The sequence below is a fragment of the Lepus europaeus genome, chromosome 16, assembly GCF_033115175.1.
Source record: "Lepus europaeus isolate LE1 chromosome 16, mLepTim1.pri, whole genome shotgun sequence".
Lineage (NCBI taxonomy): Eukaryota > Metazoa > Chordata > Mammalia > Lagomorpha > Leporidae > Lepus > Lepus europaeus.
This window is the reverse complement of record NC_084842.1, coordinates 78,916,684-78,988,772: the sequence shown is the minus strand read 5'-3', so window position 1 is coordinate 78,988,772 and position 72,089 is coordinate 78,916,684. Positions and strand designations below refer to the sequence as shown.

At 45.1% G+C, this 72,089-nt stretch overlaps 2 protein-coding genes across 3 annotated transcripts; one reads left to right on the top strand and one right to left on the bottom strand.

Moving 5' to 3' along the window:
• Positions 1-25,988: 25,988 nt before the first annotated feature.
• QDPR (quinoid dihydropteridine reductase) lies at positions 25,989-47,991 on the bottom strand. Its single transcript, XM_062213465.1, has 7 exons — positions 47,877-47,991; positions 45,864-45,956; positions 39,288-39,384; positions 36,278-36,418; positions 30,464-30,572; positions 28,929-29,012; positions 25,989-26,648 (listed from the first exon to the last, which is right to left on the bottom strand). Exons 1-7 carry the CDS (start codon positions 47,979-47,981, stop codon positions 26,543-26,545), a joined length of 735 nt encoding a protein of 244 aa, XP_062069449.1. The 5' UTR covers positions 47,982-47,991; the 3' UTR covers positions 25,989-26,542.
• Positions 47,992-51,939: 3,948 nt separating this feature from the next.
• CLRN2 (clarin 2) lies at positions 51,940-61,753 on the top strand. 2 transcript variants are annotated; one of them, XM_062212639.1, is made up of 3 exons: positions 51,940-52,192; positions 59,118-59,297; positions 61,488-61,753. In XM_062212639.1, exons 1-3 carry the CDS (start codon positions 51,940-51,942, stop codon positions 61,751-61,753), a joined length of 699 nt encoding a protein of 232 aa, XP_062068623.1. The 2 variants fall into 2 exon arrangements, 1 of the variants encoding a protein (XP_062068623.1); XR_009868161.1 differs by lacking the exons at positions 51,940-52,192; positions 61,488-61,753 and adding an exon at positions 52,976-53,061 and having other exon boundaries at positions 59,118-59,198.
• The last annotated feature ends 10,336 nt before the right edge of the window (positions 61,754-72,089 follow it).

Sequence of the window (72,089 nt, the reverse complement as noted above, 5' to 3'; positions counted from 1 at the left end):
TATTACTTAAAATGCTTACTTCAGTGTCCAACTCTTCTAAATTCCTTTTGAGTTGTACTGGCTAATGTCCATTTTTCCCTTGTCTGTATAATATCATTCCCCATGCCATCAAGTGCATTGTTGATATAGCATTCCCTGGGGAAAAAAAAATGCTGTTCTGTTGGCCTTGGGTATGTCCCTTCAAAACCCCACACGCACCTAATTTGGGAGTTTTGGTGCTGAAACATCATTTTACTGACAGGAATTAATGGAAGGGTTGGGTTGTGGCATAGTGGGTTAAGAATGGGTCAGTGTTGGTTCAAGACCTAGTGACTCTACTTCCGATACAGCTTTCTTCTAATGCATCCCAAGAAGCAGCAGATGAGGCTCAAGTGCTTGGGTCCCTGCCACCCATGTGAGAGACCCAGATGGAGTTCCAGGATCCTGGCTTCAACTTGTCCCGGCCCTGGCTGTGGGGTCATTTGAGTAGTGAACCAGCATATGGAAGATATCTGTCTATCTTCTCTCTCTCTCTCTCTCTCTCTCTCTCTCTCTCTCTCTGGCTCTGACTTTCAAGTAAATGAAATTAAACAAACTTAAAAAAATTTTTTTCAAATGTATCAATGGAAGGTTTTCAAACAGAAATCAGGACTTATCATATTCATTATTTGAAGGAGCCTGAAACAAAAACCAAGTCCTCAGCTCCATAAGCAATGACAACATCTTGATTGACATCTATTGCAATATGCCATTGGTTGTGGGGCACATCCTAATTTGGGAGAAGTTAAAATATGGAAAAATGTTCTCAGAGCCAGTGAAATGCAGTATGTCCCAACACTTTCATTTATTACTGAAGTGATATCTGTAATACTCCTGTGATGTGACAAACACTAAATTACTCACTGAATTACAGCAAAAATAAGTTGTACAACATTCTCAAAGTTGAGACACCACAGCCTCTGCAACACTGACACAGACATCCTCACTTTCCTGGTGACAAAATTGGTGGTGAAGCTTGGATAGCAAACTTACTCCTAAGTACATGCGTACACTAAGACACTGAAGAGTAAAATAAGATAATCCAGAACTGGCTTGAACAGAGCTTTAGCCACTTCTGCATAAAGGTTGTCACTGATTCTTTATAGAAGAAATGGAAAAGAACTGGCAAAGACCCTCATAGTTTTTGCATCAAGTGTGCTTACTCTGGCTGTATCCAACTCTCGTTCCAGGGTATTGGTACAGAAATTATCAGCTATGCCATTTTGTAGTCAGCACAGGCCACCTCAGATGTTGATACAGACAAACCATGGAACATGAATAACCACAGGCAGCTAGCAGTTAAAAGTTCAGACTGTAAAGCAAGGATGCCTGGGTTCAAATCTTACCTGCACCACTTACCAGGCGAGTGAACTTGGGCAAGTTTTCTTTGTATCTGTTTTCTCTTCTGTAAAGCAGAAGTGATGTTCATATCTCTCTGATAAGCTGTAGTGAATTAAATGACCTCATGTCCTTAAAACAATCTGAACAGCATATTGCAAACAGTAAGCTCTCTGTAAACATTAGCCAAAATTATTATTACACCCCAAATATTGTTACACCTAGACTGGTGTCCTATCACTATTGGAGTCAAGAGCCAGGTAGCTAGAAAGAGGGACTGAATAAATCAATGAATGACAGGTAGGGAGGCAGCTCAGTATCCTTGCACAAACACTGTGATCACCCCCGGTTATGCACATCAGCAGGTAAGCTATTGAACCATGAGACATAAAGGAAACTAAAGAATCATTTTGTTCCACATAAAATCCAGTCCTGATTTTAAAAAATCTTTTTTATAAAAGGCTCAACTCTGAGTTTGCTTAACATTATTTTCTGTAGTTCTTAAGAAGATTTCCTTTAAGTGGCATCAGAGGAGTAACTTTCAATTAACACTGAGCAAGTAGAATGGAACTACTTCAGATCAATACCCATTTTCCCCCTTGCTTTATAATTAATGGAGTGACTGTTTTGCTTTGGCAACTACAACTTACTATGACAAATAAAAACAAAACCCACAGGGCAGAGGACAGGGAGAAGCTGCTGAAATATATACCACTTACATATTAAGTATTTTACAGTCTCTTCTCGTTTTTCCTGAGGCTTTGTTTGACAACTTCTGCCTGGCTTCACTTTAACTCACTTGGCTGAGAACAATGATTTAAGTTTTATGAATTTATTTTGCAGGGAATTGAGCTTGCTGTAACTTTTAGAGACATTTATAGATTAAACCTCTCTGGGCTGCTGTCAGGGCAGGAAGAGAAGCTGTGTGCTTGGGAGCTGTAGGGAGGAGCTGGTGAACTGAATTGCATGGGGAAGAAATGGAATAATGTAAGAGTGGAAAACTGGGGTTGGCTTGGTGGCATAGCAGGTTAAGCTGCCACCTGTGATGCTGACATCCCATTTGAGCACTGATTTGTGTCCCAACTGCTCCACTTCCAACTCAGCTTCCTGCTAATGCACCTGGGAAAAGCCACAGAAGATGGCTCAACTGTTTGGACCCCTGCCACTCACATGGGAGACCTGGATGAAGCTCCTGACTCCTAGCTTCAGCCTGGCTCAGCCCTAATGGTTGCAGCCATCTGGGGAGTGAACTAATGGATAGAAGATCTCATATCTCTCTCTCTCTCTCTCTCTCTCTCTCTCTCTCTCTCTTCCGCTCCCTCCCTCCCTCCCCCCCTCCCCCTTTCTCTCTGTAACTCTTCAAATAAATAAATAAATATATTTTACAAAAAAAAAGAGTGGAGAACTGTGGAAAGTTAAATGTAGTATTCGAGCATCAGAGGTAAGGCCAGAAAATGCGGGTCCTAATCTAAGGCTATGGTAGACATGTTGGTCTGGCCCTATTGGCATCCATGCCATCATCACATGTATTTCTTGGCCGAACTCCTCATCCTCACCCTCAGTTTGTGGACTTCCAGTGAGGCTGATCCCCCTAGTCCTAAAATGACCATATAATTTATCTTTACAACTAGGGCATTTTGAGAGTAAATAGTTTTTTAATAATAGTAATTATATAATTTTTAAACTATGTATTTCCTGAGCAACAAATTGGTTTCATTAAATTGATAGGCCTATAAAATAGTTCTATTTTAAAACTGTCTTCTAAAGTATTTTCCTGAAAAAAATAAATTAAAAAAAACTCATGCATGACCAGAGGGGGAGGATTCCTTTACATTGATTTTCTGAATGTTAAAAATAACTAGCAGAATAATTATTCCTCATACATGATTATCTACTTCCATCAATTTTTTAACCATATCCTTCTCTCTTATAGTATCAAGGATATTTTCTAAAGAATTAATGGCTTGATCACATTTAATGTTTTCATAAAATTGCCTGCACTATTCTTCCAAGTTGCATTTTAAGTTAAATAAATTTGTAATGGCCAACAGATTCGATTGACTCATCTGTAGATTCAAACATTTCTAATATCTGATTGTTACCAGGGAGCTAAGAAAAAGGTATATACTGCCATGCAAAAGAGGGTTCTTTAATAAAATATTAGTCTTAACACACTTTTGTAGTTTATATAAAAATTACATAAAATTGTATGGACAAAGCTCTATTTTGAATATCACAGCTTATTTGAGTGCAACTGTGAATCATGTACCATACAACTACTTCAAAGTATTATTTTGCTTCAAAAGTCTTCATCATTAGGAAATAGTTTGTGTTACCTTGAGACTGTGTAACAACAAAAATTTTATCTGGATTATTGCCTTTCAAACATAATTTTATCTTTAATGTTGACCTTTTTAACTTAATGTACAACAACATCCATGATAACATCAAATGTTCCACCTTCAATGTACTGAATTTCCAAATTTAGTTTATTTCCAATAATTGGGTGAAAAATTCAAACCATTATAGAATTTAATGAATTATGGCAATTAATTTTTCTATTTGAATCATCTAAGCATAAATATAAAGCTGGCACCCATTTTACTGTTTGTATAATTCTTCTTAAGGTAGTCAATGCATTGTTATATAACTTTCGTATTGCACAAGAAAACAGTATTCAAAATGAGCAGTTAATTTAGAAGAGCAGTCACTTGATCAAAACAAAGAATCATGCTTCACAGAGTGATACATGAAAGTGATTCCTGCCACAGTACATATTAATTCATTATTACTAGCTACAGGTAGAGTTACAGACCATGAGAGAGAGAGAGAGAGAGAGAGAGACAGAGAGAAGGTCTTCCTTCCGTTGGTTCACTCCCCAAGTGGCTGCTACGGCCGGCGCTGTGCCGACTCAAAGCCAGGAGCTTCTTCCGGGTCTCCCATGTGGGTGCAGGGGCCCAAGCACTTGGGCCATCCTCCACTGCCCTCCCAGGCCACAGCAGAGAGCTGGACTGGAAGAGGAGCAGCCTGGACTAGAACCCAGCACCCATATGGAATGCCAGCACCACAGGCGGAGGATTAACCAAGTGAGTCATGGCACCGGCCCAGCTACACTCTTCTTAGGAACAACTACTGACCCGTGAAGTAGATTCTAAAGCTCCTGTAGATTAGTGCCTTCTGTTTCTCATGTGGTCAATGATAGGTGGGAGTATCTTCAAGCCTGGCCTATCAGAGCACTACAACCTCCTGGTCACAGTGATTGGTCCAAGTTGAACACATGACTCTTGTTGAGTCAATGAGAATCAGCTCCAGGGAAGAGGCAACCAATTCTGACAATCAAATGAGCACCGGAATCTAGCTGTTCCTAAAGTGAGTAATTCTCAGTCCCTGCTTTCATGAAGCTTATTACATACTAGGGAAAATCAAATGAGGAGGCCACTCAACAGCATAAGGAATCTGGTGATTTTGCATTGAAAACCTCTGAGAAAGTCAATGATTATTCCTTAAAAATTTGTAGCTCCATACCCTCAGTCCCAGAGTGAAGACGACATAGAGCTCATCTCAGCCATTCCGTCATGGCCAGCCACTGAGAGCAAGAACTAAGCCCAAACACCTGGAGCCCCTGGCATTCCAGGGCCATTTGGTATCCCAGCCTCATATGTGTTGCTTCTCAAAGTGTGACCCTCACAGGTCCTAAGACTGATTCAGTTATCCATGAAGTCAAAACTATTTTCATGCCGACACCACAGCTCACTGGGCTAATCCTCCGCCTGTGGTTCCGGCACCCCGGGTTCTAGTCCCGGTTGGGGCACCGGTTCTGTCCCGGTTGCTCCTCTTCTAGTCCAGCTCTCCTGTGGCCTGGGAGGGCAGCGGAGGATGGCCCAAGTGCTTGGGCCCTGCACCTGCATGGAAGACCAGGAGGAAGCACCTGGCTCCTGGCTTCGGATTGGCATAGCGCGCTGGCCATGGCGGCTACTTGGGGGGGGTGAACCAACGGAAAAAGGAAGACCTTTCTCTCTGTCTCTCACTGTCTAACTCTGCCTGTCAAATAAAAAAAAAAAAAACTATTTTCATAACATTACTGAGACGTGGTTTGCCTCTTCACTATATTGAGATTAGTGGAAAGGGGGAAAAAAAACAAGAGTCATGTTGGGTCAAACTGTGGTCCTTACCACAACTCAAAGCAGCAAAACACCAAACCATCCTTGGTAACCACTGTCTTCACCTGCCCTGTGCAGTCATGATTTTAACAAAGGCAAGTGTTGTACCATCAATTAATGAAACAGAAAAAAGGACTAATTGCATTACATTGCACCCTTGAGCACACACCTCAATAATCTTAGTGAAGAAACAGTATGCACAAAGCTCTTTTGCTGCATACCAAAGGGCTGTAGTTTGTCTTGAGGGAAAACACTTGTGATTTTTTCACTGCAAGCTGAATTAGCAACATTTTCATTAAAAAAAAAATCTTGCCTGAAAGGATGACTGGCAATCAGATTATGGTTATTCAGAATTCATTATTTTGGCAAACATTTTTCTTGCCAATGATAAACTTCAGGTTTTCATGCAAGTAGGAAGATTTGGAAAATTTGTATCTGCCACTGTGAGCTTGGCAGCTTCTAATACTTGAAGATTTTTTTCTGATGAGATGCAGTTTTTGATATCGTATAAGGAAATATGTCAACATTTGGAAGATTTGCATAACTCAGTGAAACAGTTTTCCAAGTGACCAATCCATGAGATCACAAAATCATGCAGGTGCATAAAGGCACAAAGTACAAACAGACCAAAGGATTTCAGTTTCAGATTACACATTTGCATTAGTCCATTTTACGTTATTATTATGAAATACCTGAGGCAGGCTAACTTTATAAAGAAAATACGTGTATCTAGCTCATGGTTCTGGAGGTACAAGGGTGTGGCAGCTGCACTAGCTCGGCTCTGGTGAAAGCCTTGTGCTTGATGGTAGGAGGAGGTGTGAAAGAGAGAGATCACATCAAGGACCAGGCTCAGCCTTCTACAAGTCATTCCTGCTAGAGCTCACTCCAGGAGACCAAGATCCCCACACTAAGGAATACCCTCTCATTAGGCTCCACCTCTTAAAATTTCCATCATCTTCCACATCACCACACTGGGGACCAAGCTCCAATACACAAACCTTGAGCTGACAAACCGCATCCAAGCCCTAGTAACATTGCAAGCAATCTTGTAAAAATCACCACTTGTTGAGTTTTGGTATCAAAGAAAATCCACAATTATCTAAAATATTTATTAAAATATGCCTCCTCTATTTGCAACTACATATCTATGAGAAGCTAGATTTTTTTCATAAACAGATTGCAAAAGCAGATATGATAATCCATCTGTCTTCTATTAAAACCTTACATTAATTAAAGGTAATTGCAAAAATGTAAAACAATACCACTCTTGTCATTGACAGAATTAAAATAGATTTTTTCAGTGTTATTTAACATGTGGTGATTTTATCATTTTTTAAGGATTTCATTTTTTGAAGTATTTAAAATTTCTCACTTTGACTGCCTAATATGGTAAAAAATCAACATCTGTACCCTGAATCAATAGAAGCTCCTTGAGATCTCTAATAACTGTAAGGTTATAAAGGGATCCAGAGAATAAATATTTGAGAGCAATTGTTAAAGCCTATTTGACCATCAAGGCCTAGTGAGGAGACAGAAACTATGCAATAATGTGAACATAGACACATATGAGATAGAACAGGAGAGTAATGATAAAGAAGTAAAGAGAATGCTAAGTAATACTCTAGGGCCGAGCAGTATCCAAGCAAAGATGAAGTTGGAAGGGGGAGCTCCCACATAAGCCTGAAATGCAGACTCCATTGGAACAAGTGTGCTGACAGCAGTCTGGCTGGCAGAGGCTCCTTGGGTCGCCCATGGAGACCTGGTGTGCGTATCCAGGTAAGAGGGTACCAGTGGGTGCAGGACCGAGTTGTTGGGCTGTGGGAAGCCTGTCACTGTCAGGGCAACACAAAACTGCAGATGCAGGGCGTCCATGTCTTGAACTGCGGGAGTTGGTCATGCGGCTGGACCGAGTGGTGAATTTGCTAAGGAACCAGGTTGGGCATGCAGCGGGGACTGAATGCTGCAGAGCTGGGACTCTTCATCAGAAGCAAGAAGAAACAAAAAGAACACACTGGAAGCAGGAAAAGCATCCTTGCTCCTGCAATGTCCCTGCACTGCCCTCTACTGACGAAGCGTTTGCTACAAAGGAGTCGTGCTGCAGGCTTCATTGTGGAGATGGCACTAAGGCAGGGATTTGGAGCCGAGAGATAATTTGATAGTTGGCACACTGATCAAAAGCAGACCTTATGAATCTTTTGTAAACATTACACTTGTTAGTACTTTCGAAAATAGTGATCTAGGAACCACAGTCTAAGAAACACTGACCTCTGTACGCCGCGGTAGATTTGTTCTCAGTCAGGGATTATCCTCCTATAATGCATCCTTTGTTGTTGAATTTCAGAATCCACATATCAACAACCACATCTAGAAAGCACAGTCCACACGGGAAAGCTGCTACTGACCAAGGACTGGTTCTGTCTATGCATGGGTTAAATTCTGCAGCCAGATTTTTTTTGTTGTTGTTGTTAGTGCAAGAAGCAAAAAAGATCGATGAATCATTAATAAGAGCAATTTAGCAAAATATATCAACAAGTTCTTGCATTCAGGGACAACGTCATGACTATTTTCCCATTAGCCCAGATCTCTGGTTACATGGGTTTTGAAAATGCCCAAATTACACATTGCCTGAGCTAGTTTCTGCAGCATCGAAATAAAAATCCTGAAGCTGGAGACACAGCACTCGCTGTTTTTCATATCTCTTAGAGAACCGTCAAGGTCTTTGTCACCCTTCAAACTCGCACGCACTCACAGTCTCCCCAGCCCCCTCCCTCCAATGCAGACAGCTCTTTCCCTCCTCTGAACATGGCTTTGTTTTGTTTCTGCCTCCACCGAAGCACTTCTCCAGGCTAACTTGTTTTGTAGCTGGTTATGCCTGCATCTTTCTCTCCCGCTTGACTGTGAGCTCCTCGAGGGGAGGGAGCGTGCTTCATTCATCTTTGTATCCCCTGAGCCAAGCATAGCAACTTGATGTGGTTAGCCCCCAGTCTGATTTGTCGAGCATCAAGTGAAGGGAGAATGCTAGCTCGAAATCTTGTGATCATCATGCCCCGCTTGCAAAGGCGCTCGGCCACAGATAGGCACTTAGCTGGTTTCTGCTGTGAGCAATCTTCAAGGCATTTTGAAAATATTGGTCTTCAGGGTGATTCCTTTGAGATGGGCAAATGGTACAGAATTTATTTGAGAATCTTGAAATTCAGGAAGGATACAGGATAGGTTAAAGCTCAGACAACAAAATCAGGCATTATTTTATACAGTATTCTGTTGCAGCTTGTCCAGACTCAATACTTCACTACTTTCTCCCTTCATCCAGTATTGATCATTCATAATTTAAGACAGGCAGAATCCTAAGTACTTGGTACAAGAGTACATTTCTACCCCATTTCAAACCTTCTCAAAGAGGCTCTATTGCTCAAGATAAACTGGATTTGGAGACAATAATAAATAGCCCCAAATGTCAGTGCCTTCATTTCATAATGGTTTATCTCATGTTTGCAAAGGCAACGAGGTCGCGCAGTTCTCTAAGACAAATATGACTGATACAGTAATTCACTGATCTAACATCTGAAGACATGGAGGAAGAGAGAGCATGAAGATCTCATGTCTACATACTCTATTCTTGGGCTCAGAAGTGACACTTACTAGAGTGAATGTTGTGGTGCAGTAGTTAAGTTGTTGCTTGGGATACGTGCATCTCATATCAGACCATGGGGTTGAGTCCCAGATACTCCACTTCCCATCCAACTCCCTGCTAATACACCTAGGAGGCAGTGGATAATGGCTCAAGTACTTGAGTACCCACATAGAAGATATGGATGTAGTTATTTGCTCCTGGCTTCTGCCTGGCCCAATTTCAGCTGTTGCAACTATTTGGGGAGTAAACCAGCAGATAGAAGATTCTCTCTCTCCCCCTTCCCCTCCTTCTCTCTCCCTCTGCCTTTCAAATAAATAAGTCTTTTTTTATTTAAAAAAAAAAAAGTGAGATTCATTTTGTCAGTCACAGCTCTTTAGCCGAAGTCCCCACTTCCTGGCAAGGAAGCTGGGAAGTGTAGTCCTCTGAGGACCCTGGAAGGAGATAAAAAGCAGATAACGGTGAGCTCTGGTAACGTCCACTTCCAAGAACTTCACAAGGACTTTATAAGCTTAAAAAAAGTAACAAGTGTTCCCTCCAGTCAAATTCATTCCCCTTGTAAAGTGACACTGTGAACCACTTCATGCACCTGACAGAGGGAAGGCAGACTAGAAAAAGCAACTTGCTGCTCCCACCTGAGACTCACGCAGGACAAGTCTCCTGCACAGAGCTGACGGGAGAAGTGTGTATTCTTACCAGGACACAGGCTTGATTAACAGAGGTGCTCTAACCTAACTGGCTGGAAAAGAAACAATTTAGGCAAATAATTGGCTACCCCAGGACGTCCAGCCAGAGTGAGGTTCCCTTGCCCAGGAAAGGAAACAAACGTTGGAAAAGTTCATCATCTTTCTAGTTTCCATTACTAGTTTTAATATCACATGCCTTTTTAATTATTAATATAATTCAATTCCTCTAAGGAATGGTTGCTGAATACTTACAATATAACTGACTATAAGAAATGAAGATCCAAGTATTATGTGAACAATTATGAAGCTGCAAGTCTCAAACTATATTCTTTATAAACAATAAATTACATTGTTCTTTCCACAACCATTTGAGGTTGTTTGCATCATTCCCATTTTCAAGCAAATAAATTTAGATTCAAAGAGTTAAGTAGTTTGTCCAAAGCCATAACCAGCAATAGCAGGAAAGTGAGTATCTCAATCCACATCTGCCCAGCTCACAATAAATGTATACCACAAATTCACTTCAAATCAGTCAGAATTTAGAAGTTGTTAGCTTATAGCCTATTTTAGTCTTTGCATTACTCAAAAAGTACAACCAACAGGACCCCCAGTCACTGAATTTACAGTTCTATTGGAATAAGTTGAAATCTGGAACATGTTGATCAAATCTCTTTTGTACTCTATTGATTATGCCAGGATGTCAACATCCCTTCTCCCCAAAAACTCACTAAGCAGAAGGAAACTATATAATGCAGTCCACAGATTCACTCTTATCCCAAGATTAAATAAAACAATGCTCAACAAGCACTCAACAAAGTGGCTATAACAAAGTACGCAGTGTATAAAGATCAGCTATTATTTTGCTCAGTTAGTTAAAAAATACTGGATTCTTATCTCATAAACAAGTAGAAACTTGAAAAAAAAGAAACACTAAAACTCTGGAATGAGGTGTCAATATCACAAGTTTAACATAACTGATATAGAGATGAAGATCTTATACCCTATATGTCTGAAATTACAAATTTCGAGCTTCAAAGAGATAAACAGGGGACTTAACATGGTTAATTGTGTCTTCAGCTCTGGAAAAGCAAAATTAAAACAAATTTTGAAATATACTGAAATGTTGGAAATGTACTGTCAAAATAAGGACTACAAGGCAAAGTAAATAAAGGTTTATAACATCATTTTAGCTCTTTGGAAACAAAGTCTACCTTATGCCAGATAAACTCACTGTTTAGACTGTCTTACATTCGATTTTATAAACACTGTCAGGAGCTATTACATACAATATTTGGATAATGCCAGTGTGTATTCTATTTTCTACTTTGTTCACTGTGTCCACAGCATCCAAAGCAGTGCCCAGCCCACAGCAAGCTCTCCAAAGGTATTTGTTGAATAAATAAATGACCAGATCTACATAGAATAGTATAAGTGACAGGAAAAAAATATTTCAAAATCTGTAATTGAATTTCTCTTAAGTAGAAAACTGCCATTTTTGGGATAACACATTAATTGGGTGAATTTTAAGGATCTACTTCACTGGAATGTGGGGTACCCTCTCCATTTGGTCCAGCATTATTCTGGATTTTTCCAGATGAGATTAACATCTGAACCAATAGGATGAGTGGAGCAGAGAGCCCTCGCCCATGAGGTGTGCCTTGTCAAATCAACTGAAGACCTGACTAGAAAATTAAAAAAATAAAAAATAAAAGCTGACTGAGCTGGAACTGCTCCTGCCTGACCCCTGGTGGTGGAACATTGTTCTGTTCTGGTCATCAGCCATACACTGAAACAGGCTCTCCTTGGGTGCTGAACCAACCGGCTTTTGAACTGAAACTTATGTGAGTGGCTCATCGAGTTCTGGGCCTTCAGATTCAGACTAGAACCATACATCTGCTCCTCTGGATCTGCAGATCTCAGGGTTTCAGCCTCCATAAGCAGAGGGTCAATTTCTTATAATAAATCTCTGTGTGTGTGCATGTGTGTGTGTCTTGAGGGTACTTCCAAATGTTCACAGAAAATGGAATTTAAGGGCAATTTATTTTGGTGCGAAAATTTTTGAAAACCATGTACACAGTCATCTTCAAAAAGTTCACAGAAAATGGATCTCATGGAAGTGCATGGATTTCAAAATGTTTTATACCCAAATAAATTCATGTTTGAATTCTGTTTTCTCCATGAAGTCTTTAAATTTTTATTTATTTGAGAGACAGAGACACAAAAAGAGAGGGTTCCCATTTACTGGTTCACTTCACAAATGCCTGCAATGACCCCACACCAGGCCAGGGCCAAAGCTGGTAAGCTGGGAACTCAGTTTGGGTCACACACATTGATAGTAGGAGCCCAATCACTTGAGCCCTCACCACTGCCTCCAGGGTCTGCATTAGAAGGAAACTGGAGTCAGGAGCTAGAGCCAGGAATTGAACCCAGGCACTCCAACCTGGGACATGAGTGTCTTAACCACTGGGCCAAACCCTTGTCCTGCCATGGACTTTCTAAAACACAGAGAAATAGACATGTGTGGGGAATCCCACAGGGATCCAAAAAGAGTGACGGATCAACACTAACCCAAAGAAAAGCAAAACCCAAACCCAAAATGGAGTCCCTTACGCTAGGCACTGAAAGCTCCTGCCTTACCCAGGAGCACAGCTGCCATGTGCATATGGCCTGAACAGCATCACTTCACCCTCTAATATGCTAATTAGGCTTCTGCAGCTGGAGTGATAGAAGGGTACTGGCTCGTGATTGGTCACACCCCCAGGCTGCTAGCACGGGATTGGTGGCACCCAATAACGCTAACACGGGATTGGTGGCACCCAACAACTCAACCTGTCACAGAAAGTGAATAGACAGCTAGACAGCCAGCCTCACAGCCGCTCTTCATCCTCTCGGGGAACCATGGCTCCCTGCAAGGAATGGCCGAGTGGATCCGCCGCATCTTGCCAAGACTCTGCTCAATTCTCTGCTGGACAGACTACGTTCACTACTCCACTGGACAAAACCTCGCTGCCTGAACTGCTGCCGGAGCTGACATCGAAGCCTCACTGAATTTCTACACCTCTGCATCCAACCTAGAGGACGGCTTCACAACTTCTTCATCCCGATCGTTCCACGAGGACTGTCCGTAAGTGACTGGCATCCAGTCTCTCTGAGTGGTAATGAGAGCAAGGGACTCCGGACTCCAAATACTACGCTTCTGCTCTTGACCGCGAAAGCGAACCATAGTGGTGGACTCTGAACTCTAAATTGCTATGCTTACACTTTTCATAACGCGATACGAACCTTGAGAACGCAGCATTTATAATATGACCTTAGCCTGTGTGATTAGATTATGCTTTTTATGTTTTAGACCTGTTATTATTACTGGATATTTTATGAGATTGTTTTATATGTATGTTATAACCTGTGAACTAATGGTATATTGAGTGGTATTGACCCTTAGCTGTGTGCACTGGAGATATATATATATATACACACATATATAGAGAGAGAATGGTATGAACAATTAATTATATTAAAAGGCTATCACAATTCTGTGTGTTTCTTCCCCATGTTCCGACACGTCACATTAGCCTTGTCGAGCTGCGTGACAAGTGGCACTCATGACAACATGTAAAACATATCGCTGATTCTGTTTAGCTGGAGAACCATAATATATACATTAATGGGACAGCAGGCCAAGTACATTGAACTACCTGTCCAATGGGAAAAAAAATCACTAAAATATCAAATGAAATATTTTTTGAGACTATCATTGAAAGCTGGCACAAATATAAGGAATTTGCAGAGGTAAAAAAACAATCAAACAAGACGCAAGTGGAAGGCCAGTGAAGTCTAAACTGACTTTTAAGTTTTCCACTGCACCCTGGAGAGCCTAAACTCTACTGGGTGATGGTTCCGGGTGAAGGAAGAAGGAATGGGAGACAATACTGAGGGACTGCTCAAGGTGACCAATTATTATTATTTATCCCCTTATAACATTTTGCTACATATAAAGCTGGAACCCCAAAGGGCTGTAAATCACTTATAAAGGAGAACTAGACAACAATTCGCAACTTAGAAGGGGGGTCAGGTGTTGTGGCTCAGGGAATTTAGCTGATACTCAGGATGCCAGCAATCTATATTGGAGCATTTGGTTGAAGTGCCAGTTACTCAGCTTCCAATCCAGACTCCTGCTAATGTGCACCCTGGGAGACAACACATGGCGACTTAAGTACTTGAGTCCACGCCACCTCTGTGGGAGACCCAGGCTGAGTCCCAGCCTCCTGGCTTCAGTCTGGTCTAGCCCTGGCTGCTGTAGTCATTTGGGTAGTGAACCAGCGGAGAAGATTCTCTCTCTCTCTCTCTCTCTCTCTCTCTCTCTCTCTCATCCCTTTCATCTCTCCCTCCCTCCATCTCTCCCTCTAAATATTTTTTAAACAGTGTCTGAAAGATGGGAGGAAAAGATAAGCAGAAAGATTTGAAGTCCGAATCAGACCTTCTGGGCCCTCTTCCCTCTGGGCAATGAAGCTTCCAAAACTTCCCATGGTTTGTCCAGAGCACTTCCAAATTCCAATTTTGTGTAAGGTTCTCCCCAATTTAGTCTTTTAGTTCAAGAATTGCAAAGTAGAGCAATGCCTTCATGTTAAGGAAACAGCTAAACTTTATCAAAAAAAGAAAAAACATGGAAAAATTGTTTCTACTCTTCAGAAATCTGCTGCCCTTGATTTCAGCATATAAACCACATTGCTCAGAGAAGCCACTACAGTGACAGGGAGTGAGCATTAGGACATCACCCATGCATTTGTCATCATGTTCTAAGTGAGTCTGAAAAGCAGCCCAGAGCCTGGCAGGCAGTTTAATCATAGTACTGGAGAAATTACCTCTCTCTAAAATAAAGCTTTTTATTCTATAGACTCCCAGGGAGGGGGGAGGCAGTTAAGGTTTCTATCAAAATAACCAACTTGATATCAACAACAAAGGATGAAATTAATTGGCATGAGTTTCTGAAAGGGGATATATGTCCAAGAGGCATCAGAAAAGTGGGCTTTCGGTTCACTTAGATTCCGTTGACATCTATGTGTAGGGCACAGACTAGAGTGACCACATTAATTTCTTTTTATTTTAAATGACAAGTATGTCTATATGCACATACTTTCTACTCAATTCTAGCACTATAACCAGTGATTCTCATATCCACTCCCACTTTTGGTGAATTTTCTTATTGAAATATAATTTACATATAGAAGAGTTTACAAGCATACAGCTCAATCAGTTTGCAAGAGGAGAACACATCTATGTCACCACTACCTGGATCAAGAAATAAGCTATTGCCAATACTCATCATTTCTTGGTTGTTCTTCAATGCCTTCAAAGAGCTATTGTTTGTAATTTTTCCATCTTGCATACTTTTGTCATTGTAAGGGTTAGCCTATTACCAGCTAAGCATACTATCTAAAGTGTATATAATAAATAATAAAAATAATAAATAATAAATAATAAAACCCAGGAGGTTTTATTATTATCCCAAGTTTCAAGTTTCGGAAATTGACTTCCAGCGATACATACTTTGCTCAGGAACACCAGCTGGTAAGTAGTAGAGCTAAGATTTTGAAGCTCCAGGATTGATTTCAGAGCTCACCCATTTAACCATGATACCACATTGCTTTCCAACCAAAACACAGCCCGAAATAGAAGGAGTTCACGGTCTAAGATTTTGCCATGATTTGAAGGTTCCTGTCCCCTCCAAAATTCATGCTGAAAATTAATCCCCAGTAAAGAACGGGCCATCAAAGAAGGAGGTAACTTTCTCTGAAAGGAGGAGAGAACTTCCACTTTGACTGTGACCTTGTCTAAATAAGATCGGAGTGGCGAACTCAAAAGGCTTCCATAGCCTTGGCAACTCATGACAAGAGCCTAGGGAGATTACTGACGCCATAAACTAGAGTGTCAATTTGTTAAGCCAACAACAGGAGTCATTGTGCACTTACTCCTCAGGTAGGATCTCTGTCCTTAATGTGTTGTACAATGTGAATTAATGCTATAACTAGTACTCAAACAGTATTTTACACTTTATGTTCTGTGTGGGTGCAAACTGTTGAAATCTTTACTTAATATATACTAAATTGATCTTCTGTATATAAAGAGAATTGAAAATGAATCTTGATGCTAATGGAACGGGAGAGGGAGCGGGAGATGAGAGGGTTGCAGGTGGGAAGGAAGTTATGGAGGGGAAAAAGCCATTGTAATCCATAAGCTGTACTTTGGAAATTTATATTTATTAAATAAAAGTTAAAAAAAAGAAAATTAATCCCCAGAGCAATCATATTAAAGAGTAGGGCCTGTAAGGGATTTGCAACCATAAAAAAGGGCTGGAGGGAACTAGCTAGATCTGTTCTGCCCTTCGGCCCTGAGCCGTGTAAGGATGAACCAACAAGGTGCCCTCTTAGAAGCAGAGAGCAGGCCCCCCCATAAGACACCAGATCTTCTGTTATCTTGATCTTGAACTTTCCCCCTCCAGAAGTTTAAGCAACAAAGTTCTATTGTTTATATTGTCTGACGTATTTTGTCAGAGCAGCATGAACACACTAAGACAGATACAGGTATTATAATATCATATACAGATTTAAATACCACCCCTTTTTTATATATCAACATAAGTACAGGGAACTTCAAGAAATTTATGGGAAATGGAATTAAAAGATAGGTTTATTTTGGTGCAAGACAATTTTTTTAAATCCACACATAATGTGGATCTTTAAAAAAGTTCATGGAAAATTCATATTATAAAAATGCTATGCAGCTGGCGCCGCGGCTCAATAGGCTAATCCTCCGCCTTGTGGCGCCAGCACACCGGGTTCTAGTCCCTGTCAGGGCACCGGATTCTGTCCTGGCTGCCCCTCTTCCAGTCCAGCTCTCTGCTATGGCCCGGGAGGGCAGTGGAGGATGGCCCAAGTGCTTGGGCCCTGCACCCGCATGGGAGACCAGGAGGAAGCACCTGGCTCCTGGCTTTGGATCAGTACAATGCGCCAGCCGCAGTGTGGCAGCCATTGGAGGGTGAACCAACAGAAACTGAAGACCTTTCTTTCTGTCTCTCTCTCTCTCACTGTCCACTTTGCCTGTCAAAAAAAAAAAATACTATGCAAGGATATCAAAATTTTTGCACCCTCCCAAAAAATCTTTTAATCCTTTCTTCCCCACAAACATTTTGAGGTACTCTCGTATCACATACAGATGTTTAATTCATATTATTTAATTAACCATTACAATAGTACATTACCTCATTTGACTATTACTGTGATGTAGAAATTTATCTCCACATATTACACACGTGGAAACTGAGGTTGAAAAAGTCTGAACAACTTCCTAGGCATGTGCCAATAAGTAAACTGCATCTACAGCACTAGATTGGCACCCGCTCTGTCAGGACCACTACACATCAGTCACTGAATGTCTGCAGAATAAAATTAATTACACCAACACTCACTTGTGAGATAAAACTGATAGTAAAAAGAGACAATACCATTGTCCTGAGAAGGTCATTCCCAAGCACGGAATGATGTCTAACCAGATGGGCTTAATGGCAACCCCAGCAAGAAGAGACAAAACCCTTGAACAGGCTGCCTCCTTGTCTTTTTATTACTATCTGGGATGGCTACTCTCCTTGCTAATCCCATCTAAGTCGCTCTTTAATGTAAGATGGGAGGTACTAGGTGAAAGGGAACTAGCAGGTTATGAAGGCTCCCCTGTGTATGCATGGTTCCACCTAGATCTTTCACGTAGTGTCTCATCTCATCCTCACCATAAGTGTGCGAGGGAGCTGCGAGTGCCCCCATTTTACAGATAAAGACGTGGAGAACCTGGGGTGAAGAAACTTGTCCAGGAGCACACGGATAGAAACTCACGGGTTGAAAGCTGGACTCTGCATCCACCTCCCAGTCACATAGCAACTGTAGGTCTGCCCCACTGCTCTGCCATCTCGAAGAGCCTCAGGGGCAGCAGCTCCAGTGTACAATGGGACACGACGTGACGCTGGACACACAGGCAGTAGATGGCCCAGTCACCTCTCCCGCTTTCTAGGTCCACTTTACATGAACTTCTGCCTGCTTATTTACTTCCCACCCTCACAAGGCTCCTGGTAAGTTCATCCACAGTATGTTCTCTTGACAAACTTTTCCTTCATCTTGATCCCCCAACTGCTGGGGAAAGACCATTCACCTGCCTGCTCAGAGAGCCTGCTTAGAGAGGTCCCACACAGGGAAAGGGACAGCTTGCCTGTTGAACTGTCATCCAGAAACATGAGTTACACTTGCAATACAAATACAACCCAGGAAAACCTGCAACCTGCTTCCAAAGCCTTCCTAGATGCTCACAGATAAATCCCATATAACCCTTTCCACATACTAAATGACACTCTCATTCGCATCCTCAGTGTATTCATTCTCTTTGCTTTAACTTAAGAAGGCATTTCAGGAAGTGGTATTGACATGAATTGGACGGCCTAAAAGGACAATATGGCCTTACCCCACCCACTGATACAAGTCACTCTGACACCAACACTACTAAGCTGTTATTTTTCAAATAACAATGGTAACATTTTGTTAGAATTTAACCTGGCTGCTTGCTTTCACTTAATAATGTACAGTACACTGGCAGTTCCCTGACCAAAGGAAAGATTGACATCCAATGTAAAGGCCTCTTTTTTAAAAAAGAGCTGCACACTAGTGGTATGCAATTATTTCAAGTGGTATGCAAAGTGGTATGCAAAGTATTTCAAGCGGCTTGAATGGTCATCTGGTCTTTAGCCCCTTGTATTATGATCATAGTCTAGGTTAAATCTTTGTCAGGCTATCACAATTGTTTTATAGCGATTACTTCTAATGAGTGAGCATACAAAAACCTTCCCAAATGACTGATCGTATGTCTTGATCCCATTTTAACAAAAAAGATAATAGAAGAAAGCGCCTAGTATCAAGCCCAGCACATAGTAGGTACTCTTCAACTTGGTTCATCTGTACTCAACATGTACAGACCTTTTTTTCCTTTAGTCCCTAAAAAATACAGCATAACAACTATTTACATAGCACTTGCATTGCCTTGGATACTATAAGTCACCTAGAGATAAAGTATACAGGACAATGTTCATAGGTTATGTGCAAATCCTACACCATGCTATAGAAGGAACCAGAGCATCTGTGGGATTTGGAACCCCAGGGGTGGCTGCATGCAGAGGTGATGGGAACTTACAGGGACTCCTGATGGACAGTGACAGGCTCAAGGGCTCTGCCTAGTGAGTGGCATCCTCTCTGCTGTGGGTGCTCTGTGTGTGTTGTTTGCATGTGGATTGTGCTTGCAAGATACAGCAGGGATGATCGGGCAGCATCGGCTGTGGTTTTTAGCCTGTTTTTGCCTCAGTGAAGAAGGTAAACAAGTGGAATGAGAAGGGGAAAGGGCGAGGGGGGGAGGGGCTCGGACGCAGTGGGGGAGGGGAGGCAGCAAGAAGGCCAGCGGGTCTCCCGGGCTCGAGCTGACTGATCGATCTCGGATTGACTCGGAGCGGCCAAGTTTCTCAGGGTGGTTTTCAGCCCGCATTCTCGGCTGCTGTGACCAATGCCTGCCCCCTTGTGGAAATGCTTCCAACTGCTTCTAGTCTTTTAAACGCAGGAAACTGGGGGAAGACACCCAGGAGAAAATGTTTGAAGCTTTCGGAGGTTCCCAACACCTGCAAGATAAAGATCACTTGGCAAAGACTCTTCTTGAAACAGCCGTGCCTACCAACTCAGGCTGCCCTCCCGGCGCGCCCCGCCGGGGCCCTGGGCTTAAACACTGGCAATAACAAGCCTCACTGCTCCCCAGTGATAGAGCTGGCAACAGCCAACCTGGGCATCGGATGGATGAAAACTCAAAACCCTCATCTTTTTTCCCCTAGCTGTGTGCCTTTGGGTAAGTTACCCAACCTCTCTAAGCTGGGGATAATAATAGCACCAACCACCCATGCGTGTAGACATCCAGGAAATAAAACAAGGACAATATTACAATATTCTTCTGATGCCTCTTAGCTGCTGTTTGCAAACGGCATTGTTCTTCCAACCTGAGCCATTCATTTCACAAGCACTGGTCGTAACCGGCCTATATGACAAATAAGGCCAGATCCCCGCTTTCAAGATAGAAATACAGAAAAATAATTAAGACATTTTTAACGCATTAAAGGCAGTGATGGAGTTAAGATATCTTGCGTAGCTCCCAACAGTAAAATCTAACATAAGGGATTGCAAGCATTAAAGTATCGGGACAATCGGTGCCACAGAGCAGGTTGGAGGCAGGGTAGGGGAGTGAAGGGGGGAGGCTGGGAACAGTGAAGGGAGCAGGAGGGAAGCCAATGTGGGGGACTCTGTGACGCTGGTTCACTCTGGGCAGTGGGCAACCACAAGACACGTGCCTCACATTGACGCTGGGGACAGAAGGCAAGAGCATTAACCCACCAGCTCCTGTGTCCTGGAGGTGCAGAATTGTCCCTGTGAGCATTGACTCTCCGCTCTCCCAGGTTTGCCAGCGCCCAGCACTTCATGCAGCCATCCCCAGCCTCAGCGTAAAGGAGGAAGTGGCAAGGTCGGCAGGACAGCTGAGCAGACATGGTCAGCTTGCACCTACCCAAAGCAGCAGCCCTGGAAACAGCTGGAGTAAAGGGTGGGCAACAGTGTGCAAGGTTAGGTCCAAGGGTTGCCCATGGGGAACACTGGGAGCAGAAGAGGGCCATGTAACCCAGCTCAGCTTTTACGCAAAGGGTGCGATTTCATCCGATCAAAGGTCCTGGGGTAGATGGCCATGCCAGCTGTAGGAGGAGTCGGCCAAAGCAGAGGTGGGTAAGAGGCTGCTAACCAGTTGCACTAGGGCTATGCCAGGAGAATGAAGAGCAGACGAGGGGAAATCATGCTCCAGAAGCAAGACTACAAGTAGTAAGTCTGAGGCTGATTTCTTATGCATCGACAGATAATTAATTCACAGCTCTGTCTGCTCCTCGAACTGCATCTGGAGAGAGAACTCCAGGAGCCACTTTTTAACAAGCTTCGTAGATGAATCTTTTCCGAACAACCAAAGCCAGAGAAAGAGACAGAAGCAGTGTCTCCAGGAATGCTGACCCTGTGCTCCTGTGAGACTTACAGCCCGTGGGGAAGTGGACGTCACACTCCGGCGTTGGCTGCAATGGTAACGCCGCGTTTTGAAGGCCAAGGAGCTGGTCTGGGCGTGATTTTCACAGCCGCTCAAGTAACTCACAGGTGGGAAAGCCAAACACGCTTCCAGCCAAGCTCACAGCGCCACCAAGTGGACGTTTTGGAAACTCCTCCCATCAGCGTTTTCCCTTTCACAGGCAGGCCAGCCAGTAACCGGCAAGGAAAAGCCACGGTCCACTAAAGACTGGCGCAGGTCAGGGTGCCTCCCTGTGCTGTGCGGCTGTGGACCACCTAAACTGAGCCCTTTCCTGGCTGCCTAAGAAACCTGGCTTGGACGATGAGAGAACTAAATACAGAACACGCACTGCAGAGATGTCACCAACGTGCATGGTCAGCTTCTGCCTGGGGAAACAGATCAGCTTTTAAAAAAAAAAAAGCATTCTGCATGGAATGCTTACTAGCCCCCAAAAAAAGTCTTTCCACAACAGCTACTTTTCATATCTGTTTGAAGAAGCCCTACTGGGCAGCTGGGCTCATCACCACCAGGAGGCTTTTCTGAACTTCTGAGAGGGAGAATTGGAGGAAGGAAGTGAAAATGGGCTGCAAAGACAGTGTGGTGACAGCAGAGACAGGGATGAAAAGAAGCAACACCACGTTCACTGATTTAGACATCTGTGCTGTTTCCTTAAAAGCAAACAGAGGCATTGCACCCACCCCTAAGTCTTGCCTCACAGGCAGTGGTCAAGGCCATGACAGAGGAATGGGCAGCAAAGGAGTCCCCAATCGGATCAAAGTGCTCCTGGCTCTGGCATCACTGTGCTGCGACACTAAGGCAGACAGTTACGGAAGGCGAGGCTGAGGGCCAGCCCCTCCCCACCCCAGGGAGGACCGTGACCTCCTGCCCTGTCCAGGGCACTCTTCCCATTCACCAAGTCCCGCTTGGCTCTTACTGCGTGCCAGGCACTGTGCCATGCAGACAGCACGAGGAACCTAAAGGCTGATGGTGGGGAGCAGATGTGAACCAAACCACAGCAACAAGGCAAAAAACTGCCATCGGAAAGGCAATGTGAGAGCCCGGGCTTTGGGGTCTGACTTAGGGGCCAGGAAGGGCGTCCCTTGGAAGTGTTGCAGGAGCTGAGGAATGGGGAGAAGGGGATGGTGCATGGGGCAGAAGAAAGGGTGCATGCACCACCTTTGGGGTGGGAGGAGGGACAGGCAGCCCCCACTCTGAGCCAGGTGTCCTCTTAGCTAAAAACTAGCTGGGGTTCAGCACGCGCTGCAGAGGAACACTGCGTTTTCAAAATAGGCTCTAACTCTCCACAGCTTCTCCCAGAGCACAGGATGCAGTATGAAATCTGGCCAGTTTTCAGGAGGTGAGGGCCCTGGCAACAAGGAGGGTGGAGGGAGAAAACCCAGAATATACGACACAGGGAAACTGGTCAAGCCCTCTTCCTCCCTGCCTGTCCCACCACCCACGCTTTGGAGAGCTGCCTCCCCCCACTGCTCAGATCAGCAAACAAAGTGGTGGATTTCATCAGTTATTTAACTTCCTGGGTTGGGTTCCAGTAGATCAGCGCCCTTGAGTCCTAATGGAAGCTCTGAGAGAAAACTCGGGAGGGGGAGCACTCGGGAGTGTGGAGTCATCCCTGCTCTGTCTCCAGCTGGGTGCTGGGCACACAGCTGCTCCCCCCACCCCACCCCACCCCAGATTCCTTATCTGTCAGCTGAAGAGCTAACCAGGTCGTTGTGAGGATGAGATGAATGCTGTGAGAAATTAGAATGGTGCCAGGCACACAGTAGGCACCATATGTTATCACTGTCCCCACACATCTGGCGTGAACAAGAAGAGAACCGGGTGAGTCGGTCAACAAAGCAGTACGTACAGTCCTGGTTTTTGTCAACCGCATGGCTGGGTCATGGAGCCAACTTGACAGCAGGATGCAGCCCTGCACAGAAGAAACTGGGGCTGTCATTTGTGAGTTACAGTCCAGCAAGCGAGATGGACGAAAACCAAATTAGGACTAATCCCATAATTAACTGAATGCAGCCAAGAGGAAATGAGCCACGCTGCTCGGCCAGAAGGAGGGATAGTGCTGCAGATTCGCCTCCACTGTGGAAACCACAGAAGCACCTGCTGCGGCCCATAGATCCCCCACTGTTGTTCCTTCCACTTCCTTCCTGACTCAGGGACATGGTTGGCTTTAAGATACGTCATTAGTCTATGTGCCTCTGAGAACCCTGCCAGTTAGACTATGGTACACTGTCAACTGTAAGACACCAGTGATTTCCGTGACAGTGACATATACAAAGGCTTGCTCCACATTGATCAAATGTGGGGTAACATGTTTTGACATAATTGGGGTCACATCATATTACATCATAATATGTCAGTTATGCTGATTTTTGCTTGACATGACACCATGAGGATTTTCCCATTTCCCCAAGAATTATTTGAAAATGTGATTTTTAATCATGGTAGTATTTACCATTAGGATAATGAAGCTGTGCTCACCAAATGGGTAGCTTCTTTGCTTTGTGGTGTAGTAGAGTGGCTGAGAGCCCAGACTCCATCCTCTGAACTCCCATTCAAGCCCTGGCTTTGGCTACTTCCTGTGTGACCTTGGGCAAGTTAACTTCTCTCTAGGTCTTTCTCTTCTCAACTGTAAAAATGGATGCAATGGAAGTTCCCTCAATAGAATTGCAAGGAGTGGTTAGTCCAGTACCTACACCATAGTAAGCATTCCATAATCATGTTAAAAGATAAAACTGTAACAAATCTGGTCTTGCAAGTTTTAATTGACTTTGAGATTCTAGAACCAGATAATAAACCAGACCAAAAATGGTCCAAAATGCCCACCTTCACCAGCTGGGCAGGATATGCTTTTAGCCAGAGGAAAGCAAGTCAAGCACAGAAGACAGAAGTGAGCTACTGAGACAGCCCCATGGTTAGTCTTCTGTCTTATTGAACATTTGAAGAGCTGGGTGCTGGAAACTCAGCTACTTCTTGTTACAAGAGATGGTGGCAGGTGCTTACACATTAGGTTAGGTGATCGTTCATTGTGGATGGAGAAACATTTACACCAGCTTAACACTATGTAGAGGGGCAGTTTAAAGTCAAACAATTTAACAAACATTAGCTGGTGATGATTTAACAATGCTCCATGGCTGGACGTCAGGGTCCCCAAGATGTCTGTGGTGGATGCAGGAATTACATTTGTTACAAAATTTTCTCCTTGTTTCTGGTTGCTACACAGCACTTCCGATGTGGACTCACAAGATTAAGTGGTACACAGTATTAAGGGCACTGCCAGAGACCGTCAAATTAGTTCCCAAAACATTTTGGCTCTCTGGTCCCCCCACCAGCAAGCTTTGAAGACACATTGCCACAAGCACTGAAAACTGTTACTAGTTACCACTGCACTCTCAATTTTCAATTTTTCGATAACCAGCGAGATAGACATTTCAATTTTTTTCTTATTCAAATTTCCATTCCACGTTACTTCATCTGATGCAGCCCCTATCAGAGTGCCTGGGTTCAATACCCAGCTTCCCTCCTGCCTCCAGCCTCCTGCTAATGCAGACCATGGGAAGCAGCAGCGATGCCTCGAGCGACTGGGTTCCTGCCACTCATGTGGGAGACCAGGACTGAATTCCAGACTCCTGGCTTTGTCCTGGCCCAATTCCAACTATTGCGGGCATCTAGGGAGTGAACCAGCAGACAGAAGGTTTGTCTTTCTCAGTCTCTATTTCTCTGCTTCAGTCTGACCCAGCCCCAGCCATTGTGGCCATTTGGGAAGTGAACCAGCGGATGGAAGATCTCTCTCTCTCCCTCTCTCTCTGTAACTCTGCCTTTCAAATAAATAAATAGGCAGGGTCAGCAAAAATTTGGGGAAAATGTCTACGTACGAAAAAACTATATATATATATGGATTTCAAAAACCTGGGGAATGAAAATAAACGTTCTCAAGTTCCATCAGATGAGATGACCGAGCCATCTCACGCCTGGATATAAATCTGAAAGAACTGGAAACGAGTCTACAAATCCTCACATGCGCTTCATAGCAACACCATCCACAACAGCCGAAAGGTGGAAATAGCTCCATGTCTACCAGTGGTCAATGAATCCACAAAACCTCCATGTATAATCAAGGGGACTTCAGTTTGTGGAAAGGGGGCATTGAAAAGAGAAGTCTACTTTGGAACAAAAAATAATTTTGAAATCCACACATAGCTTCTCCATGGTAAACATTTTCCATGAACTTTAGAAGATCCCCTCATGTTATTCAGCCACAAAAAGGAACAAAGTACTAATAGATGCTATAAAGTGGAAGGAAAAAAACATCTGTGTGAAAGGAGGCGGACACAGTCACACCCTGTGTGATTCTGCTTCTGTGAAATATCCATGTCAGAGAAGTGCATGGGGACAGAATGAAGACTGGTGGTTGCCAGGGGCTAACGGAGGTGGTGTTGAGAGGAACTGCTCGAGGACCCTGGAGCTTTCTTTGGGGATGATGAAATGTTTGGAGCCAGAGAGAGGTGGTGGTTGTGCAACACTGAGAAGGTGCTAAATATCACTAAATATCACCAAATTGCACACCTTAAAATGGTTTTTTTAAAAAAAGGAAAGAAGAAAATATACACATGGTAAAGGGCTTTATAAATTGCAGCTGTCTGGTGACTGAGGTTCCAGCCTTGGTTATGACACTGCAGAGAACAGAATTATAGCCTGTCTGGGCCTGTAAATGACCCAGCTGGATCAGCTCACTGCCTGTCAACAGAGCAGCCCATGTCCATCATGTGCACAGCCACTCCTCAATGCCCAGGGCCACCCCACCACCCTCACACTGAGATACGCCCCAGACAGACTCTCAGGCTTGTTACTATGTTGTAGGAACTCACTGCAAGGTGGAAACCCATCCCTGTTTGAGAACACCAGATTACAAAGTCCGATGACATCCCTCTACCACCACTGTATGGATGGTGCAGCTTGATTAAAGGAGACAACACAATAAATGAAGTGTGTTTATTAAGGGAAAAAAAATTCCACACACTCACAAGCAGCTCGCTCGCTCACTCGGTCCTAGACCAGGGACACTGAGCAACTGTGCAAGAAAAGGACTCGGCGACACAGTGCGTGGGATTTTGCCGACATCACAGAAGGAGTTTTAAGGCAGTTTCAATCAAGGCTGCAAAAACTACATCTACAACATGAACATGACATTCAAAAATACCTCGGCCCTCAAAACGCCCCCCATGCCAACAGACCACTCGACTGGTCTAAAGTGAGCCAACACACGGCTGATGGCAGAGATGGCCTCCTGTCACCACTTATGTTTAGCACAGGCTGGTGGATGCAATTTTAGGCCTGCACGCCCACATGTTTTTATTTCACATGAACATATTACACTGTCCTTGGAGAGCAGATGAACATTAGGTGAGAGAGAAACAGGACCCACTATCCTGGACCACGAAGAAGGTTACATTAGACACAGACCACACATGGACACAGCGAAATACATCAGTGAGTTTTCAGATGGGCCTTTGCAGGTGCTGAGATGTAGTTTAGAAATATGCCGGGGTAAGCTCCGACTTTCCGTCCGAGGTGATCACCTGGATCAGGCTTCCTGAGCTTGGTCGGTTTTTCCCCATGATCCAGTCATAGAAAGTTCTAGAACAAAGAAGAGACACTTTATATTTTCAAAGCAAAAATCCTTTATTTGTGCTTATAGTCATATCAATTATTCTGGGAGTGGAGAACACTACAAAAGCTGTAAAAAAGCCACCAAGCCTCACAGCCGAATACCCAGGTCTCCTGTGTGTTCAATACTTTACTCATTCTTATTTAGGAAGGACAGAAGTGGGGTGACTTTAACTTTCATTTTTGTATTTTTATGCCTTGTTGGAATTCTTTATAGCTCAGTGGTACGATTTTAAGTGATTTAAACAGATTATTAATTCATGACTTCAAAATGACATATGCACAATACCTTATACTTTGCTATATTACTATCTCATAAATGTAAGAGAAAGAGGAAATTAGCTCTTTTTTTTTTCTTAGCAAATATCTATGGAGCATCCCAGGTGTGCCAAGCAATGGAAAAAAATTTTAAAAAATAGATTATTGCAATAAAGTGTTAAATACGGTAGTGGGGCACCTTCACAGTTCGCTCTGCATGAAGAGATGCAAGCCCGAGAAGGTAGGAATAAAAGGGCACAAAGGAGTCTCAGGAAGAACAACAAGAGGGTGATGATTTCCTTAAAACAAAACACTGGCACCTGAGCACATCACCCACTTTGACAATTCGCCCAGGCCTTGGGCCTTCTTTAACTGGGAAGTTCTCGGGACTTCTTGGGACATCCCTGGTGCCAATCTGCAACCTTCTGGGCTAGACTGGATGGTGAGCAGCCAGGTCACACAGGCTCCCACTGAGGGGCTCAGCAAGCCACGAAAAACGCGTGAGCTCCACAGACCGCGTGCCACCAAGGCTCCCTGCAACCCTGGAGGCAGAGCAGAGCTCGGCAGAGGATGGCTCTGAGGGAGACCACACACGTTCAGACGTGTAGGGCTCGGGGTGTCTCCAGCAGCAGCTTGGCCAAGGTGAGCAAGGGCATTCTAATGGTGGAGGGTAAGCAAGGTAACGTTTCACAGCCAACTTTAGCCAGCCTGTCGGCGAGTCTTCAGACATAACACACAGGTGAACGTACTGTCTGGGGCAAGCCACCCTCTGGGGGTCTGTGGCTCAGCAGGAATTCAGACACCTCACCCCCACCTAGAGCCTGGGTCCTGGCTCCCTGTCTCTCTCCAGTGTGGGTGGGACCACTGACTCTAGAAAGAAAGTCAAACGCAAGGGCAATTCAAAGCGTGAGTTCTCCCACAATCCCTACTTTTTTTTTTTTCTCTCTTTTTGCAAATCAAGCATTAGGCATGATTTTTGGCACAAGCGGAAACAACTATGGCACACTGGGGAAGGCCACGGCTCTGCAGCCACACTGCCTGGGTCACATCCTGCTCTGCTGGGTGATCTTCGGCAAAGCACTCATCCCCTTCTCCATCACATCACTGAGTCTCCAAACCTTAGCTAAGGACGGAGTTTGCTATGGGCATTAAATAACAAAATAGGAAGTGCTGAGAGTAGTGGCTGGCACAGCAATGGCTCTGCGAGTCCTTATTTCAAACCCAGAATAAAGGTCCCAAACTTAACCTAGAGGAGATGGCAACACCAGGCCACGTGTGCATCCCGCTCTGCAGATGTCTTGTACAAACAGCCATCAAAGCGGCTTAGACACTGGCACTGGCACTGGCCCAACCGGCTCCAGGAAGGCAGTGATTGTACCTTTGTACCTTAGCACAGCATGGCACCTGGCCACCATGGGTGCTCTATGAAGACAGGCTTATTAAATAGAGGGGTCAGGGGGCTCAGACCCAGGCAAACATGACAGAGTAAATGCCACCCAGGTTCACCAACAACTGAACAGGATTTGGGAAACACAGGCCACGTTCTGTGGGTCGTGACAGCACTGACTCAGACACGGGACCCCAGACCTTCGGGCTCAGTGTCTTCCTCTCACACAACTGCTCCCTGTTAGAGCAGGAACCGCACGAACAGGTGCTGAGGTCCACTTAGCACCTGCCACAGGTCAGCACACATGACCACATCTAACCCTCCCAACCATTACCAAGGACCTCGGCACACAGATAGGGAAACTGAGGCTCAGTCTGTCGGATTGTAAGTGAGGGAGCCAGGACTCAGGTCGGCACCGTCCACCCGTCCACTCTACTGCCTGTCTCCAAACCCAGGCACTGATGCGCCACAACCCTCGGACCCTGTCACCTCCACAACCCTCCATGTTGACAATCCAAGGAAACACAGGCTTGTCCTCTAGTCCACCAAAGGCAGAGAAGGGGGGCTGGTGCCTGCTTAGCCACAGACATTACTGTGATACTCACTCGACTAGGAATTCTAAGGGTGTCCAGGAGCTGAAGTCGGCGTCCGGCATTGACTTCCTGTTCATCTGGGTATCCAGGGTAACCCTGCAGTGCACAGATAAGCATGTGATTGTGCATCACCTCGACTTTCACAGGTGCCTGGTCCTCCCTGGCCAGGAAAAGGCCAACCTGCAGCACCACCCTCACCAACTCGGACACCAAGGCTGACATTTACATGGGGTGATCCGCAGGAAGGCTACCAGAGAGAAACCAGGAAGCTGCCCACATCTACAGGATTCACATCTGAATGCAAATCAGTGAGGCATTTTGTGGCTAAACCTCCAGGCAGACAAGAACAAAATATAAAGAGCCACGTGTTGCCTGTTTTAAAAAATAATTATTGAAGTAAACTGCTGTCAAGTCTTCATTCACTCCCTACAATACAGCACACTCATTTCTAAGGACTTGATGTTCATTTAAATAAGGGGACACTGAAATACTAAATGTTTTAAATGCAACCATTTCCCTGAAAACCTTAAGATGTTCAGCAAGAGAATACAGAATTCAGATGCATATGACTCTCCCAAGAATATTCAGGTCTCAGCAATCATTCAAGACAGCGGTGGGGCCAGCTCACAGTATCACAGAGCCTCACAACAGAAAGGGAGCTGGAAAGCCAGCCAGTGCAATCCCTGAGCAGCCCCAATTCCTGGTCAGAGGACCACAAGCACCAGCCAGGCTGGCCTGATGCTCCCATCCCACAAGTGAGAAGGAACGCAATGCCTCCAGGTACCTGCCCTTGTCTGGTGCCTTCCTCCCAACCACAGGTGCAAACATCCCTCACAGTTTCCTGCGATGCAAACGTCCCTCAGAGTTTCTGCACACATCCCCTACACACACACACACACACACGCTGACCTTATAGTGACTCGTAATAGAGACCCACACACAGTAAAAGAAAACATGCATGCTACTGTCATAGGGAGTAAGGAGGGAGCGAGGAAAGACAGGAACTAAAAGAGACAAAAACGACAGACCCATGCCTCCACTTCTCAACCATCCTGGACAGCCCGGAACAATCTGAAGCCTGAAGAAGCCCTGCTATGGGCTCAGCATGTCCCCACACCCAAATGTCTATGCTGAGAAACAAGCTGCGATGTGACAGTGCTAAGGGGTGGGCCCTTAGGAGGGCACCAGGTCACACGAGCTCCCCCCTCACGAATGGCAGTGCAGTCTATGTTACAGAGGTTGGAGAGGAGAGGCATAAGAGGAGACACAGGCAGCTCCATCTATGAGGAATGGGCCCTCTCCAGTTAACAACCAGCTGCCGCCTTGACTTTGAACTTCCTGGCCTCCAGAACTGTGAGAAGTTTATAGTTTACAAATTACCCAGCGCCGGGTATCATGTTAGGGCAGCACACACAGCCTAAGACAAGTATCTCAGAGCCTCTGGTAGCTCTTAGGACCCCAGGTGCCGGCACACGCACATCCCTGGGGGAAGGTGACCCTGGACCGAGGCGGGTGCTCAGCAGCGGACAGCGGCAGGCAGTACGTACGGCAGCACGGCGATGGCGGCGGCCCCGGTCGGCATGCCGCTGTTCTTCCCAGCCAGGCTCTGGCAGAGTTGATGAACAGCACCCTTGGCCATGCCATAGCCGATCATCCCTGGGGAAGGAGACAAAACAGCTCGGTTACCAGTGGCCACCAGAATGACCACAGGGACGCACAAACTTCTTGTGAGCAACGGTTCCCCGAAATCTCCACCACAGCTGCACCTGGCCTCTGCCTTCCCCCAGGGCTCCCCACCCCCGCCCCCAACAAAAAGACAGCAAGCAAAGAGAGGGGGAACAGGGGCAGGTGGGCTGGTGGTTTCCAAGAACACAGGCTCCCAGAGGCCACCACAGTGACTCCTCTTTATCCTCAGCTGGCAATGAGGGGTCGTGGGCAGAGTTCTGGACCTGGAGTTCAAAAAATGCTGCTCTACCAAGCACCAGAAAAATCAGATCCCCTGAGCCTGATTTTCCATCTGGAAATGGGAGTGGGAACACAGATCTCAACCTGTCCACAAGGCCCTGCCAAGGATCAAGGAGAGGATATCCACAAGGGGAACCCGCAGGTGTCGGGGACCACTGATTGCATGGGCTACAGGCACAGCCTGGTGCACAAGGGGCCTGGCTAAGCCCCTGGCCTGGGAGATGCTCTCCCAGGGGCTGGGGTGGGAAGCGAGTGATGTTTGTGCCATAGCTCGCCTTCGCTCAGACTGTCAAGACGACTCATCACTCCCCTCCATATCAACCGCGGGTCTGCCGCCCGTTAGGGGCACTCCCTTATCAGGGATGGGGAGGGCGGCCTGTGCTTCCTTGGACATGACTGGTGTTACAGTCTGGCCTTGGCACTAGTATTTTCTTATTAGCATCACACGCACCTGCCTCACTCTGCCGCCTACAAAGTCAGAGGCAGCCTCTTCTACCTGGGAGTCCCTACACTCAGTGTTAGAAACGGCAAGGAAAGCAAGGCAGCTCCCAGACTCTTGAGAAGGAGCCTCACGGCCACCAGAAGGAACCCAGAACCTGGAGTTGAAGGCCAGGGCTTGGAACCCAGGTGTGAGTCCTCCTCTCTATGCCTCAGGCACGAGTCAGCAGCTCGCGCAGCATCGGTTCATCCCTGCTCAACATCACACCGATGTCCACATCACAAGGCTTCCCGAAACGGGGCACAAAATTCCAGAGGCAAAGACTGATTTATTCATTTGAAATGGAGAGAGAGGCAGACAGAGAGAAAGAGAGCTCTGATTTGCTGGTTCATCTTCCAAATGCCTGTAAAAGCCAGGCCAAAGCTGGCAGCCAGGAAAATCAGCTCCAATTTCCCAGCTGCGGAGCAGGCACTCAGTTACTTGAGGCATCGCCGCTGCCTCCCAGGGTCTGCATTAGTAGAAAGCAGGGGTTCGGGGCCAGATCCAGGCAGGGCTCCCCTCACAAGGGACACAGGTGTCTTAACCCTTAGGCTAAACACCAGCCCCTGAAGCAGATATTTTCATTGTTGTATTTACCAACATATCCCCAGCCCAAAAAGTGGCCTTGAATAAGTATTTGATTCATTGCTGTTAGGAAAAAGCAACAGGTGAGTTCTTTGAGGGTGGATTTCATCAAGCGGTCAGCCCTCAAAACCTGTCGTTGAGTTAACGAAGAAATTGGGAGCTTTGTTTCATTAAAGGAAGTGTGTGCTTCCCAGGAAATCCGCAGATTCACAATATTCCACAATACTCTAAGATGACGCGAACACAGCAAGGCACAGTCACCTGCACAGGTCCGTCAAATGACAGTGGTGCTTTGGGGTTTTCGGGTTTTGGGGGTTTTGGTTGTCGTTACTAAATTTTTAAATTTTATTTAACATTTTAAAATTTTATTTATTGAAAAGCAAAGGATAGGCACATTTCCCATCTACTGGTTCACTCCCCAAATGTCCACAGCAGCTGGGGTTGTGCCAGACTGAAGCCAGGAGCTAGGCACTCAGCTCAGGTCTTCCATGTGGGTGGCAGGGCCTTGAGTCATTACCTGCTGCCTCCCCGGGTGCACATTAGCAGGAAGCTGCAGTGAGACTCAATCCCCAGACACTCTGATATTGCATACAAGCAGCCCATGCAATGGTTTAAGCCCTATGCCCATTGTTTTCATGTGAATGTTCATGATGTGAGTGTGGCATGGATGCATGAGAGAATATGCATAAAATACTTCCAGAAAGACACACAAGACTGTGGTGAGGGAGTGCTGTAGAGATCAGGGCTAGGAGGAGGTAGGCTTCCTAGTCACTGTATTTATTTTAATCTCATTTGAGTTTTTACTGCATGCTTTAATTAGTAAACTGACTAATAAAACAGTTTAAATAAAAAATATATTGTGTTTTCCATTAATCTCTAGTTATCAAATTCCTAACCTCCTTTTCCAAGGCAGTGCTCAAATCCACTCCCTGCCTTGGGCTCCCCCAGGGAGACCTGAGTGTAGCCCAGCCTCCCACACACACAGCCTCAGCTCGCCGCTGCCCGAGCAGGCACTCAGTACAACCACTGAGTGAGTCCATCATTTCATCGTTTGGCCAGTCTGCTCCTTACTGGCTTACTGGCCACCTACAAGCTAGGTGGTCTTCAAGAAATCACCTACAATCACTGCACGTTGGTTTTCTCCTCTGTAATCAGGGGTCAGAAGTAACACCAGCTTGACAGCCACCACTGGTGAGGAAATGGGAACAGGTGCATCAGAGGCCTTGGCCCACAAGCCCAGCCCCTGAAGACAAACACCTCACGGTAACGTGACCTTTTCCTAATGCAAATTTACCAAGGAATAACTGAAGGGCAATGATCTGTAATGTTTCAGATACACCATTTGAGCAAATTTTGACAAATGATGGTACTTCAACAAGTTCCTAGAAAAACAGAATTAAAGGTACAGCCTCCCTAAGAACCCCACTCCTGTGCTGTTTCAAGTGTAAAGCTAGGACGAGCATCTGGCACAGGGCTGAAGACACCACTTAGGGCACCCGTGTCCTATACCAAAGTGCTTGGTTCCAGTTCCAATCCAGCTTCCTGCTAACGCATGCCTAGAAGGGAGCAGATGATGGCTCAAGACTCGAGACCCTGAGGAGCTGGTGTTGTGGCATAGCAGGTAAAGCCACCACCTGCAATGCCAGCATCCCATATGGGCACTGGTTCATGTCCTGGCTGCTCCACTTCCAATCCAGCTCCCTGCTAAGGCATTGGGAAAAGCAGTGGAGGATGGCCCAAGTGTTGGGCCCCTGTCACGCATGTGAGAGATCCAGAAGAAGCTTCTGGACTCTGGCTGCAGCCTGGCCCAGCCCTGGCCATTGCAACTATCTGGGGAATGAACCAGCAGACCTCTCTCTCCTCTCTCTCTCTCTCTCTGAGCAGATGGAAGATCTCGATCTCTCTCTCTCCATCTGTTTCTATGGCTCTTTAAAATAAATAAATAACTTTTAAGGAAGGAAGGAAGGAAGGAGAAATGGGGATAAACTCTCCTTATTCCTTTAAAAAAAAAAAAAAAAAAAGACTTGGGATCTTGCCACCCACATGGGACACTTAGATTGAGTTCCAGGTTCTTGGCTTTGGCCTTGTCTAGCACTAGCTATCTATTGCAGGCATTTAGAGAAAAAAAAACAAAGGATGGAAGATCTCTCTCCATCTTTCTATCTCTCTTGCTTTCTTTCTACTTTTCAAATAATCATATTTTTTAAAACGTGCTCAGAACACTTACATTAGTCTATAGTTGGGCAAAATTATCCAACATAAAGCCTGCCTTATAGCAAGACATTGACTATCTCACATAATGTCCTGACAACTGTACTGAAATGAACAACTGAACAGATACAGGGGTGGGTTTCTGCACCACAGTGAACTCTAAAAAGCCTCAAAACACTATTATAAGCTGGGAACTACCTGTACTTACAAACCAAGCAGGATCTTGTTCTTTAGACAAACAAGTCTTTCAGCCCTAGGGTTTTGATTTTTAAATGTCAGGCTATTACTCATCTTCCTATTTAGTTTTAGTGCCTCTGTGCTGTGTCCCCTTTAATGAAATTCAGATCTCAACCAAATGCACGTCTAACATTTACACAGCTTTAATTATTGCAGCAGCCATGAACCCAAGATCAAATGCTCTCAGAAATGTAAGAAAGGAATGGCAAGAAATTACTAATCAGTCAGAGCCTCAGATTCGAAGGAGTTACATGAAAACTGAGGAGGTGTCCAAGGCCTCTTACTAACACAGTCCAGAAAAGCTCTCCCCCAGCCTCCCTTCTTAATGAGAGTTCAATTTAGGTAGTGGAGGGAGACACATCCCGTCTCCTTGTGCCCCCAGTGTAAATTCCTTCAGCCCTTCCCAGTGGGGAGATCATTCCCCCAAGAGCCCTGTGCTGAGGTCCTCATCCCCATTGTATTGGAGACGGGGTCTTTAAAGAGGGAAGAAAGTTAAAATGAGATCATGAAGCTGGCCCCTCGCCCAACACGCCTGGCGTTCTTGTAAGAAGAAGATGAAGACACAGACACACAGGGAAGACCGTGAGGACACAGCGGGAAGGTGGCATCTCCTAGCCAAGGAGAGAGCCCTCAGAACACACCAGCCCTGCCCACAACTTGATGCCAGACTTCCAACCTCCAGAATCACAAGAAATACATTTCTGTTGTCTCGATCTCCCAATCTGTGGCAGGCCCAGTAGAGTAACACAGGGAGCAAAATCTGCCCAGGGAAAGTCAGGTCTCCATAATGTAATAGAAAAAGCACACAATTTGGAAATGGTCAGGGTTTCAACATGGCCAGGGTTTGGTTTTGAGTTCAAAGTACATTTGCAACAAACTTATTGGATAAACTCATACAAATTACTTTAACTCTCTAAGTTTTAGTATCCTAACGCTTAAGTTAGAACAGATAATAATGATGCCCAGCTGGTTCGAGTCCTGGCTGCTCCACTTTCAATCCAGCTCTCTGCTATGGCCTGGGAAAGCAGTCCATGGGTCCCTGCACCTACGTGGGAGACCCGGAAGAAGCTCCTGGCTCCTGGCTTCCATTTCAGCCATCTGGGGAGTGAACCAGTGGATGGAAGACCTCTTTCTCTCTCCCTCTCTCATTCCCTCTGCCTCTCTATAACACTAGGTTTCAAATAAAATAAATAAATCTTTAAAAACAAAAGATAATGGTGCCTACCCCAAGACTAAATGAGATTATGTGTGAAATGGAAAGAGTGGCTGTAGTAAGACCTACCCTTCATTGCAAATTTAAGACCTACCACTTACTATGAATATGAGAACATCCCACTTACTGCGAACACAGGAAGCAGCAGGCAGCTGCTTATTGGGAACTCAGGAAAAGCTACCCCTTTCTACTGCCTCCCATGTACTGGGCACCTTCTACCCATTTCCACCTCTACAGCTTTCCTGCTGCTCTTCAAGTTGGATATTACTGTGACTATTTTACAGTTAAGAAGGCTACAGCAGAAATTTGGTCAGAGATTAGGGTGAAGTACTGATACCCTAGTCTCTCTTCTAAAGCCTTGGCTATTTCCAACCTCCGAGCTGCTTCCTGGAACCCATGCATACTGTGTGGTCATAATAACATGTGTCTATGAACTAATTAATATCTACAACACAAGTCATTCCTGAGTGGATCAGAGATAAATAAATCAGATGAGGCTGCCAGAACTCTCCCCCTAAAAGATGCTGGCCTAAAAGGAAACCAAATTAATCCAACTGCAAAACACCTAGAGAGTCAAGAGCTTTACTAACCCTCATCCCAAAGAAGTGCCCGGTAGCCCCAGCAGGCAAGGTAAGCATTCCCATTTCAAAGATGAGGGGAAAACGGCTTTACCAGGAGTCCCATCCAAGGCTGCCTTGGCTCCAGCCAAGGTCAAAAGGCCTCCCTCCTTGAGGTGCTTGGTGGCCAGGTGACTGGAGATGGTCGACGTCCACATGCTCTGCTTCCACATGAGGTCACAGTTTTTAAAGAGAGCTGTGGGGGAAAAACATGGGTTCAGTGTTCTCAGGATGGAAACCAAAAGGGCAAGCTCAACACTCAACTCACACAGCCCTACACTCAAAGAAGCCCCCTCAACCCCTGCCAATCTCCTCAATCCCTGTCTACCTAGCACAACACAGGATCACAAAGAGACACGGGTTCAAATCCAAGCTATGTCATCACTCAAATTTCAGCTTCCTCACTTAGTAACATTTAGCTAATAATTTTTAGCAAATGATCCAGAATTAGCGGATTTGCTGTCCTGGCAATTAATTCAAAGAGTATATTCCTCTATGAAGGACATTAGATGTGAAATAAGAACCTAAAGCCTACGTCGTGTTTTACCCATGATAAAATTCCAGAAGACTATCACCATACAGCCATAGAGAAGGCTTTTACAGAGCTACATTTTTTATGGCTGAAGGTTTAATGCCAACTTTGAAAGCTCTTTAAAGAAAGCTGAAACAACAACCATTTCATGCTGTTTGAACTCTCTGGCCTTGCCAGAAACATAAGAATGAATGTGTTGTAACACAAGTCATGCCACCAACTGAGCAACTCACAGCACACGGGGAACCCCATGGCCCAGAAAACAGGACCCCTCCCTTACAGGAGGAACTGGCAGGTGCTAGCCAAGGAATTACAGTTTCCTGCTAAGATGAACTAGAAAACTGACGGAGCCCTACTTAGCACTTCTTGCTCCGAAAACACACAAAAGATTATCAGGCTGTTAGGTCAACTTCTCCACCCCATAAAATACCAATCGCACAATTAAGTGTGGCTCACAGAATTTCAGTTCTCAATAGCTTTGCCAAATAAATATAGAAGGGATGATGAAAGTTAGAAAACCACCATCGCCACAGTTTGGATACAGCTTGTGCCCCAAAGACTGTCAAAGCTGGGTCCTAGATCTAACAGTATTGAGATGTGGTGGGAACATTAAGAGGTCATTAGATCATGAGGCCACCCCTTGGCAACTGGATTCATGTCTTTCTCCAAGGACAGGGTTGGTTCTTTCAAGACTTGATTAGTTCTCGCAGGAGTGAGCTTGTTCTGGTGGGCTGTGATGAGCAGCCTTGAGAGAGCAGGGTTGTTGTAAAGCAGGCCAACTACCCCATCTCTCCCCATGCCCACACCCCACTCTTTGCACCTACTGGCTCACACTCAGCTTTTCCACTATGCCTAGAGCAGCACACAGCCTTCACCAGAAGTCAGGAAGATACCAGTGCCATCTCCTGGGCCTCTGAAAGCATGCACCAAAACAAACCTCTTTTCTTCATAAAGTACCCAGCTTCGGGCATTTTTTATAGCAACACAAAGATTAAGACAGCCATCTCCCAACCTCCAGTGTAGTAACTTGAAGCAGGGAGAGTTGATGGATGGTTGAGGTGAAAAGTATTTGGGACAATCACACAATTCGAAAGAAGCATCCCACAAATCACTTACTCATGGATGGCAAAGAGGAAAAGGTGCTTTTACAACAGATGCCTGGCAGTCACCACCTCAACCAAACATCAAGTTGGGCACCCCCAAGGGTGGGGCAATTGGACATACTGAGCTTCCCGTGTGATGTAAAGTGAAGAATACAACATCACTTAGGACGAAATCTCGCCTGAAAAATGTTTGTCCTGAACCTAGTCAAGTCTCCAGATCTAATCCCCAGTTCACAGGAAATATCAGGAACAGAGGAACAAATTCAATAATACCCTGAAGAGACGGTCAAATTGAGGACATAAAAACAGCTTTGGACTCATGATAAAGTCTTATCACAAGAAAATAATTTCTAGATTAAGAGACTAAAAATGACAGCAACACAATACAGGGCAGGACCCTTGAGTGAAATGGTCAAGGAAAAAAACCACAGAATAAACTAGGGAAATTTGAATATGGACCAAGTATTATTAATCTTTTAGGATTACTCCTAATTCCCTTAGGCACAATAGCCTCAGGATAATGAAGGAGAGTGGGCTTATTATTTTTTTGGAGATATGTGCTGAAATATGAAGTGTCAACTCACTTTCAAACAGTTGACAAAGATACACACAGAATGCACACACACAAGAAAGCAAGAGAGCACAACAGGGTACAAGTAGGACAAATGTTAACTGTTATAGATTGAGCGTTCTTCATCAGATCAGATTGGGACCAGAAGTGTTTTGGACTTCTGAGTTTTTTGGATTTATGATTTTTCTTTTGGATTTTGGGATATTTCTACATATATAACAAGATGGGACCCAAGTCTAAACATATGTTTCATGTACAATTATGATTTCTACTTCTAGCCTGAAGGTAATTTTACACACTATCTGTAGTATGAGTGTATCGACTGTTACCCACCACACGAGGCCAGGTATGGAATTTTCTACTTGTGGGGTCTTGTCTGTGCTCAAAAGTTTTGAAGTTTGAATTTTTGGATTACAGATGCTCAACTCTAGATCTCATCTGTATGAAATCAACATGGAAGGCATAAGGGTATTTATTGAACTGTTCTTCAACCTCTCTGTATGTCTGGAAATGTTTGTATTAAAGAGTTGAAAATATAATCAGCTTTAGTAAAAGCTCAATTTTGACTTCTTTCAACCTTCAGATGATCCCTTCCACTGATACACATCCTGAATAGTAATAAGTCCTATAAGGCTGGGGCAGAAACAATACTGATTTCACTCTTCCTGTACTAGAGACATCAGACTCCATGTCCCCCTGAATGGGAAGCTTTTTTCCACTCTGTAGAACAGGAACATTAACTATACACATTCTGGAAGACACAGAACAACAGCTGACTTGGCCCCAAGGCCACCACCAATCCATGTCAACCCGGCAAGCAGCAGGATAAGATGAATGATTAACCCAGAAAAGAACTCACACTTGGATTTGGCGTTGCCCCCAGCCCATCCTCCAGCCACACAAAGAATCGCATCCACCTTCTCTTCTCCCAGGAGCTTGCCAACCTCAGCAGTCACCTTGAACACAGGAAATGCGCAGATGCATAAGCTGGAGGGTGAACCACAACAGGCTGCTGTCTTTACAATCAACCTCCATTTCTTTTTCTCTTCTCTTTAAGTCAGTTTCGCTACCTGGCAATAACTTAGAAGTACAATTAATCTCCCAGGAGCATTTTCAGGAATGAAACCCAATGACATTTCAATATTATTTTTAAAGCAATCTAGAGTATCCTTATAAACAGTCTAAAAGTTCAGGATATAAGCACTCCTGGAAATAATAAATTTAATAAAGTAGGAAAAAGGTTTTAAAAATCACCTTGAGCTTCACAGCCCAGAGCCAAAATTCAGGTACATTCTTTTCAGACTCTCTATAGATCACACAATTATATCTGAGACGATCAAGTCTATTCTTTCCCTCACCCTCCAAACATCCCTTTAGCTCAAAGAAAATGCCTCAGAAATCATAAAAATACAGAGCAAGAAAAAAAAATGCAGCCAATTGCAAAATGTTGGCAAATATTGAGAAAATGATAGATGAGGGTCTTCAATCTAATGCTCTCTCTACTTCTATGTTTGTTTGAAATTTTAAGGCATTGATGATAAATGCATGCCCTCTTGTTAGAATTTATAAAAAGTTTTGCCATCGGCCGGCGCCGTGGCTCAACAGGCTAATCCTCCGCCTTGCGGCGCCGGCACACCGGGTTCTAGTCCCGGTCGGGGCACCGATCCTGTCCCGGTTGCCCCTCTTCCAGGCCAGCTCTCTGCTGTGGCCAGGGAGTGCAGTGGAGGATGGCCCAAGTGTTTGGGCTCTGCACCCCATGGGAGACCAGGATAAGCACCTGGCTCCTGCCATCGGAACAGCGCGGTGTGCCGGCCGCAGCGCGCTACCGCGGCGGCCATTGGAGGGTGAACCAACGGCAAAAGGAAGACCTTTCTCTCTGTCTCTCTCTCACTGTCCACTCTGCCTGTCAAAAAAAAAAAAAAAAAAAAAAAAAAAGGTTTTGCCATCAACCACAATTCTTTTCGTTATTTCTCCAGAACAGCTGGGATGATGTTTCAATGGCTTCATCAAGATGCATCTTCATAAGGCTCAAATCAAGACCATGTGTCTCTTCTCCCAGTAGCACTTCAGTCCTCTCTCCCCAGTAATTTTTGAGGCCTCGGAGTACTCCTTCAAAGACAATGCTCTCTATATACTGACTCCACATTGAACGCTTTCTTTTGAAGAAGATTTCAGAATTTCCCTTGGCCTCTGCCTAGTCCTGATTTATCTTTTGCTGACTTTCCTCCTATGATCCTGAGGAGCCCCAGTAGCCCTCTCCCTTTGTTCCCAAGCCAAATCCTGTTGCCAAGAGCCCAGAGCCCAGCTGCCAAGGGTGGATCATCTCCCTGATATCTGTGTATGCACAGAATCCATGCTTCACCAGGATGTCCCACTTTGTCGGAAAGCAAGGAACAGCACGAACAATGTCCCTGTGTGACTTATTTTTGTATAACATATATATTTTGCTTTTATAGTAAAATTAAAATGACATTTTTTTAAATTATTTATTCTTAAATGTTGCTCTCTACCAACAGTCTTCTACAGAGTTAGTGCCTTTCTCACTTCTTTATCTCCTGCCACTAGTAGGTATCCTGCCCAAGAGACCAATTTTACAATTCAGTGTGTTAGAATTGAATTTCCTCTACCAGAAAATTAAAAACAAAAATTGAATGTCATGTAATTTGTCCAGAAAATCCTAACCAAGGAAGAGAGCAAGCTTATGGAAGTAGGTAGAGATTTTAAAAGCTAAGCCTAGGGGTCAGTACTATGGTGCTATGGGTTAAAGCCACAGCCTGTAACACAGCATCCCATATGGGCACCAGTTCAAGTCCCAGCTGCTCCACTTTTGATCCAGCTCCCTGTTAATGCTCCTGGGAAAACAGTAAAAGATGGCCCAAGTCCATGGGCCCCTGCACCCATGTGGGAGACCTTGAAGAAGCTCCTGGCTCAAGGCTTCAGCCTGGCCCAGCCCAGTCATTGTGGCCATTTGGGGAATGGACTAGCAGAAGATCTCTCTGCCTCTTCTTCTCTCTTTCTCTCTCTCTCTTTCTCTCTCTGTAACTCTTTCAAATAAATAAATAAATAAATCTTCTTTAAAAATAAGTAAAAGCTAAGCTTATAAATAACAAAGGCATTGCTCCATCTTTGTCTTACAGATGCATGAGATGGGGACAACCTTCACATTCAAAACGCACATAGACATCAGAAACCTGCAATTAACAACAGCTGAGGAAACAGTGAGACCCACACTTGCTCTCCCAGTCCAGGCACTGCCCTCCCATGCAGTCCTTGTGCCCATAAAGCTATTTCACTCAGAAGCAGCTTAGCACTGCATTAAGAACACAGGCAAGAAACCCCAACTCCCCACACTCAAATCCCAGCTGCGCCACCTCTGACCTGTCCAACCTTGGCAAATACCAGGGATGCTCTTCTAAAAGGGAGATAAAATCAGAAACTTTGTTTTGGGGTGTTATGGAAATGAGGGGTGTTAATGTAAACAAAGCACTTAAAGTGGTGCCTGGCAACTAATTTTATTATTTACCTGTCGAATTTTACAATTAAACTCATCAAGGCCAATCTCTGTCAATTAAATACAGCAAACACTAGAGCAATATTAAGTTTGAACAACAAAAACGCAGTCAGCCCTCCCTATCTATGAACCATGGAAAATGAAATTAAAAGTTTATTTTGGCACAAAAATGTTGGGGCTGCTTAGTGGCTCATCAGGTGAATCCATCAGTTCTGATGCCAGTATCCCCTACCAGAGTGCTCTCCCTATCTATGAACCAATCTCAGATGGAAAATATTCAGGAAAAAAACCTGCACCTGTAATAACCAGGTACAGACTTTCCACTTGTCATCATTCCCTAAACAATATAGTATAACAACTATTTCCATCACATTTACATTGTTTTAGGGACCATAAGTGATCTAGAGGTGATTTAACATATGCTCATAGGTTAGATGTAAATATGAGCGTACTCCAAACAAGTTCATGGAAAATGGAATTAAAAGTTTATTTTGGCATGAAAATGTCAGGGGTTGGTTTAGTGGCTCATCAGGTGAATCCATCAAATCTGATGCAAGCATCCCCCACCAGAGTGCCTGGTTTGAGTCCTGGCTGCTCTGCTTCTGCTCTAGCTCCCTTCTAAGGTGCCCTAGAAGGCAGCAGATGCTGGCCCAAATGCTTGGGCCCTGCCAACCACATGAAAGACCGGGATGGAGCTCCTGGCTTCTAGCTCCTAACTTCAGTCTGGCTCAGCCCCAGCTGTTGCAAACATTTGAGGAGTAACACAGCAGATGGAAGATCTGTCTTTGTCTGCCTTTCAAATAAATATATAATGATTTAAAGTGTTTTTGAAATCTTTCTTTTTTCATAATAATCATTTTTCATGAACTTTCTGAAGACCCTTCATACTATATCATTTTATACAAGGAACTTGAGCATCAATGGATTTTGGTATCCACAGAATATACTGAACCAATTCACTATAGATGTCAGGGGCAGGGCCAATTGCATATGTTCTGGAATAAACCATCTGGCTTTTACATTCTAACCTATGTGAAACCGACCCTTGAGAAAAAGCACATGAGCAGTAGAGTTATGCCCACTGTTTTATTCTTGAAATGTTAGGTTTTTACAGGTATGTTTGGAGAGATAGATTGGAAGGAAACAAAAACATTAACTGTATGATGGAACTATACTTTCATTCTCCTTCTTCACTTTGCTGGTCTTTTCCTACTTCACACATTTGTTATTTAAAAAAAAAAAGCCAAGGATCATAAAACACCAAACAATGAGAGCCAGCATTGTGGCACAGCGGGTTAAGCCACTGCCTGCTAGGCTGGCATCAAATATGGGCACTATATCAAGTCTGGGCTGCTCCACTTCTAATCCAGACTCCTGCTAATGCACCTGGGAAAGCAGCAGAAGATGGCCCTAGTCCTTGGGCCCCTGTACCCATGTGGGAGACCTTGAAGAAGCTCCTGAATCCTGACTTCGGCCTGGCCACACCCTAGGTGTTTCCAACATTTGGGGAATGAACCAGCAGGTGGAAGATCTCTCTCTCTCCCTATGTAACTCTGACTTTCAAATAAATAAATAAACCTTTTAAAAACAAAAACAAACAATGTGAACATCACTAGGGAGGGCACAACTCAAGGCAGACTGCGGCAGGCATCAGACAATAGTTGGTAGCCCACACCAAGGGCCTACATTTGAGTCCCAGCTCCACTCCTGATTCCAGCTTCCTGCCAATGTACATATGAGAAGCAGCAGGCTACAGTCCAAGTATTTGGGTGCCTGCAATACATGTGAGAAGCCTAGACTGAGGTCCTGGCTCCCCTGTGCTATGCTGCCAGCATTTGGAAAGTAAACCAGTGCATGGAAGATCACTCTCACTCTATTTTAAATAAAACAAAAATAAAAATTTTAAAACAGAAAGAAAAGTAGAGCCCGACACAGACCAAGTGGCACCTGAACTCATTCACCACTAATCACCTCACTGCCCATGTCACTCAGCCTCTCAAACCCAGTGTTTCTAGCCACCAGAGGGCCCAGCCACCTTGCAGGGTGGTGGTGAAAACACTGTGTATCACACAGCCCACCATCAGGGGGCTTCCTGGGGAGCGCGGGCCGGAACACTGGGAACACTGGCACAAAGACCGTTAAACAGACTCCTCCAGGCGGCACTTTGGAGCGGCTCCTCCAGGAGGCAGACTTGCTTCTGAGCATTGTGCTATCTGTCCCCAGACATCCACATGCGGCCTTCCAGGGGGTGACACTATCTTGCAGAGACAAGGGGTACTTCACAGTTTACCTATAATTTATACAAGCTTGTTGGATTTCTCATTTTACAATATACATATAATTTTACAATTAAAAATGACCTGTTTTGCTAGTGTTCATGCTTTGGCCTAGGTAACTTTAAAAAAAATTTTATTTAAGGTATACAAATTTTACAAATACAAATTTAAGAACATAATGATTCTTCCCACCCAACTCTCCCTCCTGCCAATGCCCCCACCCTTCTTCCTCCTCTCTCTTCTATTCCCACTCTTTAATTTTTACAAAGATCTGTTTTCAGTTTACCTGATACTCATAAGATTAACCCTGAAGTAAGTAAAGAGTTTAACGAACAGTATGAGGAAAAAAAGCACCGTCCTCAAAGGGAGGCGACAAGGACTGTAAACAATCATCGAATCTCAAGATGTCAATATCACTCCTACACTTTATATTTTAGATAATCTATCAGTAACTCCACTTTCAGAATGTATCCTAAACAAGGAGATACATAGATCAAAATGTTCACCGTAGTATTCTTGATAAGAGTAAAAAAAAAAAAAAATCCTGCAAAAAAACTTAAATGTACAATAAGTTGAAACTGAGTAAACTGTGGCCGATCCATACAATGAAAAATTACATACCCACAACTAGAGTATGTGATCTGAAGGAGTTTTTAAATTAAGTTAAAACCAAAGCTGACCATAAAACACAAAATACAATAGTATCCCCACTTGTAAAATAATAAAAGTATGATATGCACAGAAAAGAGAACAGGCCAGCAGGAGTGAACAGTAAGCTAACTAGAAATATAATTTATCTTTGTATTCTTATTTTTTTACTTTTTCCAAATCTTCGTCCATGAGCTCAAATAGCTTTTTTAAAAAAATAAATTTGGGGCCGGCGCTGTAGTGCAGTGAGTTAATGCCCTGGCCTGAAGCATCGGCATCCCATATGGGCGCCGGTTCTAGTCCTGGCTGCTCCTCTCCCAATCCAGCTCTCTGCTATGGCCTGAGAAAGCAGTAGAAGATGGCCCAAGTCCTTGGGCCCCTGCACCAATGGGGGAGACCTGGAAGAAGCTCCTGGCTCCTGGCTTCAGACTGGCACAGCTCCAGCTGTTGCGGCCAACTAGGGAGTGAACCATCAGATGGAAGACCTCTCTCTCTCTCTCTCTCTCTCTCTCTCTCCCTCTCTTCTTTCTGTGTAACTCTGACTTTCAAACAAATAAATTAATCTTTAAAAAAATAAATTTATCTTCTAATTTCATTTGTCCACTAACTTTCAATTTATTTGAGAGGCACAGAGAGAATTTCTACCTGCTGCTTCATTATCCAGAAGCCCCCTGCAGGTGGGCCTGGGCCAGGGTGAAACCAGGGGCTGAGAATTTATTCTAGGCCTCCATGTGAGTGGCAAGATCCCAGTTACCTGAGCCTTCACTACTGCTTCCCGGGGTCTACAACAGCAGGAAGCTGAGTCAGGAGCCAGAGGCAGGCACTGAACCCAGGCACTCAGCTGTGAGACGCAGGTGTCTCAAAAATGGGGGGCTTCACTGCAAAGTTAAATGGCCGACCACAAACGGCTGTCACAATCAGAGAAAGGAAGACGACATGGTGGGCGTTCCTCCCAGGGGCTCCCCTCCCTCCAGAGGCTGGAGGAGCTCTCTGGACTCACCTGGTCAGCCTGCTCCGTGAACGAGTCTGTCATTTTGACGACGACACTGGCACTGGCCTCTTCGTTCTCTACCACATCAATGCTGGCCACCCACTGGAGCAAAGGGAGAACGGCTTTGGTGAGAGACAACGGGCCCCAGAAACGGGGCGAGCGGGGACACATCTGGGGCTCAGTGTGAGCATCCCTTATCCCAGGTGCTTGCGATTAGAAGTGTTGAGGGTTTAGATTTATTCAGATTTTGGACTATCTCCTTATACATAATGCGATATCTTGGGGACAGGATCTGAGTCTAAACATGAAACGAACCACAGACAATGTTACATAATATAGCAATGTTACACAATATGTTCAATAACTTTGTGCAGGAAAGTCTCTTGATGTAGAATGTCTCACTTGTGGCATCCATCATCTCAGGGCTCAAAAAGTTTTAGATTCTGTAGATGTTTGGATTTTGGATTTTTTGGATTAAGGATTCATTCCAATCTGTAAATGAAAATCCACTAAGGACAGGAACTGGCAACTGATCTCTTGCACTCCTTACAGGTGCACTTGGCTCGGGCCAGCCTACCCGAGCCCTGCTGCACCCCAACCCAGCCCAGCCTGCCTTCAAACCTCCAAGGTCCCTGGGTCCAAAGGCCCCAGAGGTAAACAACTCTGCCATCAGCTGTGAATACAGCATCCATTCCATCGCACTCATCACTGCTATGCCACAGGCCATAGGGGATACTGAGACACAGGTGCCAGGAAGTAAGGGGGAAGAACAGGTGTCAGAGGTAAATTCTACCAAGTCCAAGGGAAACCAAAGCACCCCCACCAGCGGAAAGCAAGCCTTCCACCTGTAACAGGCAAAGTGACTAGGAGGATGGAGGGAGACGAAGAGTCTGGGTAACAGCACAGCGCCCTGCCTAGGTAGACACTCCTGTGCACCATCTCTGCAAGCCTGGGAAGCTGACCTCATCCGTCACTCCAGGTCCGGAGCAGGTGCACGGCGGCAGGGAGGGTGTGGTGCATCTGGACTCCTTTAGACGCATATTCCTACACTAGATTTTGAGGAGGAGAAAATCCTTGGGATCCCAGGACTCTCCCTAGCCCACAGCTATGGCAGCTGCTAACTCAACTCCCAGGAAGGTGCCCAGAGCAACAGAGCGGACTCTGACCAAGGGACAGCAAAGAATACACATGTCCTGAGCCCAGCTGCACAGCTGGAGTCAAAGGTCCCTGGCCACCTACCAGCTCGGCTCCACTCATCCGGTTCTGGGAGTGAGTACCTGACCATGCAAGCAGCTGAGATAGTCTGTGTAAAGCAAAGAAGCCAGCGGCATTTGCCGGGCTGAGCCCTTGTAGGGCCGGGGAGCGTTTTTTGCTGTCAAAGGCCATTTGGATGTTTATAACAGCATTCCCAGGACATACAAAATTACCAACTTCAAAATGTTAGCCTGCTGTAGATTTACTCAAACTGCAGGCCCGCCCGCGGGTGTCTTGGCAAGGCCAGACCCAATAAGTTGATCTGGCCGGTGGACCCTACATCCCCCACGCCTGCTTCAGAGCGAAGAAAACCGGCTAGCATTCGAACAGTGTGGATCACCTGCCGGGATCTACATGTGACACCTCTTACTCTCATTCATTCCTCACAACTCCCGCAAGGCCTAAGCACCAGCACTGTCCCCACTTCACAAACGGGGAAACCGAGGCTCGATCCGTTCACAGTCGAGGGCTGGCAAACCGGGCCAGGCGGTCTAATGCCCGAGTTTCCCTCTCCACTCTCCTGGGAGCCACCCGGACTTTCTGGACCTGGCGGAGACGGAGGACTCAACCCCTCCACCACTCCCCCTACAGAGCCAAGGGTCCGCACCAAGTGCCGAGGGTCGCCAGCTCTCAGAGACAGGGTGCGCCAGCAGGCACCCGAGTCAGGGGCTGCACAGGCGGCCCCCTGTTTCTCCCTGCCCTTGCGGACGGCTCTGGAGCCCCCCGCACCCCCAATCACCCCTGTGCCCGCAGCCCCCGCAGCGTTACCCAGTCCCGGTCCCGGAACATCCGCACGCATCGCGAGCCCAGCGCGCCCCTGCCGCCGTACACCAGCACCCGGCGCGCCTCGCTCGAAGCCGCCGCCGCCGCCATCCTGGGCCGTCTGCCCGGCTCCGCCCGCCCGGAGCCCCAGCGCCGCGCCGCGCCCCGCCCCGGCCAGCCCGAGCCGCCAAGAGCGACCGCGCGGCGGCCGCGCCCCGCGCCGCGCCCGCTGCTGCCGCCTAGCGCACGGCCACCCGCGGGAACCGCTCCCGGGCGCAGCGCCCACGCCCGCACCGCGCCGCTCCGAGGGAGCGCGCACCGCCAAGCGCCGCCGCATGCCGGGGGCCAACAGGTGGAGAGCCCGTGCGCGCCAGTGTCCGTGGTCCCCGCGCTCCCAGAGTGGACAGCCCGTTGGAGAGACTAGGCGGACCACAAAAAACAAAATATATTTTTCCTCCACGTGAAAGTGAGGGCTCTGAAGCCCCACAGCCTGGCCCCAATATCCAACAGCAGTGTGACTTGAGCAACTTCCTAAGCTGCTTCGTGCCTCAGTTTCGTCGCCAGTAAAATGGGGATAATAGTGGCCCGTGGTCAGACAATGTGAGTAGGGTAGTCGAAAGTAATGTACAGCCAAGTAGAAGGAGCTCAATAAACACCTGTTGAACATTATTAATACTGTCTAATTGCAGCTCCCTTAGGACGCGCTGAGCCTTTCAGAAATTAAGTTCCATGCCTCTGGCAGGTGGGGGATATTTAAATGAATCTGGGGCTATGCTTAAAAAATGTAAAATGGCCAAAACATTGATACAGAAATCGTAGTACCCTACACTTTGAATGTTTGCACTTCACACGTGAAGGCTACTCACACACAGACACACACAGACACAATGCCACGGGAAAAACTGCAAGATTCTAGGAAGTGATTAGTCCGTATGGCACTGAAGCAGGCATGGGTGGTTGTTCCTTGGGCCCTGTGTCCCCGACGAGGAAGTGTGAAGGTATGGGCCCAGAGGAATCAGAAGAAAGAAGGCTTTAGAGAAAGGAGCAAACTCCCGGGAAAGTAGCTGGGAGGGGCTTTTCTCAGCAAGGAAAAGTGTTGAAAGGAAGTGATGTGGGTTTCATACCCTCAGAGGTTTGAACAGGGCCCTCCTAGGGTCTGTTTTTGTCTTAGTTTTTTCCATCCTGCCGCCCCACTCCTCCTATTGGGTCAGTCTCTGGTCCGGGTGTGATATGGTTTAGCCAGTGTCCCCCTCTCCCTTGTCAATTCAGTCTCCAGACTTTGCTTTTCTAAGCCCCCTTCTTGTGTTGGCTGGTAGCCAGAGGCAGCCCTCCACACTGCGTTGCTTCCTGTCCCTAGCTATCTGCCTAAGTCTAACCTAACCTAACTAGCCTAACTAGCTGTCTCTTACCTGTATCAGCACAATAGGCTCTTGGTCTGGTAGGAGCACAAATTTAATGCTGCAAAGGGTTATCCCTCTTCTTGGGCCTGTGATTGGGAGCCTTCATTCGACAAGAGTATCAAAGACCCACATGTAAGGGCCCCCAAATGGTGCCACCCTTCCCCAGCCACACAGTCCTGCAGTTCTGCTCCACCCATTAGAGGCTCACTAGCAGGCCACGGCTGCCCAGTCACTGCAATCAAAAATGTCTCCATTTAGATTTACAACATTTACAAATGTCCCTGGGGAGCAAAATCACTGTTGTTTGGGAACCTGTACTCTAACACTTTTGTGACTTCCTGATAAATAACGGGGTCCTGTGTTAAACATCCCTACGCCACCTCCCACCATGTGCAATGCCCTGTACCCAGCAGACACAGACGTTTATTCAACAAATTTGTACAGGTAAGACAGGCAGAAATGAATGTTTAAAGAACAGGATGCGGCCAGCAATGGGGTTTATCGTCAGCAGCTTCATAGCTGGAAGAGTCCCTGGAGAAGGCAGCATCATTTATGTGGTGTCCTATGCTAAGCTGTGTGCTAGCTCATTTGACTCCACACAGTAATTCTACGACAGACAGAAAAACAGAGTTTGAGGGTCGCAGACTCTTTCCCAGAGGAAGAGGAATTTGAAGCCAGATCTTCCATAGCTAGACTTAGAAATGTACTTAACCACACCCCTTAACTTGGGAATTAGGTGTTTATCTTAAGAGTTTTTCTTTAAGAATCTGCTTAACCCCTAAAATACCAAAAGTCAGTATAGGTTCACCATGTAGGGCAGATACACACCCCCAAAGCTATTACACACATCCTGCCTTCTCAAAACACACCCAGTGTTAACACTATTGATCACATTAATGTGCCGAATAGCCTTCGAAGCTTTTACCCTCGTATTATGAAGTCATTTATTATCAGAAAAACATTGGCTGTTTCAGGGTCATTGTTGTGAAGTTGAGATGTTGTAAATCTAAAACCTCAATTCCAGTCCCAGCTGAGATATGCAGTTTTCTATGGGAGAAGCAGCTGGAATAGGCCCTCCTCTGGCCACCATATAAGGTGGCTGGCCAATGGCACAAGCCCTTTGTACATGGTAAAGCACTACTGTCTCTTCAGAGAGTCTCGTCCTTATTTTCAGCTCAGAGAGGGCCCTGCAGTGAACCCCAATTGTAAGAAGCAAACTGACCTTCCCATTGACACGACCCTCTGCCCACTGAGCACTCTCCAAAAGACATTCGTGGGACTTCTACTGGTTGACAGTGCAAGCTCCTGGACCCCTCTCTAGACTTCTGCAGCCAATCAAGAAATTACACTGTGCTACTTCTCACCAATTTTGCTCCCCCAAGGTAGTGGCAGAATGGCTGTTGCCAGTCTCACGTGACAGTAAGCTGACATTTGGCAATAGAGTAAAAGTCAAACTTCTAAAAACCACAATACAAGATATAGAGTAGGGAATATTCCATTGCTAGTGTCTGCAGATTAAAAGGAAAAGACCTATCATCACTTTGGTTAATGATTTTTTTATTTATTTGAAAGGCAGAGTGGCAGAGAGAGAGATCTTCCATCTGCTGGTTCATCTCCCAAATGGCTGCAATGGCCAGGACTGAGTGAGGCTGAGGCCAGGAGCCCAGAACTCTATCCAGACCTCCCACATAGATGGCAGGGGCCGTCTGCTGCTGCTTTCCCAGGTGCATTAGCAGGGATCTGGATGGGAAGTAGAGCAGCCAAGACTTGAACTGGCGCTCATATGGCGTCCTTGAGTTACATGCCATAGCATAGCCCGCTGCACCACTACACCAGCCCATATCTTTGGTTTTAGAAGAGAGGAATATCCCAGCAGTAAGACTGCTATTGGGTAACACAACAGAAAAACATATTTCTGCCCCCATTTCAGCCGATATGGAAGGTGGGAAGCAGAGGGATGTCAAGTGCTAAGGGCCAGACTGCCCCAACAACCACAAAGCGACTCATGTTGCAATTTTATCCTCGGCAAATTCACCCAGTGACGTCCACAAAGCCTTGTTTACACATTTCAGTTAAAGCCTTAAGAGCAAGCAGTCGTCTCGTGGCATCCGTAATAGTTCTGGGGATTCTGACAGCAGTGACATTTTAGAGAAAGAAATGCCAGGGCAAGCATCAAAGAGATCGACACTTGACACCATGCGCTGTTGGCAATATTCAGGAGACAATCATTCCGCTTTTGTCTTCCTCCTACTGTTTGCGGGTATTTTTGGTTTTGGTTTTGTTTTTTTGAGACTGGTTAGCATCTCTTTGTGGTCAGGTGTACCTGGCTTTGCCTGCTAGTGACTCCCTCGCGGTTCTGAGGTCCACACCAGAGTTATTTTATCTATTTGCAGTGGGGAACAATTAAAGCCTGCGCAGAAACATGAGGCGAGAGGGAGATATAGGGTTACTTCCTTCAGTAACGCGCTCCGCCGAGCAGAGGCAGGTGAACAGAAGTCTCTGTGCAGGCTTCCGGATGTGGCCCTGGTAGACGCTGAGGGAGGACGAGGACTGGACTTGGAATCCTGACGCGGCGAGTTTAGGGGGATCTGGCAGTGCCGAGTGTTGAGAAGATGTGGATGACCCCTGCTGGTGCTCGGAGACCTTGGGGATGACCTGTGCCCACTAGCATGCCTGGATGGTTCAAAAAGGCGTGGTATGGGCTGGCGTCTGTGCTCAGCTGCTCCTCCTTCCTCCTGATCCTCGCTGCCCTGGCGGTACCCCACTGGCTCAGTGGGAAAATCCTTTGTCAGACTGGAGTGGAGCTGGTCAATGCCACGGATCCAGAGCTGGTCAAATTCATCGGAGACATTTACTACGGGCTCTTCAGAGGGTGTAAGGTGCGACAGTGTGGGCTCGGTGGACGCCAGTCCCAGTTCACGAGTGAGTACATTGGGGTCGAGAAAGCTGGTTCAGAGACACTTTTACAACGTGCCGGGGTGCTTATGTCTCCATGTGGAATGTGGCTGCTGCCTCGTCTGAGTGAGGCACCCGGTGCAAGTCCACAGTGAGCTGGGGTTTTCATTCTACACACAAAAGCAGCCAGCTGACCTGCCTGCCTTCCTCCCATCCCTCATTCCTTTCTTTCCTTTATCCTCTCGTTTTCTGTAGAAGCGTATAGAAATAATTCCATAGAAATAATTAGAAATAGGAAACTGTCCAGCTTTGTAGTTTACCTCTGCTAATAATAACTACCAAATACTTACCTGTGTCAGGGATTGTACTAAAACCCTTCACACTGCTTCTTCTCTTTTAAGCCTCACAGCAAACTGATAAAGACGGAATTATTAATGTGCCCATTTTGCAGAGAAATGCACTGAGGCTCGGAGAGGTTATGTAACTTGCGTGAGGTCACCCAGCCAGGAAACAGCAGGACGAGACTCCAGGCCCACGCCAGGTGACTCAGGTCTCAGCCACAGCCATGTGCAGGTGTAGAAGGTAACCCTCGGGAAGCATGGTAACTGCTTTCAGTGATAGAAAAGTTTCATAGAGAAGAAGCAAAGTCTGTGCTCCTGGGCTCTGGAATCAAACGCTTTGCAGCTGAACTTTGCTGTTTACTGGCGAAGAGTACTGAGGCCAGGAGCTTGTCACTCTCTCGGAACCCGAGCAGCACCGACCTTGGCCCCTGTTCAGTCTCACTTCAGAGCTGCTCAGGATGTACTAACGCCACGCTGAGCTTAGCTTAAAGAAAGGCAGTATTCGACAAGCCTTTGGAATCAGACAGATCGCTGGTGAGGACAGTGTTCCAAACCGTAAGTCTTCAACTCCCTGCTAACACAAAGGGAGAGAGAATTGTATTCATTACTTGAGTTATATATTTCAGAATTGCAGTAGTTTTTAGAAACCTGACAGAGGTAAGTGTCTAAAGTATATAAAGAGAGAGAGATGGAACTGTTGATAAATATAATTCAAATTGTCATCATTCATATACATGAATAAAATATGTATTTGTGGTATATATTTAAAAAAATCCCAGGGCATATTTTTATTTATCCAGCAATTAACTTGGACCCTGGCTATTGGAAAAAAATAGCTCCATTAAAAGCAATATAGAAGTTGAAGATACCCACACATAAACAAGAAATGCAGACAAAGGAAATGATTAAAAGGGAATCATGACCATTGATTGCAGCACTTGGTTCTGGCCTGGACCTCTTTGCTGCAAAGGATGTCTGGGGGGATGCGCTCTGTGGCTCACCTGGTTAATCCTCCACCTTCAGTGCTGGCATCCCATATGGGCGCCGGGTTCTAGTCCTGGTTGCTCCTCTTCCAGTCCAGCTCTCTGCTGTGGCCCGGGAAGGCAGTGGAGGATGGGCCCTGCACCTGCATGGGAGACCAGGAGGAAGCACCTGGCTCCTGGCTTCAGATCGGCATAGCTCCAGCCGTGGCAGCCATTTTGGAGGTGAACCAACAGAAGGAAGACCTTTCTCTCTGTCTCTCTCCCTCACTGTCTAACTCTGTCAAATAAATTTAAAAAAAAAAAAAAAAAAGGATGTCTTTGGGACAAATGTGATGCTTAAAGGGAAGTCGTGTATCAGTGTCCACCTCATGAGAAGTCCCTGAGTGTTCCCGTCTCAAGAGATGTACACTCTCTGCTGTGGGCAGCCATGCGTAGATCAGCACCGTTCCATTTCCCTGCTGGAAGAACTCAGTAGACTCACATCCTCCTGGATTCATCCAGCAGGGTCTGGGCTCTGAAGCTTCAGGCATCAGGGATGTTTGAGTATCAGCGCGGAATGGGATAGTATTTAAGAAAGTGTTGTTCCTGCTGCTCTGGAGCAGTTCCTTGGAGAAGGTATTTAAACCTCCATTCACAGAACCCTGCAACCCATTCTCTTTGAAAGCTTTCACAGGTTGCCTGGGGCCAGGCTCTTCTGTCTGGGGCTGCCTTTACTGCTGAGGCTCTGGGACACCGAGTGCATTGTAACGTCTGTACTGTCCTTTAATTCTAGCACAGTGGAACTAGAGGCAACCAGTGAGCCCCGCCCATCTCCAAGGTGGAGTCAGCATTTACTACTTGACCACTTACTGTTGACCTGCAGAGGGGGAATCCTGTCTTACAAAGGCTTAGTGTAGACCACTTGAGAGGGAGGTGTAGGGGACACAGGGAGTAGGAAGTGTTTTGGAGACCTGCTTTCCAAACAACCTCTCTTCTCATCATTACAGTGGCTTCTTATAGAATCCCCGGAAAAAATCTATTCCCATACAAATCATGGGGAAGAAAACCAAGGCACTATTATAAATGATTGTGGTCCTCTTTTCATCCCATATCTTCTGAAATTAAAAAAGGAGGAATCAGCCTGGCTGGGTGGCTAGAGAAGGAAAGAGACAAACATTAATTCAGCCACCCAGCTGAATGAAGGAAGGAGACAAAACGTGTCCACGCATCTCACTGTATTACTGAGCATGTGTGGGTCAGACACTGTTAGGAAAACAGACGTGAACATTGCAGACCAGTGCCTGCCCTCGAGAAGTCAAGTCTGTGTTCTGGTGAGGCGGAGGCAGAGTGTGTAGGAGGCTGGTGGCGCATCAGTTGGATCTCAGGGCATCCCCTGCAGCTCATTTCCTTCAACCCTTCCTACACCAGGGGAGAGATCTTAATAAGCTCATTTTCCTGATTAGGAAATTGAAGATCCAAGAAATCAATACATGAAATAATTTCTGTAAAAGCACGTAGCACAATCTGGGCATTGCAGTTTTTAGGTCTCTGGTTCCCTCCCTACTTCTCACCTGACAAGTATTCCCCCTGGGACTCTGCCATTATCTGCAATGTCATGCTGTCCTTATTGGCCTTGCTGAGGCGAAGGGGACTCCAGACTTCTCTGGGGTCAGAAGCAAACAAATCAGCTATTAGTTTCAAGGATGATAGAATGATAATCAATTCTCATATTCAAGAGAGATAGCACTAATGTGTACCCCCCCCCCAAAAAAAAAAAGAATATTTGAATTTGGTGAAGGATTTGGTCTAGCAGGTAAGTGTTCACTGGACACCAGCTTCCCATGTGGAGTTTCTGGGTCTGATACCTGCCTCCAGCTCGTGACTCCCGCTTCCTGCTAATGTAGACCCTAGGCGTCTCAAGCAGTTAAGTTCCTGCCACTCATGTGGGAGACCTAGATTGAGTCCCTACCTCCTGGCTTCAGTCTCAGCCCAGCCTTGGCTGTCCCAGGTATCTGAAGAATGAATTAGCAGATGAAAGATAGCTCCCTATCTCTCTCTTTCTGTTTCTCTCTCTCTCTCATAGGCAAATCTCTCTCCCTCTCTGCTTCTTGAATTTAAAAAAGAAAGATTCAAACTCAAAATTAGACCTTTAGAATTCAAGCTATGTTATGATTGGAACTCTAAGTCTCTGCTTATCTAAGTTTTTAGATCTCTTTAATATAGCAGAGTAATTAAGGAAGCATTCCTGGCTGTGCGACTTTTGCTAAACAACTAACTTCTCTGAGTTTCCTCCTTTGTAAGAACTAGAAGGGGTGGCCATGATCAGTAGATGAAAGAATGTGTATAAGGGGTCTACTCCAATATACAGAGCTGTTGTCACATATCACCAGGGACAACTATTTTTATGGTTGTGGATTTCAAGCTCAAAACTTAAATTTAATTCTTACATCAGAGGTACTCAAAACTCTAAGAAACTGGATACAAATATGAAAGGCAAGTGAGCAGTAGCTTTCCTGGGGCAATCCCATATGACAGGACCTAGTGTCAATCACCTCTCAAAAAAAAAAAAAAAATGGAAAGCAATGGTGCAAAGTTCCAAGGAACAATTTCAATCTTCATGCAGTGACTTGTAAGTATATGAAAAAGAAGATATCAGTTCACCCAGAGACCCTGAACATTTGGTACAACGCATGAATATAAGCTTTGCCAATAAAGGTTTTTCATTTTCAATACAATTAATCTACTTCCTACTCTGGAAGCACTCGTTACCAGCCCTCTCCACACCTCTCCATGCACTCCAAATTCCTCTCCCCCATTGTCCTAACTTGATGATTTATCAATTTTCTGTTAAATCAAATCTGGATATGGATTCATATCATGAATGTGGGCATGATCCATTCTTTCTAAAAGCCACATTCTGTGATTGCATCTTGGTTTATTAAATCAACCTCACATGTTGGTTTTTCTCCACTCTTTTGCTGTTATAATGAATATCCAATATATACAGCTTGGAGCACAGATAGAAGTGCATGTAAATTCCTAGAAGTGAAGGTTTTTTTTAATAGATGTCACCAAACTGGTCTCTAACAAGGTTGCAGGCATTAACAAGACTTGAGAGTACCTCCTCCTAAGACATCATCAACATGGTATATTAGCAAGCATTTTGACCTTTGCAGCCACATAAGCAGATGACTATTTGAAGACTTTGGTGAGGATTATTATGGTAGTTGTTGTAAGGATTTCATGATTAAGAAAGAGATGATGGGGCTGGCATTGTGGCATAGAGGGTTAAGCCGTCTGTGATGCCAGCATTCCACATGGGTACCAGTTCAAGTCCCAGCTGCTTCACTTCCAATCCAGCTCTGGGGAAATCAGTTCCTGCCACCCACATGGGAGACCTGGATGAAACTCCTGGCTCCTGGCCTGGTGTCACCCAGCCCTGGCCATTGTGGTCTTCTGGGGAGTGAACCAGTGGATAGAAGATCTCCCTGTACCTCTCTGTGTAACTCTGCCTTTCAAATAAGTAAATAAGTATTTAAATAAAAAAAGAAAAAGATGAAACAATTAGGTAATCAGGCATAAGACACTATGTCTGGAACACAGACCAGCTGAGTGTTTGAAAAGAGATGGGAAAAAAGAACAAGAATCTAAAGAACAAGGAGATAGAATGGAAGCAAGGGAGGAAGGTGCCCCACAAAGAGCAACTCCCGGGAAAGGAGCTCATCTTCCAGGGTAAGGTTTCCAAGGCTGATGAGATAACCACATGGAGACAAAATAAATAGAAACAGAACTGGAAAGAAAGTTAGATTAGAACGAAGATGTAACCATGGAGTGTCTGGAAACTTGTGAGTGGAAAAGACACCTTACAGGGAGAAGGTCAAAAACTCTCCGGCTTGGAGATGCAACCTTCAGTGAATAAAGGGAGGGTGAAGCCAGCAACTGGGCCGGGGGAAGCAGTCAGAGGGGTGACAGTAGAACCAGGAAAACATTGAGTTCTGGCCAGAAGGAGGATGAACCCAGAGCTGGTCAGCTGTATTGAACGACACAGCACAAAGGGCGGTGCTCAAAAGATGGCCTCAGGAGGCAGCTAGCATAGCCCATGGAGTTATTGCAGAAGAGTGGGTATGAGTTCTTTAATTTTCACAATTAAAATTCTCCATTTATAGCCACTGAAAATAGCGACTCGAAACTAAATACCATACAGTAAAAAAGACTGTAATTTTATTTATAATTTAGGGTTGCCTTGCCCAAGAGGCTCGATGTCTCCAACCTTGTGAGTGAATAGAGTTAATAAAATCTGCCTCATGAAATCTACAGTCATGAGGATTGAATGAGCTTGTAAGCAGTAAAAGCTGAGCTCCCTTGATTCACACACATATTCCTATCCTTGTGCTGATGAAGAAACAGGGTCTAAGAGGTCACATGACTTTCCCAGGTCAGAGAGTAAAAATAATGACAGCAGCAACAGTGGTCACCACTTCAGAGAAGTGACTTTTCCCAGGCACTATGTGAAGTACCTTATTGTGATTGTGTTGTATCATGTTCACACCAGTACTAGTGGCAAATATAGAAAAACAAATGCCAATTAACATTGCACTGGAGAACTCTGCCACATTTATATGACAAACCATTATTTTATTTTAAAGAAGTATTGCAGTGAGTGTTTAACCTAGTTGGTAAGATGTGTGCATCCCACATGAGAGTACCCAGGTTCAATTTCTGGTTTTGGCTTCACCTTCCCACTAATACAAACCTTAAGAAGCAGCACTGATGATTCAAATAGGGTTCTTGGGTTGAATTCTCAACTCCCAGGTTTGGCCTGGCCCAGCCCCAGCCATTGCAGGCATTTATGGAGTGAAACAAGCAGATGGGAGAATGCTCACTCATGCTTTCTCCCGACCCCACCTCTCAAATAGATAAATAAAATTTTTAAAGCAGTATTGTGCAACAAGAGAAGTGTCCATACATAGGGCTAATAGTGTCTACCTTGCAAAATCACACCTGTGGTTTGTGTGCACCATTTCATAACAGATCTCAGAACTGTGAGATCAATGCAACTTAAATTACAATTTTTTAAAATATTTATTTATTTGAAAGATAGAGTTACAGAGAGCAGTAGAGCCAGAGAAAGAGGTCTTCCATCTGCTGGTTCACTCCCCAGATGGCCGCAACGGCCAGAGCTGAGCTGATCCGAAGCCAGGAGCCAGGAGCCTCCTCCTGGTCTCTCACGCAGGTGTAGGGGCCCAAGGACTTGGGCCATCATTCACTGCATTCCCAGGCCATAGCAGAGAGCCAGATTGGAAGTGGAGCAGCCAGGACTCAAACCAGCCTCCATATGGGATGCCAGCGCTGCAGACTAGGGCCTTAACCCACTGCAGCACAGTGCTGGCCCCAACAAACATTTTGATTCTGTGTCTACTCCAAGGAGGATTATTGTGCCAACTGACATGTGGCAGCCCCAAGGGTCACAAGTTCATCTCAGGAGGTCTCAGGAGGTCACAAGTTCATCTCAGGAGGTCTCAGGAGGAGGACTTCTTGCTGTCTGGCCATCACCTCCCTCTGTTAGAGCCTCGGTGGGGAGCAAGTGCGGGCTTTATGAGAGCTGGCCCAGCTCTGATGTTGAAATATCACCGTGTCTTCTCTGCCCAGTCTTTCCTCACCTGGTGAAGGAACTCAACGCAGGCCTTCATGTGACGATTCTGCTGCTCCTCTTCCTGGCCTTGGCTCTGGCTCTGGTCAGCATGGGCTTTGCCATTCTCAACATGATCCAGGTCCCCTACCGGGCAGTCAATGGCCCCGGGGGCATCTGCCTATGGAATGTCTTGGCAGGTAAGAAAGCCCCCAGGCTAGGCTCCAAGTAGGTGGGCGAAAGGTGCAGAAAGGTGTGAAGGAACGAAAATGCCTTGCCTGGGCCTTCTGGATGGGCATCCATATCCCAAGTGCTAAAAGTTGCAGGGTGTGTCACCATGAAAAACCGTAGTATTAGAGCATGTGACTAACCGAGAACTTAGAGCAGCAGGAAAACTCGGTGAAAGGAGGAGACAGAGAACAAAGAGCTGGGAGGGGGCGGGCATCATGTGAGGGGTGAGGAGATGGAGCTGCCGCTGCTGCAGCTGGAAGGGACCTCTGCAAATAACAGAAGAGAAGGCTGTGTGAGCCAGGGAGCCATCTGTGGGCCAGCTCTGGGTTGAGAGGTGGACGTGAGCGCCATCTAGCGGCCAGTGGCCTTATAGTTCTTTCCTGGGCACAGTAATGTGGTCATGGACCTGCCCTGCCCCAACTCTCCAACCACCTCCCCTAGACCCTACCCTCAGCACGCAGCTACCTGCCAGGGACAGGCCTGGAGACCTGAGAGCTTACAAACCCTGTTTCATTCACACCTCACAACTCCCTACCAGGAGGTATTTTAGATCCATGCTTGCAGACTAAGAGCCTGAGGCTCACAGAAGTTCAAAGATTACTCAACAATGAGTAGCAAGAGTGGGATTCTAACCCAGGTGTACTTGAGTCTAGGCCCTTCATCTTTTTATTGATCCATGTTCTCATTGATAACCATTTCGACCTATGTTTTCAAGCCAAAACCTACAACAAAAGGTGAGGGGGTGTGTGGGGGGTGGGGGTGGGTGTTGATTTGGGAGTATATTGATGACATGTTTGGTTAATTCACATTCAATAATGACAAACTAATTTGTTGGTTAATTAACAAAGTCATTTATAATGAAAATTACAAAATGAGAGTTGTCTCTGAGAATCCACATCAAACGGTACCATCAAAATAATAATTTCTTTACCCTATACAAAATGACCTTGAAGAATAAAAGCAAGTAATTTTGTGTTGCCATGTATTATAATGTAACAGCAGGAAGTCACTCTTATGTATTTGCCTATGTTTGCAGGCAGTGGCCACCTTGTAGAACTGTTTATATGCATGGCCCACCCTCCTTCGGACCTCAGGTGTCCTGTGTGTCTCTGCATGAATCCTCATAGCAGCTGGCATGGAAAAGAGCTCAATCCTGCCGTTTAAGTAACTGCTTATCTCTGTCCATTCCCTTCCTCGAAATATTGTACTACCAAACTCTACTGATGACAGTGTTAAAAAGCAGACAATTGGACAAAGCATCAGTGTGAAAAGGCATATAATTGTGACCGGCCTTTGAACAATGCCACATGAGGATTAACACTTGGGAAATAACAGGACAAGAGCACAAAGGTGTACATAACACGTTATTCACTGCAGCATTGGATAACATAAAAAAATCCAGAAGTAATTTAGATACCCATAAATCAGGTCATGTTTCAACAAATTACAGTGTGTCACCTGAATAAAATATTATGCACCTGTTTAAAGTTGTGCTCGAACAGAATATAAAAGCATATTTGTACTTTCATGTTTATGATTCTCATTAGTGTCTGAGTTTTATTCAGAAGATGTAATAATCTAAAAAAATATATGTTTTAAAAATGTTTTAGAGAGAGGAAGCACATCAGCATTTTAAGCAACAGACAAAAAATAAGCGAGGTTCCATGTGTTTCCAGGTTTTCTCCTTCCATGGCCTCTTTTCTCTATGCCCTCTTCTCATCCTTGAGCATGGAAAGAGAAAGAAGAAAGTCACAGCCAAACCTGGGGGTGAAACCCCAGCCTGCACAGGGTCCTTACATCTTCCCTCACAGCCCTCAGGTAGTACATGACAATCCTAAGACACGAACAACCTGAGCCTCTCTGAAGGTGCCTCTCTCAGAAAGGAAGGTAGGGGGTGAGGGGGCAAAATGAGAAGGATTGAGAAGCAAAGTGGATCTGATTTAAAACCTATTTCATTGCCCCACATAACCCTGCCTCTTCCCCCTCACACTGTGTGGGTTATCTGCAGCTTTTAAAAGCAAATTGAAATTTGTGTCTTCCTAGTAATTTTTTAAACCTACAGCAAGTGTGCTGCCGGTGCCTCAGAAATTATAGCTCCCCCAAAGTCATTACCATTGCAAAGAGGAGCCAGGAATGAGCGTGCCCTTTCTGGGTTTCAGGTGGAGTCGTGGCTTTGGCCATCTCCAGCTTCATGGCCGAGGTGCAATTTCACAACCTGACGGAGCGAATTGCAAACTTTCAAGAGAGGTTCTTTAAGTTCGTGGTGTTGGAAGAGCAGTATGAACAGTCCTTTTGGATCTGCGTGGCTAGTGCTTCGGCTCATGCCGCAAACCTGGTTGTGGTGGCCATCAGTCAAATTCCCCTCCCTAAGATCACAACCAAAATCGAAGAGGCCACAGTCACGGCCGAGGATATCTTGTATTAACAGCCTTCTTCTGCCCCACCCTCCTCTAAGTCAGCTCTGAAGTGGGACGGAGACCTTCCAATCCATGATGTTCCTGTACTCGGCAGGAAGAAGAAAGATATGGAGGAACCAAGGGTGGTGGCTGGGACAGAAAAGAAAAACTTTCCTGGGACCTCTGGCATCTTTGCACCTCTCCAAGGACTTTGGAGTTGACGGGTGGTGACTGCCACTTGCCTTCTCTGTGTGACATTGGACAAGTCCCACGTCTGCTTCTCAGTTTTCTCATCTGTCAAATGGGATCATAACTATATTTCATGGTTGTCCTGAGATTCCAATGGGTGATGACATTGCCAGCCTCTGTATACTGAAGAATGCTCTACAAATAGGAGGTTCTATACACAGCTGTCTCTGGGTATTCAAGGGAATTGGTTCCAAGACCCATCGAGTATACCAACATCCCAGCATGCTCAAATCCTTAATATAAAATGGCAAAGTATTCATGTTTGTGTACAACCGATGCATATCTCCCTGTATACTTTAAACCATCTCTTGATTATTTATAAAATCTAATACAATGCAAATGCCATGCCAGTAGTTGTGCTGTATTGTTTGGGAATCATAAGGAAAAGAAGTGGGCATGTTCAGTACCGATGCAACTTTTTTCAAATATTTCCAATCTGCAATTGGCTGAATCCAAGGACATGGAACACATGGATATGGGTAGCCAACTATCACCCTGTAAACGTCCATAGATCCCTGACCTATCCCACACAGTACAGGGGGAGGAATGCAAAGAGGCATAAGATTAGATCCTCAACTTTCAGAAGCGCCCAGTCTATCCAGCTGACATAAGAATTATATAGCGATAGGCCGGCGCCATGGCTCAGTAGGCTAATCCTCCGCCTTGCGGCGCCGGCACACCGGGTTCTAGTCCCGGTCGGGGCATCGATCCTGTCCCGGTTGCCCCTCTTCCAGGCCAGCTCTCTGCTGTGGCCAGGGAATGCAGTGGAAGATGGCCCAAGTGCTTGGGCCCTGCACCCCATGGGAGACCAGGAGAAGCACCTGGCTCCTGCCATCGGAACAGCGCGGTGCGCCCGCCGCAGCGCACCTGCCGCGGCGGCCATTGGAGGGTGAACCAATGGCAAAAAGGAAGACCTTTCTCTCTGTCTCTCTCTCTGTCCACTCTATCTGTCAAAAAAAAAAAAAGAATTATATAGCCATAATAGCACTAAAAAGGAAAACAATTGCCGTATATGCTGCACATTTTCTGAAGGGTTTCACATATAACCCAATAGGTTCTCACTACAAACAGGTGGAAGGTCGTATGTTAGCCCCATTTTACAGATGAAGAGGCATAAGGAGGTTGGGTAACTTGCTGAGGTCAGGGGTTAGACCTGGAAGTCTAGAATCACTGTTGATACGTTGTTTGAAGCAAGCCCAGTTGTAACACAATGAGACAAAGCCTAATGTAGTATAGGCATAAAGCCATAAAGCGCCGAGGAAGGAATCGAATCTTCAGGATGGGATGTGGTGTTAAAGTGCCACACTGTTAACATTTGATCTGATCTTTGAAAGTGAGTGGACTTTGTTCAGTGGTGAAGGAGGCAAGGATGGGGAAGGGCTTGCCAAGATGAGGAAGCTGGGTAGACACAGGACATGAAATTACAAAGAGGACCGGGAGCACGTAAATACACAGAGGGATGAGAATGTTGCTCCCATCAACCTGATGGAGAAACCTGCTCTTTGGAGTTGGGTTTTCCTAAAACACCTGGTTCCTCAGATAATCTCCCCTCTGAAGATGGCTGTGCTTTGGTACCCAGGTATGTGATCAAATCCTATTCTAGGCGTTTTTGTGAAAGTATTTTGATGAGATTAACATTTAAATCTGTAGACTTTGAGTATAGCAGGTTACTGTTCTTAACATGTATGGGTGTCGTTCAATCAGTCGAAGGACATTATGGGGAAGAGACTGACCGTCCCTGAAGGATAAGAGGTACTGACAGCAGACGGCCTAAAGACTCACACCACAACTCCTCCCTGAGTCTCCAGCCTGCTGGCCTACCCTGCAAATTATGAGTTTTCCAATCTCTGCAACCATGGGAGCCAATACCTGAAATAAACTCTCTCTCTCTCTCTCTAACTCTACCTATACCCAAGGCTATACTTATATCTTTATCTATGTCTATATATCTACCTCCATATCCTTATCCAAATCTGTACCCATATCCATATCTCTATGTCTATGCCTATATATCTGTATACATGTCTATACATATAATTGTATCTGTATCTATGTCTGTATTCATATCTATACCCATTTCTATGTCTGTTTATGTCTGTAGTCTATGTCTATATATCTGTGTCTATTTGTATCTCTATATCCATATCCATATCTATTTCATATATACCTATCTATATCATATCTATATCTATTTATATCCATATCTATCTGTATCCATAGCATACCACATCCATATTCATATCTATATCTATATCCATATTCATACCTGTCAATATAGATATAGACAGATATAGATACCAATGACTCTCAGTATCTCCCAGAAATTTTTTCCAGGATCCATTGTGGATACACAGATCTGTGGATACTAAAGTCCATTATATAAAATGGTAAAATATTTGCATGAAATCTGTGCACCTCCTCCTATGTACCTTAAATCATCTCTAGCTTACTTATGATACCTAATACAATATAAGTACTACTATATAAATAGCTGTCATACTGTATTGTTTAGATTATGAAAAGAAAAAAGTCTGTACTTCTTCAGTACAAATACTGAACCATCATAGTCCTAACTACATGCTTGATCCTCAGTTGATTAATTCCATGGGTGCTGTAGGTATAGAGGAGCAACTATGTATAGGTATGTATGTATATACACACACATATATGTACATTCACATATATATATATATATAAATGCCACATGCACATGCATTTATATACACCATCACACACATATATACATACACAACTATAAATTCACATATATATACATACAAACATATATGTACATACATGCATGCACATATACACACAAACACATATACAAATGCTACACATATACACATACATAAGTATACATGCAAACATATACATACACACATGCACATGTGTACACACACATGCTCACACATATATACACACGTCCACATATAAACACAAATACATGCACTCATACTCATATGTACATATATACATACACAATGGTTCTTTCATTTTGACTATAATTAATTTTGTCACTTTATAAATAAGTAAATGCTAATCCAGCTTCAGTTTTACCCAACCTGATTATTAGACCATCCCTCCAGGTGATGTTTAGCCTTTCTTGGATAAAACACCTGGTTTCTCAGATAATCTCCCTTCTGAAGATGAATCTAGGGTTATGGGAGAAGGAGGCACGTACATGTCCTCAGTCCCCCGAAGGGGACCCTAACCTCCTGCTGGTCCAAGGGGGTGCAATGGCTGGAGCCCTCCACCTGGCTTCTCTGTGCCCTGCCAGTCTTCTAAGACTTTCCCTCTCCCAGCCCTGGGATCATTATGGCAGTGTTTTGAGGTAGGGTACCATCATTGCACCTACTTAATAGAAGCTCAGAAGTTGGATAAAATAATGGAAGAATGAAGGAACTCTATAACATTTAGTACTAGACAAAATCATAGGGAAACCTTCAATGAATTTCAACTGGGCTCTTGTGATCTGAGACCACTTTAACTCTTACTTTGAATTAGGAACCCCCGGCACAGCCACACTGGAGGTTTGACCAATTTGACAACTCTGTTTGCCAACCTCATCCTTGAAAAGCAACAGAGGAAAGGGAGAAGCTGGCATTAACAGACCGCTGCAGCACCCCCTAGAAAACCAAACACACCACAAAGCAGGTCATTACTTGTCAAGCTCTTAGTGAAAATATGATTATACCTACTTTTGAAAGTCTTTAAATTTTGAGTTTTATCAAAAACACATTATATGAATTATCTTTGGTGAATATGAGGCATCCTTGCCAAATGTTTACTGAGTGACATATTTTGTATTGTTTACTGAAAATATAAGTTCCATTGTGGTGTAGCAAGACAATTTAAAGAATTGTCTTATCCCAATACTCAACATTTTTTACAAGATTTATTTACTTGAGAGGCAGAGAGAGAGAGACAGAGAGAGATCTTCCATCTGCTATTTCACATCCCAAATGACTATAAAAACCAGGACTGGGCCAGACTGAAGCCAGGAGCCAGGCACTCCATCTGAATCTCCTATGGGGGTGGTAAGGACCCAAACACTTGGGCCATCATCTGCTGCCTTCCCTGGTGCATTAGTGGAAGCTGGATCTGAAACAGAGTAGCCAGGACTCAAACTTGCACTCTGATATGGGATGCTGGCAATAGCCTAACCTGCTGCACCACAACACCAGTCACTAACATTTTCAACAGTTGTATTGAGATATAGCTCCTGCACCATAAACTTCATATACAATAAGAGATTTAAAACACACAACTCAGTGGTTTTCTGTATATTTAGAGTTGTGTCACATCATCACAATTTTAGAACAATTTTCATTATTCCCACAGAATCCCATGCCCATTAGTAGTCATTCTCCCTTCTCCCCATCCAATCCAAGCTCACTAGCTCTCTATTTTCTGTCTCTAGGATTTGCTTGTTTGGGGAATTTCACAGCAATAGGGTGGTCTTATATGGTCTCATACAACTGGGTCCTTTCATTTGGTCAATGTTTTCAAGGTTTGTTGCCTCTCTCATCCTAAGCAGTATTCACTGTGTACTTATTTTTGTTTAGCTTTCTTCACATAAAAAATATCAAACCTGTTTTTTATTACTTTGTGGTTCCATTCTTGATGTGTTTTAACAACTATGTCTGCATCGAATGCCCTGACATCCCTCTGCAGTGGAAATTTCCAGCCTTGTCATTCCAGACCAGGCCATCCAGGCCTGTGATCCCCTACTCACACCATCATCAAAGATTCATCTGTTTCCAAAATCTGAGCCAAGAGATGACATGCAACAGTAATCACATTATTACTCAGTTGTTCCCCTGCAGCTAAATGAAGGTTTTATCCTGAGGAAGCTGTGACGTCACCTCAAGGGCTGACAAGGCCCAGCGAATGACATCTCCATCTGGCTTCTCCCAGGGAGAGGTGGAGTCACTGTCTCTGTGGCCGACAAAGGGCCACTGTGACAAAGCACTAAGTAAACAAGCCCCCCAACCCACCCTCCACTACCGTGCCCAGTCCATTATCACACTGGCACTTCTGTGTAGCACACCAGCTACTCAACAAAGACAGCTCTGCTTTTGCTTTTTACCGCTTACTGGAGGACATTTCATGTATATACGTAAAAGCAGGGAAACCAGTGTAGTTCTGATTATCTGGCTCATGACTGCACTTGTTTTACAGGCACCTCCGCTCCCCCAGCTCCATTACCAAAACTTCTTAATGAAAATATTTCCAAATGTCTACTTGGTTGCCCCTGTCCTGTTCTCCCATAGATTTGATTATTTTATCTTGATTTTCAACAAATATTTGGGGAGCATTACTACGTATCCGGCATGAGGCTGGATCCTGGGGACACATAGATGAATATGACATTATTTGGAACCAGAAAATTGATTATAACAGGAGGCTGAACAAGGCCCACGCTAACTCTTGGCACAGCCTCATTCTGGTGGTCAGGGGTGGGGGTGGGGGTGGTACTGACAAAATTGCTAATAGTAAGTACATGCTGGGGGTAGGGTGAGTTTCCAATGAGGTCGCTAGCATGGAAATGCTTACATGACACTGTTCTGAAGGTTAGATAGGGTTAAAGTAGCTACCACAGTGAGATTGGGGTTGGCTGAAATGTGAAATGACAACCACTTCTCTGCTTGAACCCCCGTTGGGTGTACTGGGCATGAATCACAACCTAAAAAACTGGGAATGGGGCAGGTGTTGTGGCACAGCTGCGTTCAATGACAGCATCCCATAGGATCACTGGTTTGAGTCCCTGCTGCTCTGCTTACGGTCCAGCTCCCTATTAATGTGACTAGAAGGGCAGCCTAAAATGGCCTAAGTACTTGGGCCCCTACCACACATGGGGAAGACCTGAATGGAGTTCCTGGCTCCTGGAGTTGGCCTGGACTATCCTTGACCATTGTAGCCATTTGGGAAGTGAACCAGTGGATGGAAGATCAATCTCTTTCTGTCTGCTTCTCCCTTTCTGTCTGTTACTCTATTTGTCAAATAAATAAATAAATAGCTAAATATTAAAAAAAGAAAAAGAAAGCCCAGAGTACTATAAAGTCACTGGATGGCTCCTCTGTTCTCCACATTGTCTCAAACCTCCTCTAAGCAAAGCTGCAACCAGCTGGAAACAGGACAGAGGAGGGGAGTGGAGAAGGGGAGACCGTAGTAAATATCAACGTAAATTAACTTCATGGGTGGGAGTCTAGGTTGAAATGTGTATAAACATACAAGTACGCATATGAGAGCAGCCAGCCATAAATGGGCAACAACAGAGAAGAAGCTTCTCCTGCCTTGGGGTTCATGGTCTGGGGCAGCTGATGCCTCCTAAGAGTGGGGGGCAGCTTGTTGGAGCAGCAAGTTCCTGACATCAGGTGTGGACCAGCATCTCCTGAACAGACTGTGCCAACGTAGATGACCCTGCGATCTGACCTGAGGTCTACTCATGCATGCAGGTCGCCTCGTTCTGGGAGCCTGAAGGGACCACGAAAGTCTCCTCTGGCCCTCACTTGGGAAGAATGAGGAAGAAGTCTCAAGGTGAAAAGCGAGGTCTCGGTGGGACAGCACAGTAAAAGCAAAGGTGTGGGGATGTGGAACTGGGCATGCAGCAGGTCACGCTGGCCCAGTGGGGTCAGGTGTGAGACGTGAACATCACTAAGGGTAAAAGCAAAGGGAGCTTGCATAGCAGAACCACCCTTGGACCAGCACCGTGGCCAGGGAGGTGGAGAGGGCTCGGACAAGGTAGACAGTGGATGGAGGCAGCCTTCAGTCACCCGAGAAATATCACAGGGTTGTCACAGGCTGGGCGTGCCTGGTTCCTCCCCTCCAGGCTTATGTCGATATCCTGACCACAGGACTTCAGAATGTGATGTATTTGGAGAGAGGGCCTTTAAAGAGGTACCAAAGTGAACATGAGGCCGCTAGGGTGGGCCCTTGTCCTTAGAAGAGGAGATGCAGACAAAGATGAGTACAGGGGAAGACCGTGTGAAGACACAGGGAGAAGCCGGCCAGCTGCAAGCCAACAAGAGGGGCTGCAGAAGAACCCAGCCCTGCAGACATCTCTGTGTTGGACCTTCAGCCTCCAGAATTGCAAGAAAATACGTTTCTGTTGCTGAAGCTCCCAGCCCGAGGTTCCTTGTTCCAGCAGCTCTAGGAAAGCAATACTGGAACATCCCAGGATGTGGAGGAGGGTCGGGAAAAGCAGCAAGGCGTGGCATTGGGAGGGGGTGGTGGAGGAAGAAACCTGGGGCCTCTCAATCTTCCCACTTGATGGCTGGGTGGAAGGCGACGCTGGTGTGATAGATCGGGGATGAGTTGGATAGAAGAAGCGGTAGAAGGAACACCCAGATAAAAAGCACAGCCTACATTTCAGTGTAGCGTTTTACAAAGAGTGAGAAAATCGTGGTTCTTGTCCCATTTCAGGGACTGTTTTGTTGCGTGATCTCCCTCAGCCTCAGTTTCCTATACCATAGCAAAAGTGTAATACCAACAGTGCCTTCCCTGTCAACCTCGGAGAGTGGTTGAGGGATCAAACGAAAATAATACAGTGTGTGTGAAAACTGTATAAAAGCTATGTTTCACTTTGTGTTTCTATGTGGGTGCAAACTGTTGAAATCTTTATACTAAATTGATCTTCTGTATATAAAGAGAATTGCAAATGAATCTTGATGTGAATAGAAGGGGAGAGGGAGCAGGGGGGGGGTTGCGGGTGGGAGGGAAGTTATGGGAGGGGGAAGCCATTGTAATCCATAAGCTGTACACTGGAAATTTATATTCATTAAATAAAAGTTAAAATAAAAAAAAAGAAAACTGCATAAAAGCAGCATTCAAAAATATCATTCAATAAGCTTTTCTGGAAAAAAAAATAGCTTTTCTGGGATACCAAAATTGATTTATAAATTTGACTGAACTCACTTGGCTCTTAAGAACAATTTGTCAGAGCTGGCATTGTGGAGCAGTGGGTAAAGCTTCCACCTATGACACAAACATCCTGTATGAGTCCTGGTTTGAGACCTGGCTGTTCCACTTCCAATCCAGCTCCCTGCTAATATTCCTGGGAAATGGCCCAAGGCTTGGGCTCCTGCCACCCATGTGGGAGATGCAAATGGAGTTCCAGACAACTGGCTTTGTCCTGGCTCAGCCCTGATCATTGAGGCCATTTGGGAAGTAAACCAGCAGTTGGAAGATCTCTCTGCCTTTCAAATAGATAAATAAATCTAAAAAAAAAAAAAACTGAAAGAACAATTTGTCTCTAAGTAGCAAATGTTTCTTTAGGCCCATCTGTTTATCAGATCTTGGCTCAGGTATCAAAATATGTCCAACTTCTTCATTTGTGTTTTGCTCTGTTTGCTACCGGTAGCTATAACTATAAGGTAGCAATTTTCCATTTCTGAAAATTTAATCATACTGGTTTATAATGTCTTCCAGTTTGAATGGGGCTGACTTATAACATACATAGCTACATACATTTCTTTAAGATTTTTTAATTGTAAGAATGTTGTGTCTCTGAGATCTGTCTTTTATTACAAAGAGAGAGAAGGAGAGGCAGAGAGAGAGAGAGAGGTCTTCCATCCTCTGGTTCACTCCCCAATTGACCACAACGACCAGAGATGCGCCAATCTGAAGCTGGGAGCCAGGAGCCTCTTTCAGGTCTCCCACGTGGGTGCAGGGACCCACGGTCTTGGACCATCTTCCACTGCTCTCTCAGGCCATAGCAGAGAGCTGGATTGGAAGCGGAGCAGCTGGGTCTCGAGCCAGTGCCCATATGGAACGCTGGCACTGCAGGCGGCGGCTATACCCACTATGCCAAAGTGCCGGCCCCAAGAGATAAAGTATTTCATTTGAAACAATTAGTGAGTCAGAAACTAGAAAAGTAATGAGCTTTTGATTGCCTTAGATATTGTTGCCTTGATTGTCAAAATCATTAGCTGATGGTTTTATCATTGGTGTTTGATATTATCACAATTGCATATCTTTAATAATCATAGTCAAAACATCCTTGACACAAAATCATTTATCAACTATGATTCTGAGATTGGATTTCTAAAAACTGAAGTAGTGTGGCCACCACTTACCACTAGGAGGAGGCAGTCTACTGACAATAAATTCATTATGTCCCAGGGGTTACATGACTGCTGGTTGGACCACAGGACCTTGAAAGATTCTTCCAAGTCAAGGTCATTCTAGGACTCCAATATGCTGTTCCAATTTTTCCCATTCCAATTGAAGAAGGAAAGTCTTCTTTGATATTTTATATAACATCGATTTAAGTGTAATGGGGGGTTATTTCTCAAAGAGGTGTTGCAGGACCCTAGTGAGCAGAACTATTAAAATTTTAGAGGTGTCTCATTGCATTAGTAATCTGCAAAATCACAGCCATAAAAATTTTCCTTTCTGCTCCTCTGCAGCAATGGCGGGTCCTAAAACTTAAAATATTTGGTGAACTGATAATTCAGCAGCATCCAACAGTACATATGCCTGGCAACTCTGACAAGTGCCTGGACTCCATTTTTATCTACAAGCTTCTTTTTGAATGTTGTTATTACTATAACACATGTCAGGATAATTTGGAAAATATAAAACAATGAGAAGTAAAGATAAAGCAGGACTGATATCTTTGTTTATTTTCTTAAATGATTTGTTTCCTAACATTATATTTAAACAACTCAAATCCTTTAAATCTTTTCTGGAAGAAGAAAATGAAGATGGATGGATGGATGGATGGACAGATAGAGTGACCTGTACTTCTGTAGGTAGGTAGACAGACAGATAGACAGATAGACAAAGAATTATCTGAGTGGTTTCCAAACCTGGCTCATATTCAAAATTACCTGTGAGCTTTTTGAAACTAAATCAGAATCTACCGAGGAGAGGGAGGCGAGAAGGAAGTGAGTCCCTCTGTGTGTCTCTTGAGTTTCCCCAGTTGATCCTTTAGACTTGGCATTTGGGAACTACTAAATTACCCAAGTGTGTGGGTGGTGCCCAAATACACAGTGTTGAATGGCTAAGAATTTAGATATAACTCAAATAGTGGAGACCAAATTGGGAATTAAAGTATTTTACAAAAAATAAAGAAAAAGAAAAAGAAAAGGAATCACTTTATGATGTGAA

Bases quoted from the DNA above. Each gene is read 5' to 3' on its own strand.
- QDPR (XM_062213465.1), bottom strand. From the start codon at position 47,981: ATGGCGGCGGCGGCGGCTTCGAGCGAGGCGCGCCGGGTGCTGGTGTAC. The intron at 36,419-39,287 runs GTGAGTTCTTTT...TTTCCCCCACAG, and splicing joins GGGCAACGCCAAATCCAAGT to CTCTCTTTAAAAACTGTGAC. The intron at 29,013-30,463 runs GTACGTACTGCC...TGTGCACTGCAG, and splicing joins GCCGCCATCGCCGTGCTGCC to GGTTACCCTGGATACCCAGA.
- CLRN2 (XM_062212639.1), top strand. From the start codon at position 51,940: ATGCCTGGATGGTTCAAAAAGGCGTGGTATGGGCTGGCGTCTGTGCTC. The intron at 52,193-59,117 runs GTGAGTACATTG...TTCTCTGCCCAG, and splicing joins ACGCCAGTCCCAGTTCACGA to TCTTTCCTCACCTGGTGAAG. The intron at 59,298-61,487 runs GTAAGAAAGCCC...TCTGGGTTTCAG, and splicing joins CCTATGGAATGTCTTGGCAG to GTGGAGTCGTGGCTTTGGCC.